This window comes from Peromyscus eremicus, chromosome 23, assembly GCF_949786415.1.
Source record: "Peromyscus eremicus chromosome 23, PerEre_H2_v1, whole genome shotgun sequence".
Classification (NCBI taxonomy): Eukaryota; Metazoa; Chordata; class Mammalia; order Rodentia; family Cricetidae; genus Peromyscus; species Peromyscus eremicus.
Genome location: NC_081438.1, coordinates 39,839,074 through 39,911,162, shown reverse-complemented (window position 1 = coordinate 39,911,162; position 72,089 = coordinate 39,839,074). Strand labels below are relative to the sequence as shown.

General features: G+C 46.1%; 2 long non-coding RNA genes across 2 annotated transcripts; both read right to left on the bottom strand.

Annotated features, from left to right (window-relative positions):
* Positions 1-41,216: 41,216 nt before the first annotated feature.
* Positions 41,217-44,805, bottom strand: LOC131898312 (uncharacterized). The gene is made up of 3 exons (XR_009375895.1): positions 44,441-44,805; positions 43,209-43,402; positions 41,217-42,004 (listed from the first exon to the last, which is right to left on the bottom strand). It is a non-coding gene; the product is annotated as an uncharacterized LOC131898312 (long non-coding RNA).
* Positions 44,806-45,224: 419 nt separating this feature from the next.
* On the bottom strand, positions 45,225-56,407 carry LOC131898373 (uncharacterized). The gene is made up of 3 exons (XR_009375911.1): positions 56,296-56,407; positions 45,824-45,949; positions 45,225-45,498 (listed from the first exon to the last, which is right to left on the bottom strand). It is a non-coding gene; the product is annotated as an uncharacterized LOC131898373 (long non-coding RNA).
* Between the last annotated feature and the right edge of the window lie 15,682 nt (positions 56,408-72,089).

Genomic DNA, 72,089 nt, shown 5'->3' with positions numbered 1-72,089 from the left:
TTCCCTCGTGGCCAAGGATGTGAAACATTTTCTCATAAATTTGTTGATAGTTTGTGCCTCTCTGCTTTGGAAAGAGTTCAATTTACTTGGCCATTTGTTGACCAAAATGATTTATTAGTGTTCAATGTGTATTATCCACATTAATTCCCTGTGAGATAAATAACTGGAAAACGTTTCTTCCTATTCTGTAGGCGGCCTCTTCAATAGGATAATTGTTCCCTTGGTTGTACGGACACCTTTAAATTTCCTGTGATCCTATTTGTCAAGTCTTGCTGTTGACATTTGAGTCCTAGCCAGGACGTCCTTGCCTGTGCTGGTATCTGGAAGTGCTCTCTCTCTATTTCTCTCTAGCTGTGCTGGAGTGTTAGGTCTTATATGAAGGTCCTGGACCCATCTTGAATTTGATTTTTTAAAATGATTTCTTTCATTTTCGAGATTGTAACACAATTACATCATTTCCCCCCTCTTGAATTGACTTTTGTACAGGGTAGCAGACATGAAAATAGTTGGAATTTTAGTCTACATGTGGGACAGGTTTTTTTCCCAGCACCATGCTTTGAAGAGTCGATCTTCTCCCCAGGAGATGTTTTTGACATCTTTGTCACAATTAAGTCACTATAGCTGTGTGTGTTGATTTCTGGGTCCTGCATTCTATTCCATTGGCCTACATGTCTGATTTTGCGATAGGAGCATGCCGGGTTTGTTACTACGGTTCTGTATTACAGTTTGAAATCAAGTATTATGATTCCTCCACCTTACTCTTTTTACTCAGGGCCATTTGGGATCATTTGTGCTTCCTTGTGAAGATGAAGTTTGTTTTTCTGGTTCTGTATAGAATAGTGTCTCTCTGTGTAGTTTGGGCTGGCTTTGAGTTCACAATCCTCCTGCCTCAGACTCCAGAGGGCTGGTGCACCACCATACTTGGTAGAAATATTTTTCTAATTTTTCCTTTTGGAAGGCTTTGCCTATAAGTCATTTGTTTAGTTTCTGTGAGTAGCTGGATATTACAAAAATGGCTGGCTGCATGCTGGGAAGGCAGAGAACTCGTTAGCTGCTCAGTCTGAGACGCTGTGAGCTTCAGTGCAAGGGTACCAATGATGCATCCCAGTCTGAGGATGAAAGCCGGACCTCCAGAAGAGCCATTGGTGCGGGTCCACGTTGAAGGGTCAAAGAGGCTGAGTTCTGGTTCGTGGGCATGGGTAGGGCAACAGACACGCTCACTCGGAGAGAGCAGCCCTGGCAGGCTCCCCTTTCACTCCAACCATCAGACGACTCCCAGCCTATTGGATGGTGTCCCCCAAATTTAAGGAGGGTCTTGTCCTTTCCTTTGCAGTCCCACATGCCAATCCTCTCTGGAAACGCCCTCACAGACACACCCACGAGTTTGCTCTACTAAGAATCTCTGAGACATCTCTCCATCCAGTTGGGGCGGCACCGAGACTAGCCATCACAGGAGGCAATTTAAAAAGCTGAGAGGCTAGAGATTTTCACAACTTCTGCTTAGCGTCCAGAGGTCAACTGACTCCACATGCAATAAATAAGTGATCTGGGATTAAATACTGAAAAGAGTAGAAAATTCTAGCTCAGAAGGAAGCCATGGCTGGCAGTGGAAGGTTGAAGGATATAACATAACATAACATAACATAACATAACATAATAAATATAATATAATATAATATAACCCATATTGTCTGAATTGTTCACAGAGTGTGTTCCTGTATTTCTTCTAAGGTGCGATTTAAAGGGGGCTTTAACATTGTTAATTTTTTAGAATTATTTTATGTTTATTTATTTGATGTGCATGTGTGTTTTACCTGCATGTATGTCTGTGTACCACTTGTGTGTCTGGTGCCTTCAGCAGTCAGAAGAGGCCAATGTATCTTCGGGAACTGAAATTACAGATGGCTGTGAGCCGCCACGTGGGGCCTGGGGATTGAACCTGGGTCCTCAGCGAGAATAGCCAGTGCACGTCTCTTCAGCCACAATTTAATATTGTTTTTAAAGCAGAAGAGACTAGAATGGGAAATCTCACAGGCACCAAGGCTTTCCAGGTAGAGACGGAAGTCTGTTAACAGCGGGAAGATTTCTAACCCTGTGCTTTTCATCTGCCCACATGTGATTCAGCCCCTTCTTCCTCACAGGCAGCCTTGGCCATTCAGTCTGAGGAATGAGTGTTGACAGTGTCTTGGTACTGGGGGAATAGAGAGAAACAGATCAAATTTGAAAACAAAACCTGATCCATCCCAAAGCCGGGTGTTCTAGGCCTGAGCTTGACCGAAGGACTTGGTGTCGCTCTATTTGTGGGCTGGGTTTGACCCTGCAATGGATTTTGTCGCCTCAGATTTTATGCTAAACACAAACACTGCCATTTTTGTGAATTTCCTTCTTCCATTTTAGACTGTCTGAGATGGTCACATGCTTCATTTTAAGTGGGTCTTAAGTTATTTTTAAAACTCCTAGAAGGAAACATACATCTGAGCAGCAGGTAGTCAGACCATCCATAGACCCGGTAAGCCTGTGTCCATCTAGGCAGTCAAAGAATGTTCCAGCTCTTTCCAGATGAGGAGGTAATTGTCCATCTGTAATTCCAGAAAGCACTATTTTAAATTTCAGATCTTCACGGTAGGGAAGATGGGAGCTAGCAGGAAAGCGGGTTTTGTTTATTTGTTTTGTTTTTGGAATCCTAGCCCCTTACATGAGACGATTAATAAAGTCGCAGCTTCAGCATCTGGCAGTGAGGAAACAGGAAGTCATGCTACACCTGCAGAAGCTTTGGGATGCTGCCCGGTACCTAGGAGTTGAGTGTGTCCAGTAAATTCTCTCTGGTAAAAACTCAGCCGCTACCTTCCACCTATCCAGTGCCAACTCCAGGAGCACTTTAAACAGTGCACAGCCTGTCAGAACCAAAGGCCATCTGGCACCGACACCTTCGGACCATAAACATGAAGGCAACGTGACGCTAGGCAGGCTGTCACGGTGCCTGTGTGCTCGTGAGCACACAGCCCTATTGCATCCGGAAGACACTGTCGGTGCTCCAGCACGGAGTGGGAAGGGGTTCATGATGACCCCCTAACTAAGGAGCTAAGGACAGCTGAGAGCTTCTGGGGGAGGAAGTTAAATTTTTAAGGATGTGGCTCCTGGATGGCCCCCCACCCAGGAGTGGACCCACAAACTGGACTCCATGGACTGTTAAAGACAAACACTTTTTTTTAAAAAAGAACATGAAGTGTGGGGGTAGGAATGTGGGGGCAGATCTAGGAGGAGTTAAGGGAACGAGTTAGAAGTGAATGTGATCAAAATCACAATGCATTTAGCAATTACAGTCTCACAGAACTGATAAAAATATGTTTTTAAATGAAGGTGGCTGCTTTTTTTAACCCTTTAAATATGCACTAAATCTTGGGCTGTGTTGAAGGTTTCCTTTTCCTCTAGAATGATCTGGATGTGTCGGACAGCATCCCATTGGCACTCAGCTACATGGGCAGACCTTTACCTCCTTTACAGCCTTCTCATTTTGGTCTGCAGTGGGCCACCGTCCCAGAGCCTGCTTATGGCTATAGAAACTGGGAAAAATAAGTAAATAAAGCTTACCTTCTTGTGCTTCATGTATGGCTGGTCCAACTTCACATCACTGGGAAATCCCTTTCAAAGGCCACAGGAACACAGCATGCATGGAACGACCCTCTCTGGTCCTCTTATGCTTTCTCTTCCTCAGCAACTTAAGTGGCATTTACCCTACTCTGCATCCACTAGTTTAGCTTTCTAGAAGAATCTCAGCTTTACATGCAGGTTGATGGTCCCTAACCCAAAAACCCAAATAAACTTTGTCTCACCCCAACGCCCCAAGTGGAAAAGTCCACACTAAATTAAAAAAACCTTTCTGGTGGGCAATGCTTCAGACCCCTGACATTTCACAGAAGAGACACTAAGCCTTAACATGTGAGATGTGAAGTGGGATCTGCAGGATACTTCCTGAACTGAAATGCCCATGGCTTCCAGAAGCACCAGCCATCATACTTACCTTTGCCTGTGGCGATCTGAGCTTCCCATGATATCCCAGGACACCAAACTTCAGAGGAAGCTTTTACCCCTGTGAAATCCAGTGCTGTCTACCATTTCTGCAGTGGATGTGAGGACAGTCTGTTGCCAGAAACAACTCCATCATGGGAATAGTTGATCATATCTCTGTATCAATGATAGTGCAGAATAATCTCTCCATGTTGTTCACTGGGTCTCTTGTTGGACAGGCAGTCCCTCTCAGATGGGTGTCCATGGGCTACAAAGGCAGAAGTCCTTTGACGTAGTGGTAACTAATAGTTTTGTGCCAGATACTGAGCTGAGTCTCTTAGTTTGTGTCTTATTGCTGTGAAGAGACATCATGACCAAGGACACTCTCATCAAACATTTAACTGGGAGATGGCTTGCAGTTTCGGAGGGTGAGTCCATGACCATCACGGTGGGGAGTGTGAGCGCAGGCAGGCAGGCAGGGTGCTGGAGGAGTAGCTCAGAGCCTACATCTCATCTACAAACTGGAGGTTGGGGGTGGTCGGAAGGACTGGGCTTTTCAAACCTCAGAGTTCGCCCCCAGTGACACACTTCCTCCAACAAGGACATCCCTTCTAATCCTTCCTAGACAGTCCACCAACTAGGACCAACTATTCAAATAAATGATCCCATGGGGGCCATTCTCGTTCGAATCATCACAACTGACTATATGATTTAATCCTCAAAATAATTCAAAATAGTAGATGCTTACTTTCCTAAGCTTGCCCCTGCTCTCCCATTCTTGAATCTGAATGAGTAATGGCTCAGTGGTTAAGACTGAATATCACTCTTGCAGAGGACCAGAGTTCAGTCCCCAACACCACACTGGATGGCTCACAACCACCTGTAACTCCAGCTTCAGGGGATCTGACATCCTCTTCTGGCCTCCGTGGACTCCTGCTCATGTTCACATACTCACATATAGATACACAAATACACGTAATTAAAAATAATGAAAACAAATAAAAACCATACCTTTCTTAATAAACTCCAATTTTGCCCCAAACAATAGCAACAGCAACAAAACCCCATAGAAGATGTACATTGGTACAATTTTTCAAATGGGAAAACACACTAGAAATTCTGCTTTGCGCAATTACGATCAGCTGCAGTTTCTGCTTTTTGGTTCAGAGTATGTCTGCATTATAGTTACTTTAGTGTGAAAGTTAATCCCCGATGACCAAGAGCTGCAAGTGGCGAATGGTATCCCTTCCCTCAGCTACCGCCACAGGGACACTCACTCAGAACTGGGAGGTGACCTGTCTACATGGTGAAGCTTGGGAAACTTGCCACAGTGGAACAGTGTTTGTCACAGGTTAGCACGGAACGCTGGCCACCCTTTGGCACTCCTGCCGGACTCTCAGAGGTCAAATAAGTGAAACAGCGATGAAGGGGATGAGATCCTAAAAGGAAAACACCTTAGAACCAAAAGCAAGAGGAAGGTTCTGTGGACCAGAGGTGTAAAACAGCAAGCCAGTGGTGCTCGAACCCTAGGAGATCAGAAAAAGCAGGCAGGGCTCCCTGAGATAAAGTTCTGGGGGATGAGCTGACCTGGAATTCTCCTCACAGGGTAGGAAGCAGGATCCTGACTAGAACACTGGTCCTGAGGACCAGCTCTTCCTAGTCCTGAAAGGAGAATAAGCAAAAACCCTGGGCTGAGGAATGAAACCACCCACCAGCTCGTGTGAGTGAGATGGCCACCGCTGGGGGAACCTGTCTCTAGGTCACACACAGGCAGTCGAGGGTGCTCTCAATCCCTCCGGCTCCTAGAAACCCAGGGCACCAGGAGAAGCAAATCCACTACTCTCTCGACGAAGGAACAGACACCTCCCGAAACCAAATACCAAGAGACAGCCCACAAAACAACCTAGTAGAACGTGAATTTGCCAAAGAGTGAGTTTCAGAGATTATTGATAGCCTCAAGCTGAGCACTCATCTCCACTTCTCTCAGATAGCAAACCCCAAGTGCATTTGTGTGCACACTTGTGTGTGTGTGCATGTGTGTGTGTGCACGGGAGTGTGTACATGGTGTGCGTGTGCTGCGTGTGCGTGCGTGTGTGTGTGTGTGTGTGTGTGTGTGTGTGTGTGTGTGTGTGAACTCTAGCATTTGTGCTCTACCTGGTCTTCAACAAGACTTCCTTCTCCCTCCTAGCAGCTTTTCTCTGTCTACACGATTCTATCCCTCCTCATAACTATCTTACTTAGCAGATCGTTTTCTTTCTTTTTTTGTTTTTCCTGTCTCTGTTATGAGTTGTTTCATTTCCATAGAAACTTAGCTTTGGAACATATCATCAAGATGATCTAGTTCAGCATCATCTCACAGGTGAGGAGACGAAGGCCCAGGGAGCACAAGCTGCATTTTATTCCAATGAGACACGGAACAGGAAAGAGTGGGGATAGGGGGATGCTCATAGAATGACCTGGCTCCTGTCAGGGCACTGGCTGTGTTTCTAGGACTTGACGTCAATGGGGCTTCTTGGGGTGGCAAGCTCTTCCTGCACCCCAGAGCGCCCCTGAAGTCCAGCAATGTGGGTCATTGTGAAAGGCTCTGTGGTCCCCCAGGAATAGGCTGCCTTTGCCTCTGACATTTCCAGATTTTGGGATCTGGTCAATTGCAGCATGTTCTTGCTCTGTTTCCCAGCTGTCTTGATGTCATCCAGAATATTCTCCAGCTTGACCTGATTCCCCATCTTGTTGCATAGTCAGTCTTTTTTGGCAAGTGGTCTCCTGCCTGCCCAGCGGCAGGGTGCCTCATTCTGCCTCTCCTGGGTGTCTCTTGACACCATCTGGTTGTCCATGAGTAGAGAGCCATGGCTGGGCTGCATATGGACCACTCCCAGTGGAATCTTGCTACACCGCTTCTGTCTCCACAGGAACTGGGCCATGACCCATCCACACCTGCATACAATGCCTGCCAAGCCATGACGTGTTGAAGAAGCCATGTGCAGAGCTTAGGGCTGATGAAGATGGGTTCTCGGAGACTACTGGATATTTGTGGCCCAGGGCTTATCCCGAAAAGGACAAAGCAAGGCAGATTCAGTGGCCTTGGAACCATGGAATATTAGCATAGAATGGAAACTGAGGAACAATCTAGATGAGTCCAGTGGGTACCAGATTTAAGCTCTATCCAAACCACCTTGGCAGGGGAGCTATTAACAATTCAAAGCCCCACACCCTCTTAAGAGGGATGGTGATTTAGTTGTACTCGACAGAGCTCAGGAACATGGCTTTCCAGTGAGTACTGTGGTTCAGAGTCCTAGTTATCCATACATGCCTCCCAACCCTGCAAAGATTCAAGGTAAGAGTGAGGCCTGGGGAATCCCCCACCTGCTGGTCCTACCTGGTAGACGGGAGCTGACGGCTGTTGCTGCATCCCAACATGGCCCGCTTCCCCTTTGGTTTCTAGGATACTTCCTGTGTGTGTCCTGTCCCCACTCAGAGAGAAGTCAGCCATGCCTCCAGAAGAGGGCCTGGGCCAAAGGAGGGTGCGTATTGGCATGGGTTGGGGCGCCACAGATTAGGGACTCTCTGGATAGTAAACACAACTTCAGTTCCTTAATAATTCTGTCATTACCGAGACAGAGCGTCCAGTCAAATTCTGCTGATGAAGAGCCGTCAGCCATCTGTCAGGCTGTTAAATGCACGGCCAGTCCGCCACCTAATAAAACACAGCACAGACATCTGTTTCAGCAATTTTTTTCTCCAGCCTGGCCAGCCCTTTCCCGCCTTCCTCTTCCCTTGTCATCTGTATTTTACTCCTCGCTGTGGGATGTGACAAAATGTAGGAAGAGAGATTAACCCAGAAGTTACGTCCTTGACCAATCTCAAACTTGTTTGACTCTTTGGTTAACCGCTTTGCAGTGTGCCGTTGCGCAAACACAAGGGTAACTAAGATGTCAGACCTTCTTGCCTCAGCGGCATTTCCAGCTCTCAAAGGGCCATCAAGGATCGTCACACATATGTGAGGGCCGCGGGGGCATTGACGGTCTGCTCGTAGAAACGTCATTTGAAAGGTGATTTTCTCTTTCAGTCGGCTTCCTCTTTAACATGTGAACTGCCCTTTGCCTTTCCTCCGCCTGGTGTGCAGTTTCAAATCATTGCCTCTTGCAGTTTTCCCAGGGTTTGCCAAAAACCTCACAAATGAGAGGATGTTTTATATCTTCAGTAGAAGTTTTCTTCCACTCGCTGCCATTAATCGCCAACCGCCAAGAAAAGGCAGATAGATGAGACCAAGCCACCGGCATAAATTACAGTCTAAGACGTTCGGATAGAGCAAAGTCAACATCTCTGTGAGCCACCTCAGATCCCTTTTGGATTTGGATGGTGGTATAAATCTCACGTTATAAATAAATGAGACATTTCTGCACTGCGTTACACTAACGCCATAAAACACACACTGTGGTTTCCCCCTCCTAAGTATGCATGAATTTGAACCAAAAGTGAAAAATGACTCAAGATACACGCAGCTTTGCTAAGTGAGGTGACTTTGACACAAGAATAAAAGAATCAGAAATTCAAATGGCTGTGATGCCTAAGAGCCAATTAAAAACCTAGATCCCACTGATAGGGAAATGCTCAGGACAGCGGATTCATTCATGTCATACTTGTAAGAATGTCACTCCTTCCTACAGTGAGATTTCTGGCTCAGGGGAAGCAACGGCAGAAAGTTTGGTGACGAAATGAAACTTGGCCCTACAGGGTACGGGAAACCCTACACATGCATTGTGTGAGTTCATTCCAGGGCTGCTCCTCAAGCTGGGCCTGCTGGAGACCTGGGCTGTCCTGCTACAGAAGTGTGTGTGTACGCGTTCGCGCACATGCATGTATGTGTGCGTGCGTGTGTGTATGTGTGTGTGTGTGTGTGTGTGTGTGTGTGTGTGACAGAGACATTCCAAAGATGCTATGTAAATGCTGCAGGACTAAATGTTGAGATGGTGTTTATATCGATAGAAAACAAACATGCCTATGTATAAGATATCCAAATTTTATGAGTTTGGGGCCAAATTAAATATTTTATCATGCTTTAGCGCTGAGAGTGATTTTATTGTCATTTTATAGGAGACATGTTATTTTACTCATAAAAATATGGTGTACATTTATTGGAACTAATAGAAAAATCATAATTCTGTGGACGCCACAATAGTGCAATAATGGCAGGCAAAGGAATACGACCAGATGGCTAACATGAAATATATCGACATCAATAAATCCAAAACCACAACAAAGTCACTGATGAAGGAAATCCTGCATCCTTTATGTGATACTATACATGCAAATTGCAGTCTTGCTTCACAGAAAATGCTGGTACCTGAAAAGCCAGCCGTAATAGAAAAGAGATTTGATGGATGATTACTGCACTCTGGACAGAGTAAATATGCCAGTAAATCTGGAAAAACCGCAGCTAGCAAGAGACAACACACTGGAGAGGAATTCGTAGATGTGAAGCTGAGGTGACCAGAGACAGAACAAAAATGATCATTGGTGGAAGGCTTTAACTAGCAAACTGAAAGATTCCAAAGTCGTGCTCACATAAAGTCAAATGTTTCCAATCGGGAGTAAATGAGGTACTGGAGGCCGCCACCTTGATGCTACTATTATGGTCATGATCCGCTGGGTTTAAGTTACACCTTATGTTGGCTCACATTTATGTGTATGGAGTTAGGACAATACTCTGAATCTATTTCTTTTTTTTTTTCAGATTTAGTTTACCTGTGTGTTTTGCCTTCCTGTATGCACCACATCCATGTGGTACCCATGGAGGCCAGAAGAGGGCATCAGATCCTCTGTAACTGAAGTTATAGATGATTGTGAGCCTCCATGTGGGTGCTGGGTACCAATCAGAGGTCTTAACCACTGAGCCATTTCTCCAGCTCCCTGAATCTATTTCTTATTTCTTATGTGGGCTGGCTTCACCATCTGGAGAGGCAAGTCTGGTACTGCCTAGTATACTGTATGTGTATGTACCACATCCATCACACAGCCTTGCTTATCGACTATAATAGATACCTACTGGATATAGGGGGACCACAGGTATAGAGAGTGTAGGGGGTAACATATCTCATGAGCCAACAAATCTAGTGTTTTTGGAGAACTGTTGTCTTACCTGATATATTACAAGAGATATGTCCATCATTTTAATTACCTCTTTATCAAGAAGGATCTTAAATATCTAGGAGCCAAGATATTCCATTTTTGAGGCTGGAAGTCTGTTGAGCACATTACAACTGGTTGCTTTTACTTTTTCCAAAAGGAAAGAGAATCATGACCGATGGTTCTGTTGGGCAAGTTGGTAGCCAGGGCAGAAAACAAACGTGTGCAGAAGTGACTGTCAAGAAGCCCTGTGTGACACTGAGAGTAGCCGGGGTGCAAGAGGCCTGGGGATCAGGAGGCAAATAATGGTGTACTGGACAGTGCTTACCAGGGAACAGACCTGACAGTAATTACAACAATTGCCTTAATTAGCCCAACAGTGTTCTGGGAGGCAACTGGGAAACTCCTCAGGAATTTATTTCTAATTTACTTCACAGCTGTAGCCTGCAGCCGCCTCTACAGGAGGAAGGTGGGTACTCTCTGCAAAACTGTTGTCTGGAAATCCCAGAGCAATAAGAAGAAAGACAAAAACCCATCTCAGAACCACAATCCAATTCCTTCATTCCCACCATCAAATCTGGATCTACTTTGGACTCTATACAAATTGAGTACAATGGGCAATTTAACACAAATTGACTAATGATAGATACTTCTATCCCTGGTATTATCAATTGTAATTATATGGTTTATGTCATTAAACTACTCTGACTTGTAGACAATGAAATCTATGATTTAGACTTTCCTATTAAAATGAATCACAAGGGCAGGCGAGATGACTCACAGGTAAAAGTGTTTGTCACACAAACCTGACAACAATGGGTCACTGGAAGCTCACTACCTTCTGGTAAGATTACAACATTGTGAGGTCCTAGGGTGTGGTGGTTTGAAAGAAAATGACCCACAAAGGGAGTGGCACTACTAGGAAACTTAGTCTTGTTGGAATAGGTATGGCCTTGTTGGAGAAAGTGTCTGTCACTGTGGAGGCAGGCTTTGAGGTCTCATATATGCTCAAGATACTACCCAGTGTGATAGACCATTTCCTGTTGCCTATAAGATGTAGGATTCTCAGCTACTTCTTCAGCACCATGTCTGCCTGCACACTGCTATGACCCACCATGATGATAATGGACTAAACCTCTGAAAATGTAAGTGAGCCACCTCAATTCAATGTTAACCTTTGTAAGAGTTGCCATGGTCATGATGTCTCTTTACAGCAACAGAAACCTAAAACAGAAGTTGGTACCGGGGACTAGGGTACTGCTGTGATAGGCCTGACCAAATTTTTATTTGGAGGAATTTGGACTTTGGTACTTTGAGTTAGGAAAGCAGTAGAATGCTTTAAGCACTGCTTAATGGGCCATACTAGTAGGCACATGGAAGGCAGTGGTGCTGAATGTGATTTGTTGAACTGTGGGTACCTGGGTCAGGAGGTTCCAAAGGAGAAGTATATTAATATGTGACCTAGAGATCATTCTTGTGATACTTTGGTGAAGAATGTGGCCGCCTTTTGCTCTTGTCCAAAGAGTCTGCCCGAGACTAAAGTGAAGAGTTTTGGATTAATTTGTTGGCAGAGGAAATCTCAAAACAGCCTAGTATAGACTCTGTTGTGTGGTTATTAGTGGTAACTAATGGAGATTTATAATGAAAAAGAGCAAACTGAGAAAATAAAAATACAAAATATATAGATTGAGAAAAGGGGCATCAGGACATGGAATAGAGCTAAATTCTGTGTTGAAGGAGATAAATGGATTAAGAAATGGAATAAGAGAGTGGTGAGCTCGGGGTAAGATTCCACCCAGCTTCCACAAGTTTCCAACCTGTGAAAAGAAACTAAAGAAAAGCTTAGAGCTGGGTGTGATGGGGCATGCTTTTCATCCCAGCACTTGGAAGGCAGAGAGGCCAGTGAATCTCTGAGTTTGAGGCCAGCCTGGTCTACAGAGCAAGTTTCAGGATGGCCAAGCTTAGGCAATGGAGGACAGAAGGTAGGTAAAGATGTGATTGAACAAGGGAGCCATGTTCTAGCCCCAATAAGTAGCAGAACTTGGCAGCTTTTAGCCACGTGGTTCTGGCTTTAAAGTTAAGGATAGAAGAAATGAGTTATGGAATTTGCTTCCACACCTAAGGAAAGATGCTAAGGCCAGGCATGAGTCAGTGGTGTCCCTGAATGGAGGCCTACAGAGGCATTTCGTAAAGCTGTGAAGTTGAAGCCTGGATTGCTGTAGAGACCCCAAGATGTTGGAGATGCTGGAGCCATGGGATACCTGTCAAGGAAAGCTTCTAACAGGGAGTGAAAATAGCCAAAGTATTTTGCAGTCAACAAAGGTGAAAGGAGTTGGAGATCTCAAGAGTGTTTTGACATCAGACATGGAGATGCTGTGTGGAGTTTCCCCAGCTGGTTTTCTGTCTTGCTTTGGTCCAGTATTTCCTCACTATGCTCCCTTCTCTGCATTTTGGAACAGTAATGTATATCCTGTGCCATTATATTTTAGAATTATGTGATCTGTTTTTTTATTTTGATTTTACAAGGGATTACAGTTAAGAGATCGCATGAATCTCAGAAGAGACTTTGAACTTTAGACTTTTAAATAAGTTTGGGACTATTATGAACTACGGGAACTTTTGAAGTTGGACTGAATACATTTTTTCAAATTGTTATGGTTACAAGCCTTTGGGGGAGTGGAATGTGGTGGTTTGAAAGAAAATGATCCATAAAGGGAGTGGCACTATTAGAAGATGTGGTCTTATTGGAGTAGACGTGTCCTTGTTGGAGAAAGTGTGTCACTGTAGAGGCATGTTTTGAAGTCTCATATATGCTCAAGAAACTGCCCAGTGTGACAGACCACTTCCTGTTGCCTACAAGATGTAGAACTCTCAGCTACTTCTCCAGCATCATGTCTGCCGGAACATCGCTGTGTCCCACCATGATGATAATAGACTGAATTTCCAAAAATGTAAATGAGTCACCTCAATTACATGTTAAACTTTACAAGAGTTGCCCTGGTCATGGTGTCTCTTCACGGCAACAGAAACCCTGACTAAGACATAGAGCATTCTGTGAGATTGGTACGTTGGACTCTGGCTGGGCTGCATGGAACCTCACCAGAACACTCTTACACACTCTTACACTCTTACTCTAGCACTTTACAGGGCAGGACAATCAAGGCCAGTGGCAGCCCAAACTGCTTCTAAAACCGTTTATTCCATCTGTCCCTTTGTGACATTCTGTAGTTCATTGTTTATAAGTCTCGAAGAGTTGGCAAATTTTCTTTAGCTGAATGAAATTGTATAAATAAAAGAAAATGCCTACGTCAGAGCTCTCTTAAGAACAAAGAACTGGAATATAACTATGGGGGTTCGAGAGTGGTCTACAGTCATACCAAACTCCACTGCAGATGATGCCCTTTATGTCAGGAAATCTGAAGTCTTTTAAAGAAAAACTGAGTTTATAAAAAAAAAAAAAAAAAAAAAAAAAGACAAACAAACCAACAAAAGCCCCAGCTGCTTCCCAAAGAGCAATTTTGTTGTGTTGAGAACCCAGTGAAATATCCCTTACCAGGTTCAAAAAGTGAGCTTTTCTTTGCTCAGTTATCCTTACACACAGTTCTTTGAAAGTGGAAATTATCAATTTTTTTAGCACTGAAAAATCCACTTCACTTTCAAAAGCCCTGAGTCCCCACCACCTCTCATCCCATCCTGTGTGCGCTCTGCATTCACTTGGCTTTTCGAAGAGAGAGGAAGAGAGTGTAATGGGTAGAATCCCCAGAAAAAAAACTGACGAGATTTTATTACCCTGTGTGTCTGTCTCTAGAACTGCATCGCAAGAAGTGTTTTCAGTGTCCTGAATAGCTTTTGACATTCGGAGACACTGGGTGCTTGCTAACTTTGTAACTCAATGACCTGAACTGGACAATCCCAGTAACCAAAGAAAGAAATGACCTGGTTATCGAACATTCTGGAAGCATCCGGGTGTCCAGATGAACTGAGTTGTGGTGCTGAGTTGGACATCCTGAGGGAGAAGAGTCACTCTGAGCAGCCCTCACATTCAGTTCCAAAGACTGGTCGTGGTCAGCGATCTGTCGCCACAGTCCACACGCTGACTCTGTATACCCCTGTCCCTTCTCTGCTTTCTAACAGACTTATTGAACTATTAGCTGGAAGTGCATTTTAGGGTCTCGGCATCATGAAATGCACACTACAATGGGCAAGTCATTACCTCCACCATTAAGTGTTACAAAGAAAAAGAAAATCAGATGTGAAGACAGGGTGACCTCACTGCGTGTCAAAAGGGAAATTGAAGGAGGGAGGGCCCAGGGCCCACCCACCATTTATATCACAAGTCAGCTAGCTGCCCTTCCTCAAGATGCAAGGAACTAAGCAAGTAAAATGAATAACAACAAAATGCAAGACTGTTCAAGTATGTACACTTGGACTATAAACACTTGAAAACACAAGGAAGCTGGAGAATGTAACAGTTCTAAACGGAACTATGTGGCCATCTTGTTTACATGGCCTCCATTCCTTATGGCACAGGAGCCTTGATTGTGGCTGTTTGTCCTAAGGGCTGGGAACGTAGCTGTACGCTTCTTGGAGGAGGAACTGGTTTGCTGCCCTCAAAGGCATAGTCCTCTATGCAGAGAAGAAATGTGGGTAGCTGAAGGAGAGATGGGTGCCGAGGGGCCATAAGAGACATGCAGGACCTTGTCAAGGCCTTGCCTGGAAGCCGATAGGTTGGGTCTCCCAGAACTCCAAGGGTAATGGAGTTCTCAAAGAGGAGAAAGGTCATCCCTTTTGGTTTGGGGTCACTGATGATGGAACTGTGGTTCTGATTTCCTCCAGTCAGTGCTGTGGTTCCAGCCTTACCCCGACGCTGACTGGCTCTAAGCTCCTCTTGTGGTGGTGGTGGTGGCTAATCCTGAGCAGTTCAAGGGGAGCATGGTATCCACCACAGCAGCTTAGTATACTGCCAGTCCTGGCTTTATGGCTCATGCCTCCTAACAGTCTTTAAAATCTGAGCAGAGTGGCCGCAAGGAGCTTTAGGGAATGCTCGGTGGCAGGCAGGCATACGTACAAACTGCCTCCCTCTCTATACACAACGGTCAGAATTACACGGGACATTTAGCTGACCTTCACGGGTCCTTGACACACAATCATATAGTTGATTCAGGAAAAAAAGTTGTAAGGGGGCAGAGAGATTGGCTGATTTTGCTGGTCCTATAATTTATGTGAATCCTGTTGGGATTTGACAAGGAAAAATATGAAACAAGGAAGAGAAAACTTTATCTAGAACTTTCTTGGTGAAGTAGCCTTTTAGATCCTCAAGCTAATTGTTTTATGAGATTTTTTTTCTTCATGAGAACCTTCAACATTTTTCTGATGAAATGTCTTGAGAATAAATTCAATGTGCTTATTTATGTTGATAAAGATGATGAGAATTCTACCCAAAATATTACCGTTGTCTATCCATCTGGGAGAGGGGTCTGGGTTGAGATGGTTTGCTTGTTAGTGATAGGTTTTCAATCAGAAATGTAGGGGAAATATCAACACATAAAGTCCATAATAGCTGGATTTTTAGGAGTCCCAAAGCAGGAAGTTTTCTTGTTCATCTTCCCCAGCATTCTCCCTTACACACATACACATACACACACACACACACACACACACACACACACACACACACACCATCCATACCTCAACCACCACGCAGTGCTGACTTTGGGGTCTCAGTGCTCAGTGGGCCTTATGTCTTCTGGTCTCATCAACCACCTCCCTTTTCTATCAGAGGCCATGCATAAACATCTTCCGACATGTTCAATACTAGACCTTGGCTTGTTCATGCAAAGATTGCTCAGGAAATATAAAGTCACCATATTTAATTCTTTAGACGATTTCCCCTTCTCTTTTATGAAAACGAGACTAAAAATAAAGATGAATGGCAAGGTTGTAGTAAGATTTCTTTGAAAGGAATCTGACGTTTGTTCGTTCTCTCCTGGTTCTGTCCTTAGGGTCACGGGTTGGGTTTCTGTGTTCACACAGTCACAGATGCAAAGCGCCTGACTGGATTAAGGCAGCATGGTGTGGTTAAATGGAATGTCACAACCTGTCCTTGCCCCAGGCTGACTGGTGACTGAGTTAGTTTCTGGGCCTCCATTTCCTCAGCTGTAAATGTGGGCAATGGCTCCCCCAATGGCAGTGCACTCGGGCGGCTGGTTGGGCGAGCACATGAAACAACCATCCTAAATTTGGGGGAAGGGTGGAGGGGCTAGGAGGGGATAGGAGGGGAGGGGAGGGGACAGGAGGGGACAGGAGGGGACAGGAGGGGACAGGAGGGGAGGTGTCCAGCAGGGAGGAGGGCAAAGCCTGACATCTAGTGGCAAGTGTGACAGCGGCACCTCACGGTGCCGCGGATTGTCTTGGAGGGTCCCAGGCTGGGTTTGTAATCATAAAGGCCCAAGCACCGATCCCTCTCCTAGACACCTGGGACTGTGGGTCCAGTTGAGCCCATGGAAGATTTCCTTTTAAGACACCCCAACATGATTAACTCAAGATGTCCTCGGAGCTGTGTGCCTTTTGGAAGCTCAAGGAAAGAACACGTTTCGTTAGCCCTTCCAGCTTCTGGAAGTTTCCATTGTCTCATTGCCTTCTCTGATTCTGACTCAGTAGAGACTCAGGCAACATTAGGCACATCTGAATAATCCAACACCAAATCCCAGTCTTACTATCATTAACCTGTCTTATCCACAAAGGCCCCTTTGCCTTGCGCTGTGGTTTATCTGTGACTTGGGCATTCCTCATTTGTTGGAAGTATGATGTCCAACGTGGTGGTAACCAGAAGTGGAGGGGCCTCCAGCAGATAGGGACCGGTGCTTGGTGCTCAGGTCAGTGTGGGTATGGCTTCAGAAGGCGAAGAAGTGTTTCTTCTTACAAGAGTAGGTTTAGTTCTCGAGAGCTTAGGTCTACAAGCCTGTACCTATCCCCATCCAGTCTCTCTGGCTTGGCATATCCCTACAGTGGGATTTGGCCAAAGCTTGTGCCATGCTTTGGATAGTCAACTTCTAAAACTATCAACTAAATAATCTCCTGTTCTTTATAAAGTCAGCCTGCCTCTGACGTTTGGAGGCAGTAATAAAGAATGGATCACTTTACCATATAAGGTAATATATCTACATTATACCATAAGCATCTTTGGGGCACTGTTGTTTTACCTAAAGCATCTTCTTAGACCTGAGGAATTAGGGAGGCTCTGAAGGAGAGAAACTCAATTTGCTGACTATAATGGTAGCTAGTATGTAAGAGCAGTAGGAAAAGACCATGGAAAGTGAAGGAGGTGGGTCAGTCAGAGAGGTTTCCCCCAAAGAAGGAATTCATGAGAAGATTCAGAACTGAAGCAAAGCATATTTGTTGCTATAAAGAAAGTGCTCTGGGCCAGAAACAAACACACAGTCACCTGATTTCAGCACAGATATCACAAATACACAATAGACAAAGAGCAGTCTTCAGCAAATGACAGTAGGAGATGTGGATATCCTCACGCAGAAACGTGGAATTGAACTCTTCGCTCATATCAACAAAAATCAACTCAGACTGAGTTTAGAGCATACAATGTAAGACAAGAAACTACAAAATTAGAAGAAAACCACATGGCATTGGCTGGGCTAATGTTATGAATGTGACCCCAAATGGTCAGGGAATAAAACAAAAGATGGGCAGTGAGATTATATCAAACTAAAAAAGCTTCCTTAATGCAAAGGAAACTATCCATAAGGTAAAGAGATGCTCTAAAGATTGGGAGAATATAACTGTATACTGTACATCTGACAAATTAATATCCAAAATATTTAAAGCATTCAATAGCATGAAAAGTAAAAACCCTATTTTTTTTTTTAAAAAAAGGGCAAACAGCTGAATGAGCATTCCTGAAATGAGCCGACCAAACAGTTGGTGGTGTTTTGAATGAGAATGTACCCCACAGGCTCATGTATTGGAACACAGGGTCCTCAGTTATTGTACTGTTGGGGAGGTGTGGTCTTATTGGTGGAATGTTGTCACTGGAGGAGGCTTTGGAAGTTTAAAGACTCCTGCTATTTCTGGTTCTCTCTGCCTCCTGCTTTTACGCTAAAGGCTGTAAACACTCAGCTTCCTGCTCCACGTGTTCTGCCTGCTGTCTGCTGCCATGCCTCCCTGCCATGACAGACTCTGACCCCTCTGGAACTGTAAGCCAAATAAACCCCTCCTTCTAAAAGCTGCCTTGCTCATGGTGTTTTTATCACAGCAAACAAAAAGTAACGAATACGTGGGTATATGGGGGAATGCTCAGGATTACTAATTACTAGAGAAATACAAATTAAAACCACAGTGAGATATCACTACAAAATTAGTGTAGTAGGGTGGGAGCCCACAGAGGCTTCCTAGTGAGAGGTTACTCGGGGTCAGAGAATCTGAGCTTGCTTTACCCAGCAGGGCTGCATAATGGATGGTTTGACCAGGGGTGTGTTTACCAGGTGTTTGGAAGGGTCTACACTTGGCTGTATGGTGTGCTTTGATCTTGCAAGGGGGAGGTCTTTTGCCTCTTCCCTTGGCATATTATAAAAAGCCCTTTGTAGTAAAGGACGAGGCTGTTGAGTATTTATATAGGCCCTCCTGACGCTGTCCTGCGTCTCTGTCTTTCTTCTCATTGACTAGGTCTCTCTATCTGGTATTTCCTCATTCCTCTATCCTCCACCTAAGAACCCTTCAAAAGGTGGGAGCTGAACCCCCACATAGTAGAAAAGGGTATGGACTAAATGGCACCCTTATACTGTCTGCTAGAATGAAAATGAATTAAACCACCACAGAAATCAGTATGTAGACACTTAAAACAACAAAATCAAGATAAAGGTTGCCAGATGAACCAGCTGTTTAGAATATGAGCTCCCAAAGGCTTGGTCCCTGGTTGGTGAGACTATTGAAAAGCGGCTGTATCACAAAGAAACTGATTTCATCAATGACTTAATCCATTATCACATGGTATAGGGCATTAAGATCTGAACCCTGAGTGGAGGAAGTAGATGACTGGCTCCTCTTAGCTCTCTCTTCTGACCTCTGGCCACCATGAGGTAAATATCTCCACTTTATCATACCATCTACACCAGGATGGGCCTCACCAGAGACCAGAAACACTGGCACTAAAACCATGGCCTAAAACCATGACATCATCTCCACCACGATGTATAAGTTGTTCACATCCAAGTGAGTAACGTCACCAAGCCCACTGTGAGAAAGTACCCCAAGAAATGATACCAGCATCTTGTAGAGATGTCTGTGCTCATTACAGCGTCCATTGCAACAGCCAAGCTATGGAAGCAACCTCGGTTTCCAAGGGACAAACCGAAAGATGCAGTACATATAATGCACAATGGAATGTCCTTTGTATTATGCAGGGTTCTAGAGGATAGAACTGATGGAATGAATACACACACACACACACACACACACACACACACACACACACACACGATTTATTAGTGTGGTTCAGCTAGTCCAGCACTGACTGTCTCCCAACAGAAAGCCAAGAATCGGTCACCCCGTGAAGATGGATGTCCCAGCATCCCAGTGTAGTGCTGGAGTCCTAGAGGATTCCTGGAGAGCTGCTGGTTGGTCTTCAGGCTGTATCCTGAAGAAGTCGGCTCTAACATCAGTGAAGGAATACCTCAGCAACAGGACAGACAAACCTTCCAGCAAGAGCGAGGACAAGCAGGCAAAAAACAAAAGCTTCTTGCTTCATCATGTGGGCTGCCACCAGGAGACATGGCCCAGATTTAGGGTGGGTCTTCACACCTCAAACAACCCAAGCAAGAAAAGCCCTTGTAAGTCTGCCCAGCTGCTTGGGTTTTAGTTGGTTTTGGATATAGTCAAGTTATCACAGCATTTTGTGTGTGTGTGTGTGTGTGTGTGTGTGTGTGTGTGTGTGTACACCATTGTATTTTATACCCATCCACTCCCCTGCCCCATTCTCGTCCGTTCCCTCTCTTGTGGCCCATCTAGTGTCCCTCCTTCCCAGTCAGTCCCAACTTCTGCTTTCTCTCCCATGTGTTCCATTTCTCTAGCCTCTCCTAAGAGCTCTTCACTCTCATTCACGATATCCAGCCCCCTCTCTCCCTCCCCTCCCAATGCAGGCTCCGCATCACATCTTTGTAAGGGTAACTTTTAAGTAGACTGTGACAACATGGACAAACCTGGAGAGACACTAGGCTAAGCGAAACAAACCAGGAACAAAAAAGGCAAGTACCACATGATGCTCCTCATATATGAAATTTAAAAAAAAAAAATTGAACACAGGCAGAGGGGATGATTGGTGGTTCTGGGAGCTTCTGGTGGAAGGATGTTGATAAAGTGGTTCAAAGTTTTGGTTAGAAAGGAGGAATTTTTTGGGGGGAGATTGATCGCACAGCATGTCACTATAATGAATAACAATGTATTGTATATTTGAAAACTGCCAAGAGATTTTTTTAAATGCTTTCACCACAAAAAAAGCATGAGGTTCTAGAAATATTCATTCACTTGGTTCAATCGTTCCATAATACTTACATCCATCAAAACAACACACCATGCATCATAATATACATAATGACTATTTCTTGATTATAAATGTGAAAAAGGAAAAATGCGTTTTAAAGAATTTGTGGCCCTAGAGAGGAGGTATTAAAATAAGAAAAATGGTTCATAATATAATTTCCTTTTGGAAAAAGTAATAAAAGTTTTAAAAGCGGAGTGTTTTGAAGCTGTGGAGCTGAGGCACGGAAGGAATTAGGAAGCCCTAAAAGGCAAACAGAAGACTGGAGAGCAATTTTGAAAGCTTCATTGTGGACTTTGAAACTTATCCCCAGGGCGACCGGGAACAACCAAGGTGCTTTAGGAATGCCATGTTGATGGAGATGGAATAAAGACACAGCAAATGGAAGCAGCTGGAAGGTACTGTGCTAAAGGAATCAAGACAGACTCAGAAAGCCCGATGACTCAGGTTTTCCCTCAGATGTGGAGCCTACATTGGGAGGGGAGGGAGAGAGGGGGCTGGATATCGTGAATGAGAGTGAAGAGCTCTTAGGAGAGGCTAGAGAAACGGAACACATGGGAGAGAAAGCAGAAGTTGGGACTGACTGGGAAGGAGGGACACTAGATGGGCCACAAGAGAGGGAACGGACGAGAATGGGGCAGGGGAGTGGATGGGCATAAAATACAATGGTGCGCACACACACACACACACACACACACACACACACACACACACACACAAAGATGCTGTGATAAAAACCATTATGCTGCATGCTAACCTAAAAAAACGACTTTAGCCAACAAAGAAGATTGAGGAAGATTTTTAGGTCGGGGAGTTCAGCCTTGTCTTAGGGTTTCTATTGCAGTGAAGAGACACTATGACCACAGAAACTCTTATAAAGGAAAACGTTTAATTGGGGCTGGCTTATACTTTCAGAGGTTCAGTCCATTATCATCATGTCGGGGAGTTTGGGGGTGTGCAGGCAGACATGGTGATGGAGAAGTAGCTGGGAGTCCTGTATCTTGAGGCAATAGGAAATTGATTGAGATACTGGGTGGTATCCTGATCATAGGAAACCTCAAAGTCCACCCCACAGTGACACACTTCCTCTAACGAGGCCACACCCACTCCAACATAGCCACATCTCCTAATAGTGCCACTCCCTGTGAGATTATAGGGGCCAGTTACACACAAACTACCACAAGCCTATAATCCCAGTCACTCTGGAGGCTGATGGGAATTTGTCTTGTGTTTGAGGGAAGCCTGGGCTGCACAGTGAGTTCTAGCTCAGCCTGGGTTACATAAGACCCTGTCTCCAAAGCAAAGCAAACAACAACAAAATATTTTATGGTGTGTGTAAAATTTAAGTAAGACATGGCTGGAGGTTGTCGTAGAAACTGAAAAAAGATGGTGGGGGCCTTAAGTAAGAGCTTGGTGGTTAATGGCGTGGGTCCATACTATGATGTTCCTTCCTTTGACATCTACACGACTTGAGAAGTTCTTAGCCTTTCTGTTCCTCGGCTTCCTTATGCACAAAATGAGACTAGTGCTGTAACTAAACTGTGCGTGTTCCCCGGTGCTGTTCTGAGGACAGAATGAGGAGACACACCAACTCACTTTACTGCAGAGCCTGGTCCATCATGAAAGTCCTGTGGAGTTTATGGTTCTTATTGAATGGTCATTTCCAGCAGGGATAGAGATAACTGGGGCACATCAAGAGACACTGAAGAGAAGTAAGTAACAGAGGTAATAATGGGCTGATCCAAAAGGGATGGGGTTGACCAGGAGGTCCAGGCTAAAGTTCTTGTGTCCAGGTAGGCAGCTGGCTCAGGAATGTTATTGTGGGTGATGCTGACTCAGGGATGCTGTTGTAGATGATGCTGACTCAGGGATGCTGCTGTGGACGATGTTGACTAAGGATGCTATTGTGGATGATGGTGGACTAGGTAGGCAGTTGGCTCAGGAATGCTGTTGTGGGTAATGAGCTGAGGGATGCTGTTGTGGATGATGCTGACTCAGGGATGCTGCTGTGGATGATGCTGACTCAGGAATGCTGTTGCGGGTGATGCGGACTCAGAGATGCTGTTGTGGGTGATGCTGACTCAGGGATGCTGCTGTGGATGATGCTGACTCAGGGATGCTGTTGTGGATGATGGTGAACCAGGCACAGGATGAAAGTCAGTGTGTGTGTGTGTGTGTGTGTGTGTGTGTGTGTGTGTGTGTGTGCGCGTGCGCGCGCTCTCTCTCTCTTGGCCTCACTGTGAGGACAACTGCTTTTATCTTTTCTCTATTGACTTGGGGGGTGGTTGTGAGATCTCCAACAAGACAGATCAAGTAGGTGTTGTTTGGATATATTTGGAAAAATTTGGCTCAGAGGCAACTCTGGGGAGTAATTCATGGAATCCAAGAGACAGACTGTGCTCCTGGGGACATATTTAGAATGAGGAAAGGAGAACCTGGGTAACCCCAGAAAACATGGACATTACCTTCATTGTGAGTGCTCATTTACGGTCACTACCGTATAATCCCACTGCACTGAAAGCTCCATAGAGGCAGTCACTGTGTCCAATCTTCTCACCACTGTCTCCAAAGAGGAACATGGAGATGACACATGGTCCCATTCAACAAACATCCCTACCTGAGTCATTAGATGATAGGCGTGTTTTGAAGCAAGGAAGGCATGACTTATAGGAAGAAGATATCAAAGGTCCTGAGAAGTCTGTGCCAGGGACTGGAGGGATGGTTCAGCAATAAAGATCACTGGCTGGTCTTCCAAAGGACCTGGGTGTGGTATTGTATTCCCCCAAATATTGTGCATGCTCATAAACTTATCTGGGGTCAGAGACAGAGCAGCCACAATATTAAACATAAAGGATAGGCAGTGGTAGCACACGCCTTTAATCCTAGCATTCCAGAGGCAGAAATCCATGTGTTCAAGGATACAGACAGGCATGGTGACTCATCACGCCTTTAATCCCAGAAAGCAAGCCTTTAATCCCAGGGAGTGGTGGTAGAAAGCAGAAAGGTGTATAAGGCGTGAGGATGAGAAACTAGAAGCATTTGGCTGGTTAAGCATTTGGCTGGTTAAGCTTTCAGGCTTTGGAGTAACACAGTTCAGCTGAGATTCATTCTGGATGAGGACTCAGAGGCCTCCAGTCTGAGGAAACAGGACCAGCTGAGAAGTTGGCAAGGTGAGATAGCTGTGGCTTGTTCTGTCTTTCTGATCTATAAGCACTGACCCCAATACCTGGCCTCAGGTTTGATTTTATTAATAAGAACTTTTAAGATTCCTGCTACACCTGGGTTCAGTTCCCAGCACCCACATGGCCGCTCACAACCACCTGTAACTCCAGTTCCGGGGCTCCTACACCCTCTTCTGGCCTGCACAGGTACTGCATATATGTGGTACATGCAGACACATAACATTTAAATAAATAAATTGTATAAAATAAAGATGCAGGAGGAATTAAGGGGTTTGTGAGGGTGGAGTATAGGGAAGGTCAAGAACGAAAGCAGGAGAACTGCTCTAAGATGAACTTGAGTAGAATTGTCAAGTTGTTGATATTTGATGACGATGATGTTATACAAAAATTAGACTGACAGCTGGAGAGGTGGCTCAGCAGCTAAGAGCACTGGCTGCTCCTCCAGAGGACCCAAGTTCAAGCCCCAGCACCCACATGGCAGCCCACACCTGTCTGTAACCCCAGTTCCAGGGGATCTATGGCACCAGGCAAACAAGGGGTGTACATGTACAGACATGCAGGCAAAATACTCATACACATAAAATAAAATAAACAAACCCTTAAATAAGGAGACAGGAAATGGACATGTTATTAAGTATGAGGTAGAGGCTCAGGTTGTAACTCAATTGGTAGAGTGCTTGCCCAGAGTGCACAGGCCCTGGGTGTGATCCCCCGTACCACATACGCTGGGTGCTGGTGGCAGGCTCAGGAGAATTCGGACTGTGGTAGTAATATAATCACAAGTTCAAGGTCATCCTTGGCTACATAGTAAGTTCAACAATAGCCTGGGATACATGAGACTGTGTCACAAGATATAGATATATAGATAGATATAGATATAGATAGATGATAGATAGATAGATAGATAGATATAGATAGATAGATAGATAGATAGATAGATAGATAGATAGATAGATAGATGATAGATAGATGATAGATAGATGATAGATAGATGATAGATGATAGATAGATAGATAGATAGATAGATAGATAGATAGATAGACAGACAGACAGATGAGCATCTATATCTTCAAGTAATTCAAGTATACGCTTGTCTGGTGACACATTCCTTCCTGGCCCAGTTGTCTAGAGTGAGAGCATCCTCACAAGGACCATTATAGTCTGTATCAGTCACCTTTATGTTGCTGTGATAAAACACCACGACCAAGGCAACTTACAGAAGACAGAGTTTGTCTGGGCTCAGAGCTCTGGGTTTGAGTCCACGATGGCGGATCCCAAGCCTGGCAGCAGGAGCAGGAGGCGAGAGCTCACACACTGAGCCACAGTGATGAGGCAGAGGGTGCGGACTAGAAGCCATGGGAGTCTTTCAGCTCTCTAAGCTCGCCTCCGGTGACACACTTCCTCCAACAAGGGCACACCCAACAAGGGCCTCTCCAGACAGTGCTGCCAGCCAAGCATTCAAATGCCTGAAAAAATGTGGGCTGCATCAAACCTCCACAAAGGCCAGTGCCTAGAACATTTCTTTTCATGCATTTGCATGTTCTTTTAACAAATACCCTTTTTAGCATGCTGGGACACAAGACATGAGTGAGTTATCATGTCCGTTCTATCTGAGAAGCTTGCACATTCTTATTTTAAAAGATGAACAAAACTGACAAGCTTCCAAGCTGATTTCCTAATCTGGATTTAGGCTCCATGGGAATTGTGACAGTCACTAATAATCTCCTTGCTAAATTAAATAGTCAATGCTGTGGACTCATCATGTGGCTTGTTTGGCCTGTCGGTACCCTTTGGAGTGGCTGTCTGTTCCCACTTTTGTGAATCTCTTTTTCTCACTGCCTGGTTTAACTTCTGTCTGTTGACTACAGACCTCTGTAGTCTTGTTTGACGGCCACATATTACCTCTAGACACAGAAGTGCCCCCAGAGTGCCATGATTGGATCTCTTCTGTCTGTACTCCCCGGTGATCTCATCAAATTTCTGGCTTAAAATGCCATCCGTCTGCAGAACTCATTTACATTCTGATCACAGGCCTGAGCATTCTGCCCGACTTTCAGGTCATGTAAACCATTTCGCACTGACATTTGCTTTAGGGTGGCGATTTGGCACCTTAAAACATAACATGTCAAAAATGCCACCTCACACTCCCTCAGGAATGCAGCTCTTCCCACGCCCTCTCCACCTTGGGCTTTTTAGAGGCTCCAGCCAAACCACTTCTACTTGTCTTTCACCGCCTGACCCCACAGGTGAGCCACCAGACGGTCTTTAACTGTGAATAGACTGGGCTGTGGCACCTTATTATATCCGCAGTCTCACCCCCTCTTCAAGTCAGTCAACCTCCTGTCACTGAGAAAACAAGAAGATTCATGTGGCGGTCGGGTCAGCAGCTGCAGGCCGCGGTCTCTTGGTGCAGATGCTTTGGAACTGTGGTAGTACAGTGCACCGTGACAGGAACGGGTGGCTGAAGAGGCCACTTCACCTTATGCTAACCAGGAAGCAAAGGAAAAGACAAGGGCCCGAGGAGCCAATATCCCCTCCAGGGCATGCCCTCAGAGACCAGCTTCTTCTGATTGTGTCCTACTCCTTAAAGCTTCCACAGGCTGGTGACCTGTCCCTTAGCACATAGGTCTTTGGGAGACACTCCAGATTCAAGATATAGCAACTCCAAACTTTATCCATGCCTTGGGTTTGTCTTGCTTAGAGAATTCTAGAATTCCCAATTAATCTACCTGCTTCCACGCTTTCTCTCCTCCAGTCTTGGCTTAACAGAAACTACGTGATCCTGTTAAATATGACTGCTCTCTCTTCTACTCAGATTTTATTTCTGTCTAATTCAGAAGAAGTCAGCACTTCCACAAGGTCAAGTGGCCTCTTCAACCCAGATCTCTCACACACTCACGCACTCAGTCACTCATCTCCTGGAACAGCGTTCTCCTCAAGGCTTCTAAATATGCCAAGCACTTGTCTGGCCCCTCTAGATGGAAGAATTTTCCCCCAGGTAGATCTTTAGCTGCTTCTCTTTGTTCCTTCAGCTCTCTGCTGCATCATGGGATGGGGGAGAGGTACAGGTTCCCATAAACCAGCCCCAGCATATGACAGCTCAGGACTGAGAAGCTGTCATTTGCCTGGATCACTTTGAGACCTGTGAGGTCTCAGGATCTAGCTCTTCAAATGCCTAAACACTTCTGATGGCACCCCAACATCCCCTGGGGGGTCCAGCTTTACCGGCTTCTGACTTCCTTACTTTAATACGCCCCCTTCCAGCAAAGCTCAGAGGAAGCACTGTGACTCCCTCAGGCCCCAAGTGTAGGGTGTGGACCAGCTGGAAGGTGAGGCAATGTTAGACAGTAAGCATCATCCTCTGCCCCTTCCACTTGGTTCTGGAAGGAAACTGACTCCAGTCATGTGCCTGCTCGAAAAAACAGCCCTTCACCTCAGAAGTGGATCCCAAGAAATTCTACTCAAATACATTTCGGAGCAAGATGTGGTGGTTCATGCCCATAATCCTAGCACTCAGGATGCTTAGATATGATCACCACATGGTCAAGGCTATCCTTGGCTGTATATTGACTTCCTTGATAGCCTGAGCTACAGAGACCCTGTCTCAAAAAGCCAAAACTCCAGAGAGAGAGAGAGAGAGAGAGAGAGAGAGAGAGAGAGAGAGAGAGAGAGAGAGAGAGAGGTGGGGGGAAGAGTCTGGGTGAATGGGATGCAGTCTCTAGCTGAGAAGGAACAAGCAGACTCGTACATCTGAAGAGAAAAGTGATAGAAAAGCCTGATGAGCCATTTATCAAAACCTGCAATTGCAAGAGCTTATGGATCCGAGGTGACCATTTTCTCTTTGAAGGGGTTAGAGATGGAACATTCTGCTACTTGGAGACACTTCAAAAGGAATCTGAAGAGGGATCAATATATTTTCTCAGTCCCCCCAAAACACGTATGCACTCAAAAAGTGAATAAAGATGAAAGGGGATGTGAGAACTGTACTTATGCTTAAAACGTACCAGCTCCAGGTCAGATGGCTTTATGTAAATTAGTTCAGACAATCTTCACAACTCTCAAATTTGATACTCTTCTGGTTTAAAACAGTAAGGGGCTAGTTAAATCGACTCTGTTTAACGACTAAAGACTAGTTAAATCGACTCTGTTTAACGACTAAAGACTAGTTAAATCGACTCTGTTTAACGACTAAAGACGGGTTCGGGCCTTCTTACCGCTGAGCCTTCCACTGTGCCGGGCACTTTGGGCAATCTGAAGAGGAGGTGGCCGCAGGCAAGGCTCACTCAAGACTGGATATTTTGCTCACCTCATCCCCAGCCTGATGCTTCCTTTCCACAAGGAGACTGTGGCATGCAGCCACTAGAGGGCGGACGTGGTATGAAAGTCACCCAGGCACCCAAGGTCCTGGCCTCTGCTTTGCTGTCTGGCCCTTGGGTTTGCGGAAGGCTGTGGCCAGTGCCAGCTTACATCTCTGGCCCCTTCTCAGGCCCCCAGTCCCTCCTATGTCACTTCCATTTCATCCTTGGCATACCGCCGTCAAATAGTTTTGTGTATTCCTAAGCCATCTTCAGTTTACAAGATGGCTTCTCAAATACAGAGAGGTGACTTTTATGTACCACCCAAAGCATTCTTAGATTGCATAGATTTGCGGAATTTGTGGAAAGTATTGATTCCTGATGCAAGATGAGTTCGTGGGGAGAGAAACACAAAAACAGACAGTGGCACTTGGGGTGTCGGTCTTGCTGTCCTAACCCCAACCCCAAACAGCCGCTCCAGAACTAACGATTAAACTGGCCAAAGGGCCTTGGGCACGTTATACCAAGTGATTAGGGTCGAGATTTTCCTGAAAGGGCTAACTGGGATTACTGTCACAACTTAAACACAAAATGAAGCTGGAGTAAGCAACTTCGAGCCCCACTAGTTTTCAACAAGAACATCAGAAGTTGGGGTGTGCATTCAGTTCATTTCTGAACTCTTTCACCATACATCACCACAGCCCCAGATCTAGAACCCCGAGGAAAATCAAAGTCAGGCTGGAGACACAGCCCAGCCAGAAAAGCGCTAGCCATGTGAGCGTGAGGACTTAATTCTGATCCCCACCACTCACAGAAAAAATTGGGCATGCTGGCACATGCTTTTAATCCCAGAACTGAGGAGACAGAGGCAGGGGGATCCCTGGAGCTCACTGTCCAGCCAGCCTGATTTACTTGTCTGAACTCTAAATCAATAAGAGACTCTGTCTCAAAAAAAAAAAAAAAAAAAAAAAAAAGGATGTCGCCTCTCTGGCCTCCACATGCTTGCCAATGCACACACACACACACACACACACACACACACACACACACACACACCACTCCCTTCACACCCCCATGTGCACACACGTACACAAAACTGAAGGCAAAAAAAAAAAGGAGATGCCATCTTACAATCAGATTCTAGGGGGTTGGGTGAGTTCAGGCTGGCGATTCCTAAGAGGGAAGTCACCCTTGGATTACCTGGGCCACCTCGCTCATCTAGGGGTAGAGAAAGCCCTCATCTAATCCAGTTTGTTAACTTACTGGAAGACGGAGATGGAAGAACACTTCAAGGCTTGCTGTTAAGGGAAGGCTCACTCTGTGTCATTAAGATGGCTCTCCACAGACTCCCTGGTGAGACTCCCTACCGACCTGTACTGGTGACCTCTTAACAAGACAATGGGCAAACCCCGCTCTAAATCTTCATGTCCTTCACATCCTACAGCCCTGGCACCAGACCCATCCCATTCACATTTCCAGTTGAGGTTCCCAAGGAGCCCTGTGCTGTGTGGAACTCAGACCCCGCTTCCCAATAAAGGGTGTTCTCACAGAAGGGGAGTCATTTTTTCCCATTGTTTCAATATCGTCCAACAGACAATGATTCTGTTTCATTCATGGGCACTTGACAGGCACTGTCTATGCACTAGAATTGTTCTACAGGCGAGGCTTCAAAGAAAATGAAAGCCAAGGTCTGTATCTTTGTGAAATTAAATAATCTGTTAGAATTCTAATAGAGACAGAACAAGCCCCCTCAAGTCCCAGTAGGTGATGTGGCGCGTTGTACTTTATCGTGACTATAAAATTCTATAAGGTCTCCAGAGGAAGCAGAGAAAAGTATTCAAATGAGAAGGATCAAGGGACTCTCCGCAAAGGAGTTGGGATTTCACAAGCCTTTGCGAGATCAAAGGAATGTTTGAAAGACAGAAAGCGACAGCAGAGGAAAATATACGGGCAGCACACTGCAAGTATCCGTAGTTCTGTGAAACTGGCCAGAGTGGCTGGCGAGAAAACCAGGGAAGCAGGACTTTGTAAAGAGTGGTGGTGGGCACATGGCTCCCCGTGATGCCAGGAAAGGACTGGGCAGGATTGTCTTCTCAAAGAGCACAGTCTGTTCTGACAGGCCGAGCACTAAGCAACGTTGAAGACGTAAAGTCCCTCTGGGTGAAATTACGCTAAAGCCTGGTCCCGAGTGACTTCTTCACAAATGTCTGCCTGGAATCTCTCCTGACGCCCCTCGTCACAGTTCATTGAGGCTGCCGCCTCGCTTTCTAAACCCTTGACTCATTTCCTGGAAGAGAACTAGTCATTTCACGTTCAGTAACTAAATATATCGCCCTGGCCCATCTTCCAGGGCTCACTTCCTACTCTCCCAAGAAGCCTGTGGATCTCCCGGCCTCCACCCTCATCAGGCATCTTGGTATATTCTTGGTGTCAAACTAGGCTGGTTAAAAATTGGCCGTTCTCCCTTCCATCCAGTGGGAATGCTTACTGCCTCTGGTTCTACATGAAGGCAAAGCCACAGCCAGCGTTTGCCTGGAGACAAAGCTCAGAAATATCTCCAAGGTTCAGCCTCTTAGTCCACGAAGCAGATAAGTTTATGGTGGAAAAACGTGTGACAAACAAAAATGAGTCACAAACACTCTTCTGAGCAGTGGTCCAGGAGCTCCCAGGAAGGCGGTATACACTGATAGATTCATTCATTCACCATGTGCTCTTTCCCTAGCCGTACAGAGACAACACCTTGAGCAACACAGAATTTCCCTAGAAGCCTGATTCACAGTCTTAGTTACTGATCTATTGCTGTGAAGAGACACCATGACCAAGGCAACTTATAGAACACTTTAGTGGGACTCGAGGCTCCAGAGGGTGAGTCCATGATCATCATGGTGGGGAGCATGGCGGCAGGCAGGTAGGCAGGCATGGTGCTGGAGCAGTAACTGAGAGCCTACATCCTTATCTGTGAGCAGGAGGCAGAGAGCTACCTGGGAATGGCATGGGACACATTCACCCCCAGGGACTCAGCTCCTCTAACAAGGCCACACCCCCAGTCCTTCCTGAACAGTCCAATAAATGGGGAGCCAAGGGTTCGAACATATGAGCCTATGGGAGCTGTTCTTACTCAAACCACCACACCCAGGGTCTCAACATTTCAGGAGCTTACCAAGTGTCTTCTCCGAGTTGATGATACATCCAGCTTTGCCAAAGACACAGACTCTGTGGAGACCTGGTCATACTCTCTCAGGATCTGTTCCCATGGGATGTTTTGTGAAGTTCCTGTAATAATTAGGAGGTTTGCTAAAACTCAACTGACTTTAAAAAAAAAAATCCACCTAGGCTTAAAATTGAGACAATTTTTTTGGTCTGAGGTACAGCTACAGGCTGAATTATGTCATCCCCCAAACTCACACATCAAGGCCCTAAGCTGTAATACCTCAGAATGTGAGTTCATTCAGAGAGAAGGCTCCAGAGCTCCAGAGTAAAATGGGATAAACGGGAAGGGTCACAATCTAATATAGCTAGTGTCCTTATAAAGAGAAGTCACGTGGGAGTCCAGTGACTGTGCCCTAGTCCCCCCGGTATCCCCGAGTCCTCTGGTTTCTCAGATGACTTTGCCTCCCTCCATCTCCATTGTAGCCAGCTCTCCCCCTGAGGACACCAGGCATCAGGAAGTGGCTCACTCTCTCCTGTCTCTGTTAGATGAGATACAAGCTGTAAGATAGTCAGCACACACTTCCGAACCTTCTGGAGTCCTCCAGAAACAGTACTGTCAATAGCCCGTCTTCGGAGCCGACATTGTATTCTTAGGCTGAGAACTTCTGTTTTGTCTCATAGAAACTCATTTTCGCATCCTGTACTTCAGAGCCCTGCTCCGGGGTCCCATGCTACCTGTGTGCATCCTCAGAATTCCACCACAGAGCTGTCAGAATTGCCTCTGTTCCCACACGCTTAGTCCTCTCCTCTCCCTCCAGCTTTGACGTTTTTCCCTTCCCTTCTGTCTTTTGTTAACCGGATTCTGTGGTTTTAGCGTCTCCATCCCACCAAACCCTGTGCCCTGACCTCCCCATGCACGGACCACACCCATGTGTGGTACCACCTCTACCCTCTCTGTGCCAACACGTGAGTAGGCAAGCTCTGGACTCAACTTGTATTTGGGATATTTCTGTGTGGTTTATAAGATGGGCTTTTCTGATGTTTTCCTTCTGGGATGCTCTTCAAATCGGAAGATGTTGGTAGAGCATCTGGTTTGATCTAAAGTCTACATCCCTGTACCCTTCTAGAAGTCTAAAGTTTTGGCTGGAAATCTAAAGATGCTGTTGGGAAGAATGTCATCCATTCATGTAGATGAAAAATACCAGCACAGGGATGAACCCATTTCTTAGAGGTCTGGTTACAAGCCGGGTGCATTTTGTCTTTACTGTGGGAATGGCACAGGACAGCTGCTTGAGTCTCAGCCCGTCCCTTGCCCTGCCGGTTTCAGATTCAAGACTGCATCCTCAGCTCTTGTCTGAGTCCCCAGGTGCCTGCCCGGCAGATGCCAGACTTGCCACTCCATGACCATGGGCACCGATTTCTTAAAACGAACCCATAATCAGGGTCTGTTCTGGGGAGGTGTGATCGCGTTTGTCTTGAGATGTGTCTTCAAGCAGGTCACCCCTTCATTTTCAGAAACATTCGTCTGTGGCTGTTTGTTTTCCTCCCCAGGGAACTTACGGTGTTCTTTCACACAGCAAACTCATGCCATTTCCAGAGCATATTTTTTAAGGTAATAAGAACTGGAGAGAAATGCTCACAAAGTAGTGTCAGATGCAGAATCTGTAAGTACTTGGTGCCTCATGCCAGGTAGTCCGGTACTGACATTCAGATTAATTTTCAACTTTATTTCACTAAGGTATGAGTTGAATGTTGAATTTTGGTTTAAGCTGTCTGGAAACTGGTGAAAACCTGGGCATTGGCACACTGGGAGTGCACCGGACAGCTTTTTATCAACTGGATACAAGCTAGAGGTACCTGAGAATCGGGAACCTCAGCTGAGAAATGGCCTCCATCAGATTGGCCCATAGGAAGTTCGTGGGGCAGTTCTTGGTTGATAATTGATGTGAGAGGGTCCAGCCCACTGTGGTTGGTTGCCACCCTTGTGCAGGTGGGCCTGGACTGTATAGGAAAGCAGGCTGAGCAAGCCAGAAAGCAGAGTTCATCTATGGCCTGTGCTCCAATTCCTGTCCCCAGGTTCCTGCCCTCGTCTCCCTCAAGGATGGACTATAAACTATAAGATGAAATAAGCCCTTTCCTCCCCAAGGTAGTGTGAATGTATTTGGCTCTCATGAGATCCATCTTCTGTTGGAAGTGCGTCACTGTGGGGGCGGGCTTTGAGGTCTTTTTCTCAAGCTTTCCTTGGTGTGACAGTCAGTCGACTTCCTGTTGCCTCTGAGTCAAGATGTAGGATACTCCAGCACTGCGTTTGCCTGCATGCAGCCACGCTCCCCGCCATGATGGACTGAACCTCGGAACTGTAAACAAGCCCCCTCATTTAAATGTTTTCTTTGTAAGAGTTGCCGTGGTCATGGTGTCTCTTCACAGCAACAGGAAACCCTGACTAAGACACTCCCCAAGTTGTTCTTTACCACAGCAATAGAGCCCTGACTGGCACAGGGAATACTCACAGGGCTCTCCTACCTGATAGAACCGGGAGCAAAGGTATTGGACATCAGGTCAAGAACACGGATTTCTATTGATATTTAAGAATGACACTAAGGCAGTGGCCCAGGGCTGCAGTACCGTCACCTCATTGGCCCTGGCTGAGAATACCCCAAATAAGATGAAGGAAGAAGTTAGCAGCGACTGATCCAGAAGAGAGAGCTAAGAAATGGTTCTCCAGAGATGTTGAATTCTCTGAGAATGAAGAAAGGCAAGTCAACACTTACACAGATTTATTCTCTTTAAAGAGAGATGTCTGTAAGTGAAATCGGAATGTGCTGAACCCAAAGACACAGCATCAGAAGATGAGAAAGATACCGAGAAATACATTTCAACTTTTGAGAGACTTTACGAATCAAATGCTATATAAGGAAAGAAAGATTTCTGGGGAGTTTGGGGCTATCTTTTCACCAAGTCATATAGAGGCCTTATGAGATCTTCAGAAACAGGCACCCAGGAAATCTAAGTTATTTTCATCACTTCTATTGAAAAGGCAATTTCTCTCGTCTTTATAGGGAAGGCTTTGATGCACGTTCAGTAACTTCAGGGTGAATCTGAATGCAGCTTTCAGAGTAGCGAGAAAAATCATGCCGTGTGGAGATTGCAAGCTTCCTCCAGGAAATCTTTTGAAAATGAGTGATGAAAAGGCTCAGGGCCCCTCTGAACTCTTGTAGGCACCATATTCAAAGGAGCGGGGCCAACTTTCCCGGGATCACCTACTGTCGGCTTCTGAAGGGTTAGCTGGCAGGAGAGGAGCAATCCAAACAGTATAGACGTCTGTAGCTCCCTGCTAACAAAATGCGTAGACGGTTTTAGGGCTAAGTGGGTGAGTGTGCCCACAAGATCCTCCTGACTGAGCTTAATGGATAGACCAGTCCTTGCTCTTGAGCCTGGGGACCTATGTTGGTCTGGTGATCCACACAGCAGCACAGGGAAGCTATACGATCTTGAAATATGAGCAGTAGATTATGAGACTTCCTTGCTGTGTTCTTTATTATAGTTGGCTTCCAGTTGCTGTGATGAAGACCATGACCAAAAGCAACTCAGGGAGGAGAGAACTTATTGCATCTTACAGTTCTCAGTCCATCGCTGAGGAGAGTCGGGGTAGGAACTCAAGGCAGGAACTGAAGCACAGACCATGGAGGAACACGACTCACTGCTTGCTCCCCATGACTTGTCAAACCTGCTTTTGTATACAACCCGGGACCACCTGCCCAGGGATGGCACTACCCATAGTGAGCTGGGCCTTCCTGCACCAAGAGAATGCCCCACGTATGTGGCCACAGGCCAATCTGATGGGAGCAATTCCTCAATGGAGGTTCCCTCCTCTCAGATGACTCTAGCTTGAGTTGACTTATAACCAGCACATTGGTTTATATGCCTGGGCTCCTGGCTCCTGGTCTGTAAGGGTAGGCTTTGCACAGGTATACGACTGGTCCTTCCTGGTTTTTAAATGGCTGGAAGGACAGAGCAAAGCACCAGCTGCTTGGTTACCTGGGAAGAACCTTTATTTCCTCAGACACCGTATTTTCTGCAGGGCTATCTTTTATAGATGATTTATTCACATCATCAGAGCCTGGTGTGCCCTGCTAAGGAAGCTAACCTTTTCTTGGGGTCTGGCACTCAAGGATAAATTTGAACCACGTATCCAGTAGCTACAGTATAGTGAACTTCGCCAACAAATTATCCAGGCCAATTATGCACTGTTTTTTATATTTGCATATTACATTTCACAACTTTTAACAGTAAGGGTTGTTGGTTTTATTATATTAGGAGTTGAATGCACTGGAAAAGTTAAAACCTAAAAGATACACTCTTTTGAGAGAGTTAACATAAATAGGTGTTTTATATTCTATATATACTAAGACTTTCAATTGACTACTCTTATTCCCTATAATCATGTTTTTAAAAGAGAATTATCGCCACATTTAAACTTTTTATGTTGTAGCGGTGCTCAGTGACTCTTTGTGTGGCCATTCCTAAAAGCGGTTGCAGATTTCCAGAGGGCACCGAGGGGGAAAGAGTCATGGTAGCTTGTTTGAAAAAAAGAAAGAAAGAAAGACCAGCAATAAAAGGCAAAGGGACCATGGGGGAAAGGCAAGCAGGGACAGGCTGCCCGACCACACTTGTTCAGATACGTTGGTTCCTCTCAGATTCAACCCTGTTGTGAGATCCCACAAGAATTTTAAGAATTTTTCCATCAATTAACGCTTTCGGTGCAAACCATGCAGCAAACTAGCTCATCCCTTTTATTTGTTAACTGCAAATTAATTGTCCAAAGTAATAGTTTCATTAAGATTGTGTTTACCCCTTTAACACTTTCCTATCCCCCTCCTGTTCCACACCCCTCAGTAGCTCCCTTCTATTTTCACACCTGTTCTAGGCTTCCACCCATGAGAGAAAACATGTGGTATTTGCCTTTATGGATCTGGCTTATTTTGCTTATCACAGTGATCTGCATTTCTGTCCATTCCCTTGCAACCAACACGCTTCTGTTCTTACTAATGGCCGAGTACTATGCTATTCTCTATATACATCACATTTTCTTTATCTGCTCAGCAATCAACGGGCGCCTGTGCTGATTCCACGACTCAAACATCGCGAACCATGAAGTAATAAACATGGGTGTGCACTCTGTGGTCTTTACTGTACTTCAGAGCACACAAAATGCGAGCCTTAAAAATGTCTCATATGTCCCGCTGCTCACTTATTAACAACAGCTCATACCATGCTTTTTATATACCTGTCACCACAGTTTGTGGTATCATCCCACAGAAACCCGCAAAGACAGAGGCTGTAGTAGCTGCCTCGCCAGATCGCATGACTAGTTCTTCAAGAGGCTAAAGGGGGAGTGAAGCGGGCAAACACCAAGAATAAACACAGGGACTCCACTTGGTTTGGACTATGCACATATCCATCTCCTAAAAATGCACCCAGCAACCGGTTAGCAACCTAGACCCTGCTTGCACCAAGCTGCATGAACACCCCACTTCAAGCAATGGAGTAAGCTTCTCCTCCCCTCAACAGCCATCAAAATTAAGTTCTATTCAACCGGTTATGTTCAAGTAGGAGACTAGAGGGGCAATCCAGCCTGAACTGGTTTTGGGTGAATGCGCAGTAAGGCAAGCTGTGTGCTCTCAGTGAATTTTGGGGAGAATTTCCTACTTGTCATCTCATGCTTGTGTGTGTGTGTGTGTATGTGTGTGTGTGTGTGTGTGTGTGTGTGTGTGATTAAAATCAGGTGTATCAGGGGAAGAGTCCTGTGCATCGAGCAAAGGCCTAACCCAAGCCTATCAAAACAGCGAACCAGCCATGCTGTGGCACCCTGGTAACTAACCTCCTGTCTCCTTAAGACCCCATAAAAAGAAGTCCCAGGCAGTAACCTCCTCACGTCTGTGGCTGCTGTCACTTCTGACAGTGTATCTGACCCATTCTACCCAGGTCACCTTGCTACTTTTATAAATTCTTGTGAGCCTTGAATTCCTTGAATAAGAGGCAAAGAACCTGGAAATACCTGAGCACTGGTGTCAGGAGAATCTCAAGAGGCCAGTCTGGGCTGCATAGGGGGAGCCTATGTCAAAAATAAACAAAACAACAACAACTCATCAGAGATAATCCCTCAAAAGTAGAGAATTGCTTCTATCTGCTTTGCAGATGAAAAAAAAAAAAGATTCTGAATGATTCGACTGTTTGGGTTACACAATGGAGCCCCAGCAGGAGCAGGAGGTAAATCTGAGACACTGAAGCCATCACATAACACTGTAGCTTGCTTTTTAAATTCTTTTATGTGTATGGGTGCACTACACGTGTAAAGTGCCAGTGGAGGATCCCCTGGGACTGAACTGAGGTTCCAGGCAGTTGTGATCCACCATGTAGGTGCTGGGATCTGAACCCAGGTCCTCTGCAAGCTGCGGTCTTAACTGTCGAGGCATCTCTTCAGCTCTTATTTATTTTATTTTTGATTTTGTGTGTGCGAGAGAGGGGTGTGTGTGCATGGGTGTGCAGCCACCCACAGAGAACTGAAGAGAGCATCAGACCTCCTGGAGCTGAAGATACATGTAGTTGTGGGTGCTGGGAACTGCACGCAGGTCCTCCGGAAGAGCAGTAAGTGCTCTTGACCACTGAGCCATCTCTCCAGCCTGCGTTCTTACTGATCATCTATTAAGGCCCAGTAAGGGTAACTGTGACTGTTTGTCTCTGTAGATTACATGATGCGTAATTTTAAAAAATCAGATACAGTATTTTCATACTTTCCAAAAGCATGTACACATGATGCTTGTTGTCATGTGTTCTGAAAATCTGTGAAGCAGTAAAAACAGTTCACCAGCAGAGAAGAGTTGGCACTGGACACCCCATACAGCTGCCCCTCAGCACCCACACAGGGGTGACCCCACCATCCATGGATTCCCAAATCTGTGAGTGCTCAAGTCCCATATATAAAATGTCATATGATTTTTGCATAGGCTACATGTCCTTCTGGGTACTTTAAGCCACTTCTGGGTCACTTATAATAGATGCTGGATGTAATGTAAAAATCTAAGTGGGTACTTGCTATGTGTTCTTTAAAGAATAACAAGAGAAAAGTCCCTACATGTTGAGTACAGATGCACCATTTTTCAAATCCTTGTGATGGACAATAGTTTAAATCCATGGACGTAGGACCTGAAACTCCTGGCTGGTCTCATCCATCCCTGAGGCAGTACCTGAATCAATGGGAGCAACCAGATGGCTGAGTCGGATCTCTGGGTTGGAGGCATAGCTTGCTTCATTCTGCCTGTCTGTTATGACAATCAGGAGCTCCACAAAGCTCCACTTTGAGTCTCCTCAGTCTCTAGGAGACAGATACCAGGAAAGTGGCCTCTTGATCCCAGTGGTCAGAGCTAGGATGCCACGGGTCACCTTCTGCTGTATCTAAGTCTGGCGAGAATTAGCAACAGTCCATGTATGGATTACTTCACAGCACTGGTTTCTACAATCTCACTGCAAAGGTATTTTATCACAAACACAGACTCTATATCAACATTCAGTTCATGGAGGAAGAGTCAGGCTATTCAGAATAATTATCATGGAAACATTTTCTTAGCGGAAAGGTTCCAAAACAAGGTGCTTTGCTGTTTAAATGATGCTGAAATAAGCTGAGGATGACACTCAACTCCTCTCCCTGTATCTCAAGTGCTACGAATACAGGGAGACCTGGCTTCTGAGTGCAAGGTTTTTATCCTCCTGATTTCTCCCTCATTTCTCATCCTGTTGCTAAAACCTGTGTTTCCCATGCCTCATCTTGCCTTTCTGGTCTACTGCATCCTGGCCCTCATCCCTGTACCTGCTACATAATGCTATGTAGCTCCACAGCTTTATTACCAGCTTTTTGCTGAGGAAGTAGGTACAGAGATGTGGGTGAGTGTGCACGCGCAAGTCACTGAAATGTCAGTCTAATTCTGCACATCAGAACCTCTCAATCCACCCACTGTCCTGGGCTTTCACCAGAGCATCACTGTGGCAGTGGTACAAGCCAGTTCTGCATCCTTCCCTGCATGTAAATTGTCCGAAATCCCTATCCTGTTCTCACACCAGACTCACTTACTGGTATCTTAGGTTTGTGCAACCACCATTTTCCACTCGGTGCTATGGAAACAACCCTCAGGGAAGATTTGTTAGCAACAGTATCCTTGCTGGTACATGGAGATGTCCATCCTCGCTGGAGAGAACCTCCGAGTGCCCAGGAGTCGGTAAGGCTCTAGTAAGCAGCTGCTGTGTCTACCCATGGGACTCAAACCAAGTCCAACTTGTCCCCTGTCCCTTACCTGCAGTTTCTGCCACAGTGCCCCTGCCTCTTGCCTTGGAGCATTGCTGTCAGTGCTGAGGTACAGGTGCCAGGCGCTTCCTAAGTTCCCATCTTACGGACTTGGCGAGACAGGTCCACAAGGGAAAGCAGACGGATGAAAAGCCTTCGTCTCCTGCCTCTCGGTCCGACATTGGATGAGATGGCTTTGACACTAAAGAAGAGGAGACCGCAAGAAGTCGAGGGACATGCTCTCCCTCCTCTTCCCTAAGAGAGGTCCCCCTGACCTCTCCAGAGACGCCCCGTGCTACCGAGTGCCCTGTCTGCATCCCATTTACTGTGACCCACATTTACTTTGCCTCTAGATCCTCACAGCAGACTGTGCAGCAGGTGTTGTTACTTTGAGGTGAGGCTCAGGGAAACTCAAATCATTTACCCAAGATGCCACAGCTAGGGGCCAGCGAGATGGTTCAGTGGATAACGGTGCTTGCTGCCAAGCTAGGGACCTGAGTTCAATCCATGAGATTCACATAGTGGAAGGACAAAAGAAATTCCAGCAAGATGTCCTCTGATCTACACACACACACACACACACACACACACACACACACACACAAGCTTGTGTGTCTTGTTTCAAAGGAGTGTGTATCTCACTGTTTTTTATCTTCATTATCAGGACATGGGGCTTAAGGAATCCATGAAGGCTCCATCCACATGATTCAATTTTCAGAAACATTGGGGTGACTCATAAAGAACACATTTTTGGGGAAACAAAATCTAAGCAGAACCTGGTAAGAACCTCTGAAAATGACAGAGTGAGTGATGAACTAAAGCAGGTGGCTGAGCTGCCCTACTCAGTATCATTTCTACGTCTCTCTCGACAGTCACGCTGTGGAGTCAACTGGAGGTCAGCGTAAAGGAGACACAGAGACCCGAGCCAGTGGGACCACCTGGGTGATCTTGGGTGAGATCACTTGGCCACCTGGACCTCAGCTCAGCTTCAACATCTGGATCCCTCTGTTCTCTCCATAAAGATCTTCGGGACCCAAGATTACAAAGTTTGAGGTAGAAAATTAATTTTGAAACTGAGTAGAAGATCCCTGCCTGTCGGCTGCTGACACAGGCAAGAGCTTGTACTGCACAGAGTGTAACTGGTGGGGCTTTAGGGGAGTCCGCAGGCTTGGACCCAGATCCCTCTGGGAAACTGCAGCGAGAATGAGTTCAGACCCTGTTTCCCCATCTCAGTTACGACCTCTCCTGGTCCTGGATTATGAAACGAAGCTTTTCACCCCGCGCCCCTCCTCTGGAGGGAGGGAGACCTGTTCGCATAATTAAAAGGACTGACTGTTTGTGGGGTGAATCACTTTTCCCTTGGCCCAGCATTGAACATAAAGTGGTAAACAGCTCCTCCGAGATCATTATTAATCCATGTGTCTACAACTGTAATCAGGTGGATTTGTGAATTTATTGCCGTGGGGCTTGAGAAACATCCCAGAAGCCTCCAAGGACTGCAGGTGCCCATTTATGGACTGGCTCTCTGAGCGTCTTTGCCAGCACGGCTTGTGCTCTTGGATGCTTCTTCCTTCTCTATACTTAGCCCACACGTGTTGTTGGACTGCGTAGCCGCCGAACACCCCACCACCACCCTGTGGCAAGGAACCGCTTGAAATGTGAAATTATCTCATATTCTGATGCATCCTCCTCCTGGGAGCTGAAAACAAGACTACTCAGCTGGTCTTGAATCTTAAAGGAAGTCAGTCACCTGGGAGGGAGGCGAACAGGGTTGTCCTCTTGCAAGCTCTGGGGACCTGTCCCTGGTGTTGGCCCGTGGACCTACACTTTGAGCATCAAGGACTTGAAAGACTGGCTAGTGCTCCTTTTGAACATCTTGAGGATTGCATCTCCTGCTTGCAAATGCCTTGACGTTTTGGGGGTAACTCTGTGGAAATTATCCGTCAGAAGGGGCTGAAGTTAGAGACAGTGAGGGCATCACGATTTGCTCTTCTTGTGGGTTGCATTGTTTTAATTATCAGCCAGAACACAAACGCAGAGCACTAATGGCTTTCTCTCAAAGTCATACACAAGAATGGGCTTTTCCAGGACTGCTTGGCTAACCCCACTTAGCCCTGGGACCACCGAGCTCATTTCAGCTGGTGTCAAGTTGGCTGTTTTCCACAGGATAGTGGCCATGATGGGAGGGGATAAAATTGTAATTGTGTATTTAAATCCCGTGTTTGATGGAACAGAAGTGAAGCTTGTTATTCGGCCCGTTTCGTGGTTTTTATTTTCTGCTCGGGGAATTCAATCATTTTCATGTCCGAAGAAGCGATTGTGGGATGTGTGGCTGGCCCGCAGCGTGTTCAGCCATCTAGAACAGATGGGGCAAAGAGGGTTTTTTTCCCTAGATGTTTTAGGAGTGCTTCACATGTATATGGTTTTATGCAGGAGTAAAAAAATGTGTGTTATCTTGTGTAGAAAAAGTCCTAGTTGTTGAAAAATATAAACATGTTGTATATAAACTATACCAACTGTGCGACTTACTCCTTAAGATTTGGTTTGGAAAATAATGTACCTATGTCAAATCTTTACCACCTCATTTTAGTAACCTTTTAACTGTATGCTATTATATATAGATATTCCTCACAAAATGTATTTTTCAGAATAATCTCCAGGATATTATGATCTTAGAAAGCGTTCATTATAATATGCTACTTAAAGCTATTTACAATGTATATGTATGTGTTCCTGAAATGTAACAACAGCTTTACTCTTTAGGGGCCCACTACCCAGCTCCCAAATAAATACATGGAGACTTATTCTTACTTATGAATGCCTGGCCTTAGCTTGGCTTGTTTCTAGCCAGCTTTTCTAACTTAAATTATCCCATTTCTCTTTAACTACATTTTGCCTCTGGGCTTTTTACCCTTCTTAATTCTATATATCTTTCTTTCTTTCTAATTCTGTGGCTCGCTGTGTGGCTGGGTGGCTGGACCCTGGGATCCTCCTCTCCTCCTTTTCTCGCTCCTCACCCTTCTCCTTACAAACCTAGATCTCTCCTCCTATTTGTTCTCTCTGTCTGCCAGCCCCGCCTATCCCTCTTCTGTCTAGCTATTGGCTGTTCAGCTCTTTATTAGACCAATCAGGCGTTTTAGGCAGACAAAGTAACACAGCTTCACAGAGGTAAACAAATGATGCAATTCATCTTTGCCTCCTTAAATGGATCTTCTACAGCACAAACAAATGTAACACATCTTAAACTAATATTCCATAACACAGCTCTAAGGCCAAAGGTCCTTGTTATTGCTTCCATGGATGTACCATACAAACACCTGCACATGGATCAGTTCACACCAAGAATAAAATGGAAACCATTGGAGTTCCTCTTACACATAACAGAGAGAGTTCTTCCTTGAAACTATAGGAAAAAGTTGAAACAGAAATGCCTCCCTCAGCAAGGCTAATAATCATCAGGAGGGAGTCATCCTCAGCTCCCTTTCATTCCCTGGGCAGTAAAAGGATCTTCACACACACACACACACACACAGAGGCTAAGGGTCTAATAATGAACCCACCTTGCTTGGGGAGCTGAGGGACTCGGTGCTGGAGAACTCAAGACGAAACTAAAGGAACATGGCGGGGGGGGGGGGGTAAACCAAGTGGGCACCCCCAGGAGCTGCACCCTTGGGTCCAGCTCCTATGCGGTTTATCTGCACACTTCAGCAGCTCCCTGGGGTTCCAGCATCTGACTAGCCTGCACTGGGAAAGCCTATGGAGCAGATCAAACAGCCAAGATTCAGTTAGTGGTTGCTAGGGGAGAGAATGTCACTTTTTCCCTTGGCAGGTAAATAACCCACCTCCCACTCATATAAGAGACTCTAGTGGAACTTCATGGGTCATACATAAAAGAAGAGGTGATATAAGAGAGGAACTTTGTGGGGGATAAGGAGTTCAGTGGGACAGAGAAGGTGATGAAAGGTGGGAATGGAGGTGAAAATGACTAAAATTCATCATTATGTAGATATATGTATATATGTGTATATATATATTGAATATGTATCTCTATATATGTATATGAAATTGTCAAAGAGTTTCTAAAAGGAATAATAAGAATAGTAAAAAATTGAAAATTAAGTTACATTTTAAAAGAGCCTGAATAAAAAGGATGTTATAAGCTGGCCATGATGATGAATACCCTTAGCACTCGGGAGGCAGAGACCAGTGGACCTCTGTGAGTTTGAGGACAGCCTGGTCTATATAGTGGGGTCCAGGCCCGCCAGGACTACACAGTGAGATCCCGCCCCAGTTAGTGGAGGAGGGGGGGGGGTACCTTCTCTAGTTTGCCCCAGCTGTGAGTCTATATGAGAGGGTATTCACAGCCATGGTGTCTTCTTCCCTGGTTTCCCTCTACAGTAACCCACTGAGGGACTTCAGAGCAGGAACTGATTGGTACAGAGGCTATGAAGGAAAGCTGCTTGCTGGCATGTGTCCCCATGGCTTGCTCTGGGTTGGCACCACCCTCTGTGGGCTGGGCCCTTTCACATCAGTCATCAATTAAGAATATGCCCCACAGACTTGCCATGGGCCAATGTGATGGCAGCATTCTCTTGTTGAGGTTCCCTTTTCTTAGATGGCTGTAGCTTGTGTCGACTTGAAAAAAAAACAACATCACGGAGACTGAAGGCAGCTGTTCTTGTATCAAATAAACATTAAGACTAAAACCCTCAGGAAACACATCAGTGCAGTATATCAGAAATTAATTAAATGTAAAGTTGTACGGGGAAAAAATAAAGTCTGTATCACTTACCAAAAATGGCATCACCTGTGTTGGAGAAACAATTTGCACCATGCTTTAAACAATGCTCTCGGCTTTATTATCTGTGGAAGCTTTGCATATGGTGCAAATTCACTGGCTTGTCACACCACACCATGCCTTCTCAACTAGCCATGCAGAGATGAAGCAACAGTAGTGAGTCTTTTTCATTTGGTTCTTCATACCTGCTGTGCTCAGCAAGGTACAGAGGGATCTTGCCTGTAGTCCTTCCTCTGAGATGGGTACTTGAAATCCCATCAAATGACAGGATGGTATCGATAAGTTAACCTGGGGACTTGAGATGTGGAGACAGGCAGAGTCTGAGACCAGCATCAGCTACACAGTGAGTCCTACCTTAAAAATCAAAAATCAGAGGCCGGGCGGTGGTGGCGCATGCCTTTAATCCCAGCACTCGGGAGGCAGAGCCAGGTGGATCTCTGTGAGTTCGAGGCCAGCCTGGACTACCAAGTGAGTCCCAGGAAAGGCGCAAAGCTACACAGAGAAACCCTGTCTCGAAAAACCAAAAAAAAAAAAAAAAAAAAAAAAATCAAAAATCAAAAATCAGGGACAGAGAGATGACTCAGTGGTTAAGCACTGACTGCTCTTGGACCCAGGTTCGATTCCCAGCACCCATATGGCATCTCGCAACTGTCTGTAATTCCACTTCCTAGGGATCTTCTCTGGCCTCAACCAGCATTACACCCAAGTAGTGAAGAGACGTACGTGCAGATAAAACACTCACACACATACAAATGAATAAATCTAATATTTAAAAAAATCATTTTCTATAGATCTGTACTTTATTATTGGCCATCACAGGTCCATAATTCACCTTTCACCCTTACATTTATTTATTTATTTATTTTGTGTGTGGGAGTCAGGTCTTTCCTTCCACCAAGTGCCACCCAGCCGCCATCGCGGAGATCAAACTCAGGTTGTCAGGTTAGAAGAGGCCTTTGCCTACAAAGAGTGAGCTGTCTCCCTGGCCCCGTTACCATTCGGGAAGCGATTCAAAACCAAAGAGTGCCGGTTTCCGGATCTTCCTACGGCTCCTACGACAAATCAAGGTGTGAGTCCACCAAAGTTCGCCCTGAGGAACCAAAGTTTATGTGGCTCCCAGAGCCATGGATAGGGAGGGGACCAGGGGCAGGGGCAGGAGCGTGGTGGCCGTGTACGCTGCACCCAGCAATGGGATGACTCTATAGATTTTACAGCTCTTTATACGTCGGCTCAGGGGTGGACAATGGGTTTCATCTAGAGGCTCAACTTTGACAATGGTGTCTCTTTTGGAGCGAGGGATGTTGAAGATGTCCGGCCTAACTCCGGCTTACTCATGTGCAGCGCCATCTAGAGGGCCCAAGGGGAGGCGCGGCGTACCTGTCCCTGTGGCTTCAGTCTCAGACAAGCTTTACTTCCTGGAGTCTTCAAGCAATCCAGGATAACCTGGCGAGCCAAGCAGCATTGTCCAACTCTAAGGTTTGCAAGTCCTTGTCAGTTATGGAGCTGAAGTGGAATGAGAGCCAGAAACAGAATTTTTGCTTATCAGCCAGGACGTCAGCTTCCATTTTCTGAGCTTCTAGTGTGCGTATGGCTCACGAAAAAGAAACTCAAAGGAATGGGGGGAGTCATTAGGGAGCGCCTTCATCTCAAGGCTGAGAGACTGGAGATTAGAGGCAAAACAAGAGTGTGAGCCCCCCAAAGTGTGCGTGTGGGCGGGGGAGCACTTTAAATGATGGTGAACTGTGAAAACTGTTTTATTTATCCTTAAAACATTACTTGTTTCTCAAGGACTGGGTAAAAGAAGAAATAAGATGGGCTACATAGTGAGAAGGCCAGGCAAATACCATGACAGGATCCCAATAACTCAGTTAGGAACTAGGCCTCAGTTCCTGCCTCCTGGAACTGGACAGTTTCTGAGGAAACCACGAACAAAGGGCAATCATTCACCAACGCCCCCAACAGCAAGGATGAATTGAACTGCATGTGCCAAGCCTGAGCCAGCCCCCGAGTATCTCAAGGCAATAACCAAAATAGAAGACAGACTCTGAGACTTGTCCAGACTTGCCCCCAAATAGGAAAACTATAGCCTTAGCCATGCCCTGCTAGCCCTAACCAATCAGGAACATTCTAATATGATTGCCACTCGTGTAAGCCAATCCTACATAGAATGACCTCACTGCCTTTAGAAATCTTTTAGCTGTGTATAAGAGAGCCTGCAAGCTTCTCTCCTGCTTGCCATTTTGCCTTTGTGTCAGATGTGAGGCCCCAGCATACTGGAACTTTTACTCTAGAGATAGTAAATGCTCTTGTTGATTGCATATGTGGATGGTGGCCTTTTGTGGGACTTCTCCAGGACTCTACCACATAGTGAATTCCAGGTCAGCCAAAGCTACATGGTGAGACCCTGTCTCAAACAAACAAACAAAAATGATAATGAAAATATAGAGGGGAGACCTCTATTATGTTGTCAGTGATACTGCAAATTGATACAGTCATGATTAAGGGCGAATCCAAAAAAACCCAAAAACTGGAGATGCTCCAACAATACCAACCCAGTTAAGACATCCATAGAGGCCAATGGGAGGAATAGGAACAGAAAATTGTATGAGGGCATTTCTATCATTTTCACTTTGGAATGCAAAAAAAAGGGGGGGGCTTTTAGTTTTCTAATACAGTGTGTGAATGAAACTGGGTCCTTCATCCCTCCAAAAGCCAGAATATATGTACCTATGTTATTTTACAAGGTAGTTTATTTTGAAGGCCTTTAGCAATGTGCTTTAAGAAGAATGACATTCCATAAAAGCTAAAAGCTCTCTATTAATCACACCCGTGATGCTCTTGGATATGGTCTCCAAGTATAGTGCTTCCTTTTACAGCTTCTGCCCAGTAATCCATTAAAATGACAAGCCAAAGGGCCACACGGCAGTCTGAGTGCACTTAAAGTGATGTTAGCCAGACAGGGAACAAGAAGGTCTCCTCCAGACATTTGTAAAGGGGTCTCTACACCTGGGAGCTGAGGGAGCACTAAACTGGAGTACAGAGTGCTCTCCAAAATGGCAGGGATTGGACATGGAACTGCAGAGCGATGAAATCAAAGCAGTTGTCGATTGTTATTAAAAACCTAAGTGCCCAGCTTGCAGGATGTTCTGCCTCCTGTCAACAGGTCATTACCTGGTGGGTGACATCACCCACCTCATCTCTTTAGTGACAGTCAAGTCATTTCTCCTGACTTCGTGTATTAAGACGGTTTGTTGACAAAGGACTATGGTAACCCCATTGGGCTGCTTTTGGAGCCAATACCCATTTGCCACACATGATTCTTGCCATTGTGGAGCTCGAAGTCCACAGAGCAAAGTTTCCAAGGGGCGGGGTGAAGCTGCATCTTTCCTGGGGCCTTCTGTGCAGCTCCACATCTGCCTGGGGACAAAAACGACATGGGCGGGCCCTCCACACTCTGCATCTGCTTCACCAGAGGGTCTAAGAAGAAAGGAACATGGAAGGAAACAGGCTCGGAGGACTTTGACTTTGGAATCATTTTGGAGTCACAACAAAAGTAAGGGAAGTAAGAATGGAGGCATGAAAGTCAGGCCAGATTTTTAACCTCTCTTTTGAAACAACTTCAGAGTCACTTCTTGTCTCGGTCACTTTTCTGTTGTTCTGAAGAGACACCATGACCAAAGCAACTAGAGAAGAAAACGTTTAATTTGGGGGCTAACAGCTTCAGAGGGCAGCAGTGCCCAAGACCATCACGACAGGGAGCATGGCAGCAGCCTGGCAGCCACGGCGCTGGAGCAGTAGCTAAGAGCTTACATCTTGATCCACAGCACAAGGCACACACAGAGAGAGACAGACAGACAGACATGGACAGAGATGGACAGAGATGGGGAGACACACAGAGGCAAAGAGACATAGGGAGACAGACAGACAGAGACAGAGATGGACAGAGATGGGGAGACACAGGCAAAGAGACACAGATAGACAGACAGACAGACAGACACACACACACACACACACACACACACACACACACACACACGAGACAAAGAGTCAGAGATACAGAGAGATACTGGGAATGACATTGGCTTTTGAGACCTCAAAGCCCACCACCAATGACATTCCTGCCCCAACAAGGTCGCACTCCTAATCCTAAAACAGTTCCACCGAGGGCCAAGCATTCAAATATAGGAGCTTATGTGGGGGGTAGGGGGGGGATTAGCATTCCAACCACTACACTTCTCAGTTTTTTTCACCTTCCTGACTGTATCCAGATCTTGTCTGACTGTCTTAATGGATACTGCACATATTTCAGTTATTTTTGTGACTTAGCATTTCATTGTTTTTCTTTCAACAAAAACAGATTCAGAATTCCCTTGAGCCTCGATTTGAGTGCCAGATTCCCAGGATGAAAATCTTGAACTAACATTGAGTAATCATTTTACAAAAAAAGAGATTTCTATGGAAAAAGTTACAAAATAAAATTCAGTTTCCAGCACTGGGAAGGCAGAGACAGGCACATCCCTGGGACTCATGGGCCGGCTGATCTAGCCTAGTTTAGGACAGCTCCAGGCCAGTGAGAGATCATCTCAAAAACAAAGAACTTTTTAAAAGTGCACTATGCCTGAAGAGCAACAGCTGAGTTTGTCCTCTGGCTTCTACATGCATGTAAATACACATGCATTCCCACCTGCAATACACACACAAGAGCCATATTTCTATGAAACTTACGATTTAATACAGCATGCTCTAAGATATGCTTGGTATAGCTTACCCTGTAAAACCATACAGATTAAATACACAAAGTAAGTTCATATGAAACTCAGTAAGTGTGCACCTGAGCCAACAATAAGGCAACCACGTCTGATGTCTGGCATTTGATGTTGTACTGACGTCATACAAACTGCTGTCACCGGGAGAAGATGATTATGATGGTTTGGGGGTGGGGATGCTATGTGCTCTCAAATTATTGTGACTCTAAGATTAAGAACGTGTGTTGCCAGGCAGCGGTGGCACATACTGTTAATCCCAAGACTCAGAGGCAGAGGCAGGTGGATCTCTGAGTTTGAGGCCAGCCTGGTCTATAGAGTGAGTTCCAGGACAACCAGTGCTGTTACACAGAGAAACCCTGTCTCGAAAAACAAAACAAAACAAATAAACAAACAAAAAGAACTTGTGTTAAATGAATGACATTTTACAGTGAAAAGATAATTCAGGGCCACAAAAGATAATTGAATGGATGGCCATGAAGAAACAATTTATATGAAAATCTTTAAATGCTTTACAAATGAATAAAAAGTTAAATAACCAAATAGGGGCTTAAGTGGACCAAAGATTTTAACAGGTATTGATTTTACCAAGTAGAAAATATGATCGGGCTCGGTCTCATTAGAAATGCAACTTAAGATCACAATAAAATCAGTTTATACCTATTAATGGATAAAAACAAGACATTCAACAGTAACAGTGATTGTTAAAGATGTGTATTGATGGAGATTGTATGCCCTGCTGATAGGTAAAAATTAAATCAAATGCTCTGAAAATGACCTGGCATTATCTTTAAAAGCTATGTGTGGGGGGGGGGGGATCCATGGAGATAACAGGCTGCCAAATGGTCTCATGGTGCCCAGATGCTGGTTTTCTTTGTAAGAACAGAACACTCCCTAAGTCTGCCTGGATCCATGGCCACCCAGCTAGGTAGATTTCCTGATCTCTTCTGGGGGCCGGGGTGCAGCTAAATGATGAGTAATTTGTGACCCTTCTGGGCCATCTCTCTGGAAACACAGACTCTAGGTTCAGGCCTCTGTCTCAGTGGCTGGGGCCAGAACAGTTGCAGCAGCTGATTTGACCACAGTGACAGAGGCCACATGGCGAGGAGAGCTGCTGAGACACCACAGCCCCAGGAGGCAGGCCTGTTGCTCATCTGTGATCTGCTCTTTGCGGTGTACATGCGTCGTTTTGTTGACTTCACATATTACCTAACAGAAACTTAAGATAAGTCAAGGACAGCCTTTCTCTTTGGTTTAGGCGAATCTGCATTCGGTGGAGTCCAGGCTCTCCCCAGCCGCCCCCTCCCCCCTGAGAAATCCACTTCTCCTTCCTTCGTTCCTGTGTCTAAGAGAGCTGCTGTCAACAGCCTACACGGCCCTGGTCCATGGTGTGGCCACATGGTCTGCTGTTCCCTCTCAGGTTCCTCTCCTGCTGCTCTGCTCAGCCAGTGCTGGAATTCACATCGACCTGTTTGGGTGGCTAGAGCCTGCCTGTGTTTCTTTGGCAGTTCCTGTCTTCAGTTTTACCACCTTTGGGCTGCTAATCCGTCTGACACTTCAGCCTTCTCCTCCTGTGGTGAACTGTTGACGACGTGAGCTGATGGACGGCTTGGGAAGGATTAGGAGGTGTGGCCTTGTTGGAGGAGGTGTGTCACTGGAGGTGGGCTTAGACTTCTCAAAAGCCCATGCCAGGCCTACCTAGTGTCTCTCTCTGCCTGCTGCCTGTGGATCAGGACTTATCGCTGTCAGCTACTGCTCTGGACCCAGGCCTGACTTTGTCCCACCACACTTCCCACCAGGATGGTAATGGACTCACCCTCTGACACTGTAAGTCCCCAATTAATGTTTTCTTTTCTAAGAGTTTCTGTGGTCGTGGTGTCTCCTCACAGCAACAGAACAGTAAGACAACCCCCAGCCCTCACCCCCCACCCAGTTCTTATCCCAATCTGAGATCTTCAGCTCCTGGAACTTGGTTCACTTTTAGAAACTGACCTGCCTCCCTTTATCAGACCCTGTGACCTCCTTACTTTCTGGTAAGCTGAAAGGAAAATTAAAATCTCTTTGTTTTTACTTTAATAACTTATCCCATGGATGTATTCAAAGTGCTAATTTTGGGTAACACAATTAGAAATGTACAATCTACCCAATTTTGTCAAGCTACTCTGAAGAATAGAGGCAGCTCTTATTTATTTATTTATATTTTGTTTTGATGTTATGTGTTTGAGTGTTTTGCCCGCATGTATGTCGGGGCACCAAGTTTGGCCTAAGGAGGCCAGAAGAGGACCTGAGGTCCCCTGGAGTTCCAGATGGTTGTGAGTCCACGTGCGGGTGCTGGGAACTGAACTCAAGTCCTCTGCAAGAGCAGCCAGCTTAGCCACTGGCTCAGCTCTCCAGCTGAAGAGGTGGCTTTTAAATGGAGACTGCTCCCTAACGTCCTGGACAGTGCCTGCTTATTGACATCAAGCTGGATCTCTTCATTTTGACCACCCACCTACAATCTAAATCCCCAATGAGAGGAGGCCAATTATTCCTCCCCCGAAGCCCTCTCTCTCCCATCCTGGGTCCCGTGGTGTCTTGTTGCAATGCCCAGATTTCCTCGTGGCCCTGCTTTTGCCATACCTAATGTGTGGCTTATTACCCACCATCCCCCCGGGCCAAGGTACAACTGAGAGGAATTGTTTCGAGGGCCGGTGTCTCTTACTATGGAAACTCTTTTCTTCTTCAGTATCTCTTTCCATTTGTCCTGGGGCTAAGCCTTGTGTTCCCAGCCGACAGTTATTTCTTTTACCAGCTTCTTCTTTTAAAATACTAACATACCGGGGCTGGAGAGACGGCCCGGCGGTTAAGAGCACCAGCTGCTCTTGCAGAGGACCCAGGTTTGATTCCCAGCACCCACAAGGTGGCTCACAACTGTCTTCCAGGGGATCTGGTGCCTTCTTCTGGCTTTCTAGGGCACCAGACATCCACGTAGTGCACACGCATACATTCAGGCAAAACACCCGCATGACATAAAAAGAATTAAAATTGTTTTAAAGATATTAAAATACCAAGTGAGCATATGGAGAACCTGGTGACATCTTTCCAAACTGTGGGGTGAAATTGACTTTTCTCTGGTCAGAATGTAACCGCTGTCATCTGAAGTGAAAACAGGCAGCTGTGACTTCCATCATTTGTAACTACTGAAGAGAGTCCCAATGTCTTAGTATTAGTCACAACAGCTAACGCCCTGCCTGTGAACGCATAATACATGTTAAGCACTGCCTTCAAAACACCTCACAAGTTCATTCAGTTTATCCGACCCAACTTAGAAACTTCTTCCAGACAGGAGGACTGGAGTCTGAAGAAGTTATCTTATTAAGGAGTATTTGGGAAACTATGGGCTTCAGTCTGGCCAAAGTGACGCCAGGTACTGACATACCCTGGACTGCATACATAAGAAAGGGGCAAATGCTGTACAACACCGGACACACCAGAAAGTTCTCGCAGAGCACAAAGCCCATGCTGAAATCTAGGTGGCCACGTGTAGACACTGTCCAATTCTAACTTCTGCTGCTCAAAGACACTGGTCACAGCTCGTGTGTCTTAGGTAACAGTCTTTAGTCTTATTGAAGGATGCCAGAAAAGTAAATACTTTTGAAAACCCATTTAAATTTTTAAGAAAAAAAAAGGTATGTTTGGCTGCATTGGCACTACGACTCTTTTCCGAATACATAAATACTCAGTTATAAACAATAAGGGTTAGTCATGGTAACCACCTCTTACGAACGCTTTCAACCCCCGCCCCATTACTGTCCGACTCCACCATGCTCCCTGAAAACACGGTCACTGATGGATCTTCCTTTAATGATCTTTAAAGTCAGGTGGGCCCCGACGGCTGCCCAGATCCTCCTGTCACTGTGTTACTGTCCTCTATAGTTGATGATTGTTATTTAAAATCGCTATTTCTAGACAGCATACACAAGTACTGTGTTCACAGAGCCTGGCCCGTTGCTCCTGCAGGAAACACAGAGGTTGCAGCCTTTGAAATTTCAGCCATCCTATTTTCACCAACCAGCAACTAGGTCCTTAATTTACGTGTGTCTCTGTTGAAGACACCTTATTTGATGGCATATTATTGATATATATTATTGATTAAGATTGAACTCACAGCAAGAGCAGTGCAACTCATTCCTGGATGAAGCTTTTTACACATGTGTTTTCTCTGTCAGACATGTTATTAATGTTTCCTATACTCAGGAACCCTAGCTAGCCCTTCAGCCCCAGGGAAGCATTTTAAATAGCAAAAATCACCACCATAATCCTCAAAAATATATTGTTTGTAAGTCTGGCATTAAAGAGGCCACAAAAATAACACTTGTGTATCACACAAAACCTTCAGTGAAAAAAAGGGCAGGGTGTGGCCCCATTTAGCCTCGGCTGGGAACATGGACACTGGACAGACCCCAAATTTTGCAGATCTGAGTCTGCACCAGCCTTGGCATGACAAGAAGGCTTTGATTTTCAAGCTTTGGTTTGGGTGTTATAAATTAAGTCCAGCAAGCAGATGAATTTGCTATTCACAAACACTGACAATCGACTGTATTTTACCCCATTGTTCCAACCTCACCATCCCTCCAAACTCATGATCCTGTTTCCTATTTCAGAAATAAAACAAAAAACAAAAACCAACTGAACCAATCAGATGAGGAGAACTCTGACTTCTACCACAGTCCTGTCAACCGTAGATCACCTCTGTTCCTATCTGTCTTAAACTGACAATCAGAACTAAGTATTGAGTGTTTTTAAATAAATTACAAACCTGAAAGCATCTATGTAGCTAGAGTTTTCCTGCCTGGCCCACAGTCAGGACAAATCTCTCTCACCTGCCAGTCCCACAGCCACTCAGACCCGACCAAGTAAACACAGAGACTTATATTGGTTACAAACTGTATGGCCGTGGCAGGCTTCTTGCTAACTGTTCTTACAGCTTAAATTAATCCATTTCTATAAATCTATACCTTGCCACATGGCTCGTGGCTTACCGGCATCTTCACATGCTGTTTGTCCTGGCGGCGGCTGGCAGTGTCTCTGACTCAGCCTTCCACTTCCCAGCTTTATTCTCCTCCTTGTCCCGCCTACACTTCCTGCCTGGCCACTGGCCAATCAGTGATTTATTTATTGACCAATCAGCAACACACTTGACATACAGACCATCCCACAGCACATCTGAACAATCAGCAATTGGTTAGATGCATACGAAACATTATATAGACACTTCAAGCTACGGATGCATAGGAGAACGGAGACCAAGTAGCAGAAATGTAGGTTCTAAGGCAAATAATAAAATCTGGTTCTGTTTTCACAATTTTTTTTTTAAAAAGTAGATTCTTTTTGTCTCTGTGGGTGGGTTTGGTTGCACAGAGGAAAACAGAGGGCTACGCAGAAGGTCAACCACCCCTTAGCCCTGGTTTGCCTGACCTCAAAGCCAGCGTCTTCACTAATGAACAGAACTAAGTAGGCGGCCGCTTCAGGATAAAGTGACATGGAGATGGGTCATCTTACCCTTGGGTCCAGTAAGGCGCTCTCAGACTGCACATCTGGTATTTCCCTTGTACACACACCTGTTTAGTTATAGAATTGTCTTCAGGTTTATTTTAAATTTGTAAGTATTGGGGATGCATGTACTTCTGTGTACCGTGTGCATCGAGGGTCTGCCACGGAGATCAGAAAAGGGGGCTGGACCTCCCCCAGAACTGGAGTGACAGATGTTTGTGAGTTACCGTGTGCTGGGAAGCAATCCCAGGTCCCTCCACATGACCAGTCAGTGCTCTTCACCACTCAGACATCTCTCTAGGACCTGAGGACAGCATTTCTAATAAAAATAAAGGCAAGTGTTCAATGCAGCCAGATAGCTGGTCAGGTGATGATCTGGGTCCCCCCTCAGACCACAGCAGGGGTCATGAAAACCCCGGGGAGGGAAAATAAACAGCTCTTTGATAACAGAGCCACTTAAGAAGTATCTCCTGACCCCTGTTTGTAGGAAGAAGAAGGGGAAAAGGAGAAAGTCTAGTATTAAAGAGCAAATGTGCCCTTTCTTAGGTAAGCAATGTGTCTGTAATAGGTGGAAAGGCTCAAAGCCAGCTTTCTATAGCAACAGCTGTTCTCATCGCCAGCTAATCCTCACCAGATGTTTGGGAGATGATCAGACATTCTCAAACCTGTCCTAGATCCCCAAGATAATTAAGATCTATGATCAGATTCCAAAAGCCTCCTTCCGATAATAGTAAAAGAGAGGACACTTCGTGACCCGATGTGAAAACAGAAGTGAGCCAGGAAGTTTAATGTGATAATATCCAGGCTTCAAAGGGCTGAAGTTAATGGCTTCAGTTTCAGTGCAGCACTCACAGGGGTGTCCCACTGCGTTATGAGACAGATGGAGAGATTGCAGGTCCTCGGGATGACATGCAGTATCCATGTACAGGACTGAGAAACGAGGGACCGGGGCTGAGGGCTGTTCCCAGAGCATGGCCTCTTATCATGCATGGTTGGTGTATGTTTGTCTCAGTCTCTGATGACCTGAACCCAGAATAGTCACACGTATGGTCCGCCTCCTTCCTACTTGTCCTAAGCTCATGCCACTGCACACTTGATTCTAGGGACCCTCCCCACTCTGCCCCACAAGCTTCACACTACTCAAAAGCAAAATTCTTCCTTTGGTAGAACATATGCAGGCTGTCATGGCTATCTGCTCAATAATTACTCCTTAAATTGTACAGATAATTTTGTGTATTCTTCAGTATCGTATCTTTAAAGAAAGTGAAAGTGAAGAAGTTATACAATGAGGAAAATTTGAACTCTTCTTGCCTTGTTGATGGGTCTTGTCCCATCTGCTCACAGCCTATCTGCCCAGTGCCACCATCCATCCCATGCAGATACCGATTCTTAGAGTCTGAGAGTCTCTTGGGTCAGTAAAGTCCAAGAACCCTGAGTCTTAAATATAATAAAGTGTGGACATTGAGGAATACTGAAAGTTACTTATCAAGACTTTACAGGAGAAAACAAAAATGACATTTAAAATGAGCCCATGCTTCTAAATGAAAGCTATACCTGATTTGCTTGCCCACTGAAAATAGGTCCCCTCCCCTTTTTTTCTAGGTAAGAACCAAGAAACTTTAAGACCTGTGACCTCTGACCCTGAGGACAGCTTCAATTGCTTCAGGCAGACCTGCCCCTTAACTGCCACAGAATACTGGGAATGTTCTTAACTGCCACTAACAGCCTATCCAGTCAGATCTCTTGTGAAACCTGAAGAAGCAGGACCCATGAGTGTCCTTTGAAACCAAAGTATATTCAGACAATTCGGCTATACCATGTGATCCTGAAGGAAAACAGACAGAAGTGGGAGGATGAGGAGGAATCCTTAGAGAAAATTCCTGCCAATGAAGAAATTTAGCCAGTTGAATGTGATGGAGCGTCAATGCCTGTCCACCAAGCAGCGGGACTGTAGGGCTCAGAGGGCAGCTGGGCTGACCAAGGCTACTGCAGCTGTTCCTGCTGCCTCTCTCAGCCCAGAGGAGGAATGTGTTCAGAAAGGAGAGGGTTGGGGTTTAACGGTGCAAACTGTGCCACATAGCTCCACATATGGAGGGGTGGTCCAGTCTAGAGGAGGGGGAAGCAGGGTGTGGGTGATGCAGTGTGGGGCTTGGATGTGTGTAGGGGGTGTCTTGAGGCTGTGGCGTTCATTGCTTTTATAATCCCCATCCCCACCACCACCACCACCACCACCACCACCACCACCATGTGGGTGTCCCTGGAAGCAGACTGTTTACACTGGCTGGTAAATGAATAGGGGCACTCGACATTGTGTACAGGGGGCTGGCTGGTATGAATCTGGAATTCTTCTGAGGGATTGATGGTGCCATAGCCAGGGTGGATAAAGGAATCATCCTGGCCCACAATGGCTCCTCTCATGTCTCCTAGATCTCTTCTCTCATAGATCTGCCCTTCACTGGGACTCCTCTTCTGGCTCTGGGCCTTTAAGGATGAGGAAAGAGTGAGGGTCTGCAATCGCTCAGACCCAGCAAGTATTCAGGGGAGGGTGCGGCCCCATCCAGGGGCAGGTGGGCAGCAGGAGGCCCCTACCTTTCCTCTTCACTAGATGATCCCATTCCTGGCAGTGTGTTTGGAAAAGAAAATGACACGATCGAGATGTGTCTTATTTGACCAATTCTCTAATCTTTAATTTCTACTATCGGAAAAGCAAAGGCCTTCAGAATTCCCTGCTATGCAGGCTGTTAACGTTGGAGCCTGGGCACAGCCTCTGGGTTTGCGCAGGTTGCTGCTGGCAGAGCAGACTCGAAGTGGAATGTCTTTGGGGTTAGTTTATATTTCAGAGCCCTTTCCTCACCTCTGCTATGCTGAAGTGTGCAGGAGCCTCTGCAGGTGGCCCTCTAGCTGCCTGGCCCCGGCCCGTTGGCGTTTCCTTTGGCCAGTGCACCTTTTCTGTACTCGGTTCCTTTATACCTGCCTTACATATCCTGGCCAAAGTAGTCAGTGGCAAACGCACTTTGATTTATTTCTTTTGCCACTTGAGTGCCCGTGATTCCTGCAGAGGAGATCACTCAAGGCACTAACAGCCAGGCCTAAGATTTCCCAGGCCAAATCTCATCGTTTTGCTTCTTTGTTTCTTAACATGCCACACAGCATCCTGATACTTAGTCTGTCGTTGGGACTGAACTCAGCCGTGGCTGTCCTTTATCCCTGTCTCGTTCAAATCTGGAAGACCACCCCACTGGCCAAGGCCGGTAAGGGTGGGCTGCTTCACTCACTGTCCAGGCTCTACAAGGACCATCTGGGGCTAGGGAAGTGCAGGCTGCATTGGAGCAGTCTGTGAGGCTGGACCACCCGGGGCTAGCTGTTTTGGAGCTAAGATGCTTAAGCTCCTGCTGGTTGGAATTCTTTCAGAAGCACCTAGTGCTGTTTGGAGTCCTTTGCAGTCTTTAGTTGATTGTTGGAACAGATAGACTAGGGACAGAAGATAAAGTTGAGGAGTTTAGGGTAAGGGGCAGGGTATGCCAGCCATACCCTGTAACAGGTAGTGACTGAAAGATGCTGGGAGAGCCTGGGGGCCAGGCCTGCTTTGATATGTTACATAGGCACCCCAGTTAGCCATTTGTCCTGGGTTTGTCCGTGATTGCAAAAGGTGTTAGTTCATAGTATGGAAGTTCTAGAAAGTGTGGTTTGGATGTTGAACTCCTGAGCTGGTTGAAGTGAGAAATAAACGTTGACACGTTGTGTAGTGACCGGTATGAAGTCTGGAAACTCTGGATTCCTATAAAGTTCCTGCAATGGGGTCTGCTCTTCTGGTGAAGGGCCTGTGACACTGAGGGTCGGAGCATTATTTTCATGTCATCTGTTGGATGAGTTTGGCCAGGCCATTGACCCTCTGACCTTGGTCCTTTATCCGGATTTGGGAGGCTGGGGACACCTATATAGAAGGTAATTCTTGGGGGTCTCTGTGGATCTTTCTACCTTTAGAGGTAGAAAAATAAGGTGCTAAGCATGGCCTCCAGTGGAGGGTAAGGGCTCTGTGCTGTTTTTGAGTTCTCCTGTGTGAGCATGAGAAGCCCTTAACAATGACAATGATGTCTTCTGGTGTCTCCTGACTTTGGAAGCTCTGTAAGCCATTAGTTTCCACATGTTCAAGACCCACTGCCCAATAAAAGAAGGCCTAGTGGAGGTCATTTCTCCACACACACTTCCTTTATCATCATATTCCCCTAGCATGCTGAACTCAGAAGAGCATCAGCTGCCATGTCCGATGCTGAAGTCTGGTACCAGCGTGGCCTCATCTTGCCTCCGGTGCTCTTAAACATTTTTTTATTATAAAGTATGCATCTCGTGAGGTGCGTAGCACTCTCTCAGTTCAGAACATTGTATGATGATCCTACTGTTGGTGGAGAAAAATGAAAACTCCTTGGCATGAAATTTTTGATTCTTCACAGTCTGGCCCAAGCTTTCCCTCTAACGTGGCATCCTGTCACTTCTCCGTTCCTCTTACCATGCAAGGCTCATCAGACTAAACGTTGCCATACCTCTATGCTTTGGACTATGCTGTAGTTTCTGGTCTCTCTGGTTAATGCCCCTCTGCCTCTAAGGCAAGTCTCTACCTCAGCACCACTTTGCGGTCCTGTCCTTCACACCAAACTTGGCCCACCCCACCAAAGATACTCCATTCTTCATAAGGTCTCTGTGGCTTACCCTCCATCTTACAAACTCTTGTAACATTGGAAAGTGATAGGGATTGTCCTTGTATTTCGTATCCCACACACGCTGCCGGACAGTGCACACAAAGGAAGCCGTAAGGTGCATATTGAATAAAATGTAGGACTAGATAACACGTGAACCGGACCATCTGAAGATGTGTCAGCCTTAACTTTTGTTTCGAGCCCTGGCACATGTCTCTCTTGGTGTGTCCTCGGCCGCCTTTTGCACGCAGGCCTCTGACCAGTGTCAACTGTGTTACTGCATGGCCGAGTCCTAAGCTAGAGACAGGTGAAACTCTTCCTCTGGGTAGAAGATAAAAAACGGCCTGGGCTACATCCACAGAGAGGTCAAGAGCTATAATCTGTACCACGCCTCTTCAGACAAACTGTGGATTTCAAAGTTCAAAGCGTAATTTGTTCGGTTTTTTGTTTTTTCCATATATTAACGGAGTAGATATTTCAATGAAAATATGTTCTCCTGGATATCTCTTAGGTGCCAAATTATATAACAAAAGTCTTGGCTTATCTGTGTTCTGAGAAAAAAATCTGATTCTCCAATGATTTCCCAAGGAACCAAGGTTGAGCAGAATTTATTCTGGATAATTGAGAATGCTCTCGAAAGAATGGAGGGAGCTGTGGATGGCATTTTAGGTCGCTCTTGCCAGCTTTTCCCAGGAAACTAATAAAATTTATATATCACAAGGAGCAGAGTACCTCAGAATACAGACACACAGTGTAGATTGCCAATATGCTGTGAAATTACAGGGCTGGGCTGGGATGGGGGATATCCTTCAAACAAAGGCTGTTCTCTTCCCGTCAGAGGAAAACTGTCAACCCTAAACTATAAAATCGTACTGGGGGGATCTTTCTTGATACTCTCTGTTGCTAATTGGACAAGGAAGTACCAACCATCCTACTTTGTCTAAGTTAATTCTGTTGAGAAAGGCAAATTTTTCCAAAGCCAAAATGACTCTCAAATTCAACCCCTCATGAACACCGGGGGGCTTGTTGACAGTTCCTAGGGGTTGGGGCTAGTATTTATTTACTGTGATTATCGATAAATACCATCACTTGCTTTCTTTAACCTAATTAAAGCCTTTGCCTCACAGACATTAGGAGAGGGGGCAAGCCTATGACAATTTCATCCTACAACTCTTTGTTCAGACAGCTACTGGAAACGTCCCAGAAGGAGCCGAGGTGGAGGGTTTTCAATTGATCATTTCCTCATTATTTTGACCTTGTTGGTATGTGTTTTCCAGACAGGTGACTATTGAAGAATGGTAGAGATGTCATCCCTCTCCTTGGCTGTCCAAATTCTCTCCCAGCTCCTCTGTCCTCCACAGAGAAAACCTGACTATGTCTCTCCCCAGCTTACAAGCAACCAGAGGTCCTCCATAACTTCTAGGATGAAGTCCAAATTCCTCATTTTGGCTTACAAGTCCCTGCAGGATCTAGTCCTAGATAAGTACCTCTCTGACTTAGTTAACTTTGCCGCACCTGTCACTCCCTCCTGTAGATGTAACCAACCGTCTTATTAAATAAGAAACACAGAGCCGATTCAGAGAAGAAAGCTAAGAGGTCAGAACTAAGAGCCTTACCCTTCCTGCTTTAGCTATCCTGCTTCAGCCAAGAGAGCTCTCCGAAAAAAGGGGCCTACTTCCTGTGTGTATGTCTTTTTATAGTCTAGCTGTTCTGCCTTCTCATTGGTTGTAAACCTAAACACGTGACTGCCTTGTCACTGCCTGTATGTACCGCCCTCCAGGTCCTTAAAGGCGTGCGCCACCGCCGCCACGCACTTGCTATGGCTCTAATAGCTCTGACCCCCAGGCAACTTTATTTATTAAAATACAATTAAAATCACATTTCAGTACAAGTAAAATACCACCACACCCTCCCAACATCGTCAATGATCTCCTCTGCTCTCCAGTCATACTAGAGATCACTCAGTCAGCCTGTATGCTCTCTTGTCTCTGTCTTCAGCATTTTTTTCCCTCCTCCTCTGTTCCCACTGCCTCCTTTTGACTTAAGTTACAAGCATGTGTGTGTCTGCATGAACAGGTCTGAATGAGATTTAACCATTCCCCACCACAGCATAAACTATTGGGGGGTGTGTCTTGATTACTGCCTTCCCTGTTCTCACCAAATCTGAGTGGGGAGCATCACGAAAGAAAAACAAACTGATTTCAAGTTAAAGGCCAGCTCTCGCAGGGAGATAGTTCTGTCCACTGACGATATGAGTATGTTCTCTTCATCTGTCTGTTGGACTTGGCTTGATCTTGACTAAACACGGGATCACATTGACACAGTCACATTGACAAGATGCACAACTCACCAAAGAGATCACTTAGTTGTTGCATTTTCTAAATTTCTAAGAAGATAATGTGGGGAAACATACTACAGTTCCCCTTACTGATTTGTGATAAATATGACGGTTTCCATGGGCACTTGGGAAAAGCATCATTGTACTTCTGTAGTTGCTTAGGAAGATAATTTTGCATTCTGATGTGCCATCTCTCCCCTGTGGCTTTTATTCCTACTATTGAAACCCTGGCCTTCAGATTTAGTTAGAATCCAAAGTTCTCATTGACTTAACTATTTCAGAATACCTGGTTAATGACCTGGGTTCAATTGTAAGTTGTTTTAATACCAAAAGAATCTTATGTAACTCACATTCAGTCCACCAAGAGTCTACTACATCCCCAAGGCTTGGCTCCTTGAAAACACCCTCACATACATGGATTTCCCTGGCTGATTAGATTAGAAGGTGTGCCAGGGCCTAGCAGGCTGTTTAGATGTTCACTGGGTCCTGGAAAAGGCAGGCTGTTCTCAAGCTTTTTATTTCGTTCTTTAAACTGGGAACCCTTCCTGGTGTTTCCTACACTGGTCTTCCTCCGAAGGCTCCTGCTCTCTCCAGCCCCATCACTGATTTTCATTTTTATATCCAACCTTCTCGTGGTTTCACTTTTATGTGTCACATCTACCCAACCGCTGCAAAATTTGGGGTGATGAGGTTGACTCTTGGCGTTTGATGCTTCCCAGGTTGTGTGACACACAGTCAGGAGAATGTTCTATGCAGATGGGACAAGAGAGTGAGGGACTTGTGACATGAAGTTCAAAAGATAACTGCTTATAGAATTCCCCAAATCAAGTGGGGTACAGTGAAGTTATGATCCAAACAGAACTTACCCAGTATTCCTAGTTGCAAACTACTCAAGATCTAGCGCTTGTAGATGTAATTCAGTGTAGATGTAGCCAACGGTTTTATCAGACAGAAAACACAAGCTGATTTCAGTCTTTTCATGAGAAGTGACGATGGGACTAGACACTAGGCAGGGGCTTGGAGTGACCCAAAGAGACGTCCCAATGCCCCTTCTCTACCTGGAAAACCTTACTCCAGATGGCAGGGACAGACAGGCCTTTGCCTCCTTCCCTCCGATGCGTTACAACAATATCCAACTCACAAATGAGGATTTTTCAAGATAAATTGATCCTAAAGAATCCAACCAGCCTTTTTATAATGACTTGAGAAGTTCAGAATGAAACCAAACCAAACTGAAGCATTCATCCAGGAAGGGACGAGAGTCCTTTCTGAACATGATGTAAAAACGTATGCAGTCTACATAGAGATGGGTTAGCAGCATGGCTTTGCAGGGGTAGCGCAAAGGTTTATGGGAAAGAGCCTAGAGGCATGAGGAGGAAAAGAGTCAAATGGACTAAAAATAAAAAATGGATGACCTAGAAGTACATTATTGGGAAGGAAGTCTCAGCATGGCCAGCCTTCCCTCTGTCCTGGGAAGGTACGAGCAGCCTGGGGGAGACTCCTGCACCCTCTGTGCGGGGGGTGGGGGGTGGGGATGGGGAAGCAGGTGGGCAGTGGGGAGGATGTCTTTGCAACCCTCCAGGGTCTAGGTTTGCTGTGCTACCGGAAATTTGCACACTGCCAGATGGAATCCTTTAAAGAAGCCATGTCAGATCATTTACAAGCTGTGTGGAAGAAAGACAAGGCCTGTTCTTCCCCAGGGCCTCTGGTCAGGCAGGGAAGGGGTGGAACCCACAAGCAGCTCCTTCCTTGGATCTTACTAATGTCCTTTCCTTGACCTCAGCAGTCATTACATGAGTGTTAGTATCACACACAGCACGCAACACAACACACACACACCAAAACAAAAAGAAAAAAAAAAAATGCGTTCTGCTCCATGGATTCTTACACTCTATTTTCTCCATACTCCAGTTTATTTTACAATGTTAAAAATGGTTTGAAAAAGAGACAGCACAAGGGTGTAAAAGAAAGGCCCTCCCTCCTCCCTTGCCCCTTAGGACTCAGAGCAGTATAAATTGAAACAAAGGCCACTGAATGTCATTTTCTTGTTATAAACTGACCATCTACAACATTCCCGTGAGGGGGACCGGGCTGTGCCCAGCCGCCCATGGAAAAAAATGTGTCAGCAGGCAAAGGCAGCTGCCCTGTGTCCTGAAGCCTTGAGAGGTGGGACTTGAGGTCTGGGACCTTAGGGCCTTGCAGGACCTAAGCTTGCCCTATGAAGCAGTGCACTCGGGGCCCTCCCAGGCCAGCTTGCTGCTGGCTGGGATGCCTACAGGCACCCTTAACTCCCTGGAGATGAATCCAGAGAAAGGTCATCTCATGAGACTGTAACTGTAAGGCAGGCTTGAAGACCTGCTTTAAAGAACGCGCTGGCTAGCACCTGTAGATGTAATTCAGTTACACCACCACTGCCACGCACTTGCTATGGCTCTAATAGCTCTGACCCCAGGCAACTTTATTTATTAACATAAAATACCACCACAAGCACCGCTGGCCAACCATGACCGTAGAAACATGCAAAGTGTAGCAGGTTCACCTAACTCTTTCTACAGGGTTGGATAGGGTGAAAATGCGTGCTAGGTTCACTGTCGAAAGTATATTTTAGCTGGAAGAGTAGCAAAGGCTTTGGGTGGCTTTTACTGTGGCTGAAGGGTGCGTCCATGTATGAATATAGAGGTGACTCCCTCTTCCCTGGGCGGTCTTCTGTCTCCACATGAGATATACCTGCCAATACTCTGAAGTCCCTGTATGAGTGTCCATCTGTCAGTAACTTGGACAGACAATGAGTCTGAGGACCTTGGAGATTAACACAGCTGATACGTATGGTTCAGTTTCTCCCGCCCTGAAAATTTGATTCAGTTTGCACACGGGCTTAAAGAGCCTGAATCATTCTGCCCTACAGGCAAGAGAGGGAGCTGGTCATCCATAGGGTGGGGGTGGGGTCCTGGACACAAGGAGTATGAGTGGCATGGATGACCCTGTCCTTGAGCCAAGTCCGCGGGCACTATGGAAACTGTTACTCCACAGTCTCCCTTATGCGCATAACCCTGGTACTGTCAGTCAATCCTCCAGGCATCTGGAAAAATAAGGAGCGGTACTCAGACATGGAAATAGAGGCAGAAGGGGGAGGGCCAGGAGTAGTTGGGCCATAAAAGAACATATATTTTCCTAAAGTGTTCATTAAATTTTTTTTGCTTTTTTTTTTTTTATCTGTAGTATTGTTCCCATAATGTGCTTCCAAGGGAACCCTGGGTGTCAGATCCTAGCTGAAGGAGGGTGAGAGGCCTGGGGAGAGCCAAGGGGGCCAGTTACTGGAATTTTCATGCAGTGTGCACCCTGCTAGGCCCTTGTGTTGCATCTACTAGAATTGACTGTGATGGCATGCTTGTAGGTCAGGGGAAGTTCCCCAGCACCTCAGCATCACCCAGCCTTCTGTCTCTTAGGTCCAGGCTTGAAGGGAATAGTATTCAAGGGCTGTGAGGCTGCTGTCAGGGAGCCTCCTCTGGGGTCCTGACAATGAGGTCTGCTTCCACCTGTCACTGGAGGGTGTAGCTGTCCTCTTGTCTGTCTACCCTGCTTGCCAAGATTTTCTTCTTTAATCTTCAGAGAAGTAGATGTTATTTATTGATAGGCCTGGACCCAATCAGCCTGTAGCTTTGGTAGTCATCTGTCAACACTGTGGGAGTACAAACATGATTATTTCGTAGAATGAAGTTACAAAATGGCCTGAAATCACTTTAACACAATGAAGCTTCCAGAATGGGAGTCAGTGCTTGGGGCTGGCGTTCAGTGGGACAGTGGGACATGGAAGAGCATGGTCAATGTCAGGAAGAGAAAAGCAATATGAATTCACTGTTGTCTAAACGTTTGAAGCTCAGTCTCCTCAAGTCCCAGTCTCAGGGATGAACTGAGGGGCAGACTCTGGCCTTAGTGTCCTCAAGAAAAGTCGCTGCAGGTGCCATGGAGATAATCACACCAGGAGCCACAGGCCCGTTCTACCCGGGGCTATGTCCCAGCCCCGCCACCTGTAGCAAGCATCCCGGGCCATTCACACATCAGACGACGAAGACTCACAGTGAGGAAGGTTATAACCAGACCTACCTCATAGAGTTGTGGTGAAGATTAGCTGGTGAACTCGTTGGAGGCGCCTGGCACAGAGTGCGCACTCAGTGAATGCTGGCCAGCAGCAGGGGGAAGCTGGGCCCGAGAGGAGAGGAAGGGAGGCGGTCTGGGAGCAGGGGTTGGGGGGGATGTTCTGAGGAAAAGTGGTCATCCTCTGCAGACAGCCCAGCCTGGCTCTGGGGAGAAGCCCTGCTTTCTCCTCTTCGATCTGTGCCTTATTTCTTCTGAGCCTTATCACCGTGGTTTTAAATCCATGAGAAATTGTAGAGACGTCTTAAGACAGATTGGGACCTGCCTCCGCAGGCCAAGACCCATTATAACTATCTCTTTGGGGTACGAAGATTCCAGAGGCGCCTCTCCCAGGTGAATAAAACAGACATTAGTCTGGAGCGGGGAAGGAGGGCGCGCTCCCTCCAATTGCCACCTGCTGTCACTCACCACTACGTGTCTCTCACTCAGAGGATGATACCTCAGAGGTCATCTCATTTAGAGAATTTCTAAGGATAAAGTGCCACGCTCAGCCCTTTCATTGGGTCCCGACATGTACTCCTCGGCCTGGGGTCGGTGGTTCGGCCCCAGCCTTGCCATTGAGCCGCGGCAGGGCAGTGTACTGCTGTCAGTTTGCGGCCTCTTCACTTAGCAAGTTAGTGTACAAATGCAGATATGGCAAAGGGCGGGCGTGCGAGGCTGTCACTAGCTGGCTCCGGTTTTCCGGCATTTCAGCCTGCCCCGCAGCACTGGGCAAAGAGAGTTGATAAAATGTGGCCAACGAAGGGGAGAGAGAAGCAAGGTAGCCGTCGATAAGATGGCCAGCAAAGGCAAAAGGGAAAACATAAGAAAGATGCTGTATCTCTTGAGTTTCAAAAGCCTAAAGACTTTCTAGGACTTACGGCAACATTTGTTTGGAAGTTTCGGGAGTAAACCTGATGAGCTAGAGGCAGGTGCCCCATCCCGTGATAACAAAACACTTCTCCCGCTGGGGTGGGAGGAGACCGTGAGGGAGGACCTGCCTATGCCATGTTCCAGGTCAAGCCCAGGGAGGCTGGTGAGGGACCAGAAGGAGGTTTTTACTTCCCAGGAAAATCCCTAGAGAAGTAGAAGACTCCAAGGAAAAGAAAGCTAGATAGAAGAGTAACAGGGGTATCCATAAAGAAATGTCCTTAGACAACCCTCAGAAACTTCCACACGGCTCAGATTAGCTCAAAACTGGTTCTTGTGCCGTGTGCCATAGACACTGCCAATGGAATTGAAAGGTCGCTGTGCGGCGGGACCCGGAGACATATGCCTTAGGTACCCTGGTACCTCCACCTGTGGGCCGATGCAGCAATGGGCACCACGGTGGACTGGACACATAGCTGTTGCAGCAAATCGGCGGGCTTCACTGGCTCTTCTGTGGAGCCCCTGGGCCAAGCACCCGAGGAGGAGGAAGAATTCCTGATCTGCCTGTTATTTTCCGTCGTCCTCTCAAATGGATAAGTTTGCAGGATAAAGCGAGCTGTACACTTGAAAACGATTACTGGGGTCTGTGACCCCGAGACACGCGTGTGTCTCATGTGCACCTTACATTGTGCAAACCATGAACCATGAGGGGGAATACGGTGGGGGCCACTGCTGACAAGAGCACTTCCGCAGGAAGGTTAGTGGAACACTGGGGAAAGGTCACAGCAGCAGAGAGGTAACGTTTCTAAGGGCTTATGTTTCCACGTTGGGTGTGTGGCTGCCCGCGTATGATAGAGCAGGGAAGGCGGAAGCTGAAGAGGACCCTCAGCACTGTGCCCCGCCCCCTGCAGTCCCATGGGGTCTGGGTAGCGGTGGGAGTAGATGAATGTTCAGAAATCCCCAAGGAGAGATGTGGAATTCCGAAAGGAAAGGTAATGTAAGGGACAAGTTGCAGAGGACAATGGTGGAGACTCTGGGACTCTAGTCAGGGGACAAGGGACCCATATCTTGATGAGTCACAGTTTTGCATACCTATGCCCAGTCTACCACACTGCTTTACAGCAAGTTCTGAAAGGACCGAGTCCTGCTCATAAGCCTGGACAGGACTGAGCCACTAAAGGGGGCCCACTGATCGCCAGACACCTTTTTTTTTTTTTTTTTTTTTTTTCTGAGAGCCACCCCTACCTCTTGACATTTATTTCACTTCTAAGAAGAAAAGCAGGAAGGAGAAGAAGAAAGAAGAAAAAGAAGTAAGAAGTAAACCCAAGAGTCGGTGATGCATTTTGAATTTGACAGTGATTGGAAAAAGTGTTCAGTATGACTGGAAAAAAAAATTTAAAAACTAAAGAAAAAACAAAACAAAACAGAAAACCAGACAAGATTTCAGTACTCCAGAATGGGGAAGGGAGTCAAGTTCAGTATTTGGAAACATTTGTCCACACTTCAGTTCACACTGACTTGATAGATTTGCAATTCCTGGTGAAAGAAACGATAGAGGGAGGGGCCTGGGAAGGGGAGGACCTGGAACAGCAACACGCGGTACAGACTTAGACTCAGGCGCCTGGGTCCGGCCACAGTGTGCTGGGGAAGCAGAGTGTTGCCCTTTGACTCAAAAGTAGGTCATGGATGGTGGCTTTTGAATCCCAGAAGCCACAAACCTTCTTAACGGTCTAGGACAAGAGAATACCCGAGGAGAAAGAAGAGAAATGTGAAGCCCAAAGCAAGAGCATTTGCCATTTGATACTTGACTAAAGAGAGAGAAAAGTTCAAAAGAGCCTACTGGCCACCAACCCATCACACCAACACACTCACAGGATGCCATCGAAGAAAGGCAGGGCTGCTGGAGACAGGAAATGGGGGAGTGCTGAGCACGAGGCACCTGGGGGCGCTTGGATAGTTCTGCTAGCTAGGAATCCAGAGCAGAAATAATCTGTACTTTTTTTAAAGGAGCATATATTTGGGAGCCATCAACAAACAGATGGTAGCTGAAGTCATGCTATGCGTGAGACTGCCAGCAGCCAAACCTATAGCGAAAGATGGACAGGGCTGAGAGCGGTATGCTCGGAAGGATAGGCATTGTGCAGAACACAGAGAGCCTACAATGGTCAGAAGCGATGAGCAGCTGGAGGCTGGAAAAGAACCAGGAAATATAAAGGTCTAGGAAATGACTGGAGGATCTGAAGAAATGGAAAACTGATTTCCATTCCCAGAGGAACCCCTCCAGCTGGCCGCTGGCGTTATGAGCTCTGGGTGGCACCGGCCTGGCATCATGAGCTCTGGGTGGCACCGGTCTTGGCATCATGAGCTCTGGGTGGGGTGGCACCGGTCTGCACTTCTCCTCTCTTCTAGGGCTGCATGAGTCTTGGTAGAGATCAAGGTGGCCAGGGCACAGCCTCTTGAACCACTCAGCAAGAGGTTTTATTTATCTTCTACTACTCACCTGAATTAACCAGGGATGGGGACTCCCACCAAAAGGGACGGAATTGCAGAGAGTACGTGATGGCAACCCCAGGCTTCCTGGATGCATCCCAGCCCCATGACTCCTGGAAGGTTTCCATCTTTACAGGAGCACCCCCCAAGCCACAGATGCTAAGATCTCTTAGTATCTCCAAAATGCTCTGGAGAAATATACACGTTCTAGGTCCAGAAGCTAGCCATGGGGACCTGAGAATTAAGCAGTGCTGTGTTCACTGTGGAGCTGGGTTGACCTCCTTCCTTACCCCTTGAGCAGGACAGAGCCAAGCCCTTCGTACTGTTTCCAAAGCTTTCCATAACCACTCTTCTTCAGACTCAGAGAACATGCAGCGCTAACTTCATTTTGGTTTCTAGACCTGTGTCAATTTCATCCCACAACCTCGACCACTGGAGGATGCTGGGTGGCTGTCCTTCAGTCGTAAGTGAGGGGAAAAAGACTGTACTTTGTGCAATCCTTCTGTAGTCTCCCAAGACCTTGGTTCCGATGTTGTCCTTCGCCCAACACAAACTGCAGGCACTACAGACCTCAAACCAAAAGCTGTGCTTCCTGACCTTCCTAGCGACGTCATCCCTCCCCTTGCTCACCGAGCCTGGAATTTGATATGTGTCCACCATGTTCTAGAATGCTCACAGATCTACAGGCCATGTCTGACTGTACTTCAGTCTACCCCATGAAGAGTGGGAACTCTACCCAACCAACCTCCTAGAGTTCCCTTGCCCCATAGTTCCACTTACTCAGACCACCACCCTGTTCCTCTCAAGGTTTTCACGATCCACTGAAGCCAACATGCTCCTCCTTTGAGGCATCTGGCAGTTTATCCATTCAACAAATACTTTGTGCCCGACACTGAGATACGCGTTAACATAGTCTTTGGCCTCACGATGTAGACAGACGTGGGAGTGATACAATGACAGGGTGATACAGTGCTGTGACATAGTGAGAGATGCACATGACCTAGCGTGGAAAACTGAGAAAGGCTTCCTTCCTCGGGGGAGCTAAGCTGAAGAGAGAAATAAAGAATGAATCCTGCGTTGGGAGAAAAGCAGAACTGGAAGATAATCAGATTAAGGAAAAGAAACCACACATAAGAAGACAAGTAGCATGTGTTTTATCACATATACAAAAATGAAAATTAAAAAAGATGAAATATCAGGGTGCTTCACAAGGACTAGGGGTCTGGGGAGGGGCGGGGGAAGAGGGCAGAGAAGTGTGGAAGGGCTTATGGCCACAATCAATGGATGTACTACACAGCTATTAAACGCAGTGGATTTCATTCTCTTGTAATGATTAGCATGTTAATAGTCATACGCTAAGTGAAAGCAAACCAATAGGAATATGTGACATAATCACAGTTCCATAAAACCATAGACATTTTTAATTAATTAATTAAATTAATAGCAAATTCATCTGTAGTGACAGGAAGCAGGTCAGAGGTTACCTGGAGATGGGGGCCTCAAGAACTGTAAGGGTAACACTGAACAGAGAGGTACAAAGAAATTTGGGGAGACTAGTTCTTCCTTCTGGTCATGCCAATGGTTTGGAAAGTGTACACATGCCACAACCAACAAGTGGTACACGTTTAGTGAGCGGTCTGCTCAACGTCAGTCCTCCCTTGTCTTTAAGGAGGCGGACGGAGACAAGCACGGCTCCCGAGAAGTAAGTGCGGCGCTGAGAGAACCCCCGCTCTGGGTCTTGAGTCACAAGGATGGTGAGGGCCCGACTACCATGGAATGAAGTGTGGAGTGACACCTAGTCAGTGAGGAGCCCAGGGAGGATAATGTTGGTCAGCGGAGGGCTTGGGAAAGGCTTGCAAGATTCTGACATGGGCAGACACGGGGCAGGGGTAGGGAGGGAGGAGCCGCCCAGGTGTGTGGAAGGTCAGCCCACTGTCTTTGGGACATCATAGCTTTAGTGGCACTCTTCCCAGAGATAAATACTTGTGCTTTCAGATTGGGTTTAAGGTACCTACACTTGGAGCTAAAAGGACCACTACAAGGTCATTTCTCTAAGTTCGATGCACAGGGTCTGTATTTTTGTTACTCCCTTTACGCACGAACCCCTTTTGAAATGCATACATGTGTCAAGTGATAATACCATCTGCTCACCCCTGTTACTGAAGCCTGTGGGCCATTAATTTCTCACACTGAAATGTTCTGGTTTCGGTGTGAGATCGCCAATGTGTTGGAATGAATCTGGCTGCCACTGACCAAGAAAAGAAGACTCTGAAATTCCCATTCAGCTTGAATTCCAGCTGTGCTGGGTGGGTGTGGGAGCCCATTTTCAGGTTTCCTAGTGGCTTTACCCAGCAGGTCTGCATAGAGAGGATGATTGGACCACGGGCCCGAGTGCAGGTGTCTGAGATGGTCTGCACTTGGCTGTGCTGGGGGGAGGTCTTTTGCTCCACCCCTTGGTGTCTCTATAAATACCCTAGGGCAGAGACAGTCGAGGCCCCATGGATTAGGATCCAGGCCCTCTCAAGGCTCTCCTGTATTTTCTACCTGTTTCTCCCCTCTCTATCCTTCTAATATTTCCTGCTGCTCCTACTCAAGAGCACTCTGGGGAAATGGGGGGGGTGGATAGCCTCCGCACAGGTGGTGAATGGGAAAGGACGACTGGTGAGTGTTGGTGGTGATGCTGGGACTCCTTTTCCTGACTCATGCAGGTCTTTTCTTATTAAAGATGTCACCTCCCCAAAAAGACCAGGGCATGGCAGAACTTCATGCTGGCCCTGTCATGGATGAGGTCACAGTGGACAGGGCCCCATGGAAGGGTTGAG